The sequence below is a fragment of the Oxyura jamaicensis genome, chromosome 2, assembly GCF_011077185.1.
Source record: "Oxyura jamaicensis isolate SHBP4307 breed ruddy duck chromosome 2, BPBGC_Ojam_1.0, whole genome shotgun sequence".
Lineage (NCBI taxonomy): Eukaryota > Metazoa > Chordata > Aves > Anseriformes > Anatidae > Oxyura > Oxyura jamaicensis.
The window spans coordinates 34462394-34534024 of NC_048894.1; the positions used below are offsets into that span (position 1 = coordinate 34462394).

The following is a 71631-nucleotide window of genomic DNA, read 5'->3' on the forward strand; positions in this document are numbered from 1 at the left end:
GTTTGATTCCACAACTAATCTGGATCTTCCCCCAAAATACAAATCAGTCACCTGCATTCCCACTAACTTTAATGAGTGACAATCTAACATCCTTCCTTTTGATATTTTTACTTTGCTGAGCCACTCATAGAAATACTGTGGCAGCGTGCTTGTGCAATTGTTTTAGATGGACCGGATGCTAGCTATTTACTACAACAAAGCTTGTGACTTCTTGCTAACCAGTGCTGTATGCATAGAGAGAAAGATGAAATTTTTGAAGTGAGGAAGGTTTCCTCCAAAATGCAAATAAGGATGCATCACCAGTCTAGAATGAAAAAGTTGTTTTCTCCACCTCCAGTGGTATGTATAAGCTTGCACTGCCTCCTACAGAAAGGCCTCCGAAATGCAGACAGATAAAACCAAACAAGTTAAACTGAGTGTACCATTACCTTTGATCAAGGAATCACTGCTTCCTCATGAAGTTTTTCTAATTACGTAACTTTATTCTTGTAAATTGTTGCTTGTGCAGACTTAAATGCCACCTTACTGCAAAATCCTCTCTAGTCTCTTTCTTTTCCAGCCTAACTAGGGAAGAACAGATTGGGAAAAAAAAAATCTTTTGTCATTTCATAAAGGTGCTGATGGAACAGAAAGCTTCACAACACTCTTTATGCAAAGCATCTTAATCACTTCAGAAGCCGGTGGAGCTGGGTAAGGTTACCTTCTGCACCTAGGGCTGCTCCATGAGGACTTTGGCATGGTGAAAGCTGTTGAGTCCTGTGTAGCCATAAAAGTGCCACAATAAACACTATTTCTGAAAAAGCTGACAGTAATTAACTACAGCAAGCACTACTTGTGCATTCCGTTTAAAAAAGTCACAAAACATACAGTAACACTAACAAAATACCTCAGTGGTTAATCTTAATTCTTGTTGTGTACTGTGACTGACAGCCCTTCAAAACTTGAATGTTAAGCATGCTGTTCTACCTGACATAACTCAGAGACATCAATTCTACAGCACACCTACAGCTTTCATGCTACTTTGAGTTTTCCACCCCACCCAATTTGGGAAGTGCAGCAAAAGTAGCGCTAAAACCAGGTAGAATAGCCTAGCTGTGCTGGTTCTAGTTTGAAATACTAACTTTGCCACATTTTCCACATTAGCTCCATTAGCACTTACTTTTTTCATGGTGAGCTTTGGCTTGTCTTGTAATGACAAAGCCAGACACCCAACTTTCCTCTTTGCCCCAAGTTTCTCACTTAATTTCAGAGACATACAGCAGATAAAACTTTCAATACTTTTAATTTACCAGATTGATCACTCCGAGTTGTGCCTTACTGTTGGTACACAGTAAATACATTCATCTGAACAATTCACTTAATTTGAAAAAAAAGGCAGTTAAAATGCTAAAATACTGCTTTACACATGAAACAGAACCTTCTGTAGTGATACAGGCTCCAGGCAGGCACAGAGGAAGAACTGTTTCTTTTTAGGCTACCAGTGCATTTAATCCTGTACCTCTTCATCAGAGGTTGCTTTTAACAGTAGATTTGGGGTTAGTGCTTCTGCTGAAAGAAGATTTTATTAACTCTCAACTTGGTCCTTCATAGTTATCTTTCCAGAAGATGTTTTTCTTTCATTACACTACAAATGGCTGGTTTCTGAAGACTTACTGAACACAGTTTCAACAACATTTAAAAAAAATGAAGAGGCTTCTGGAAAGTTATACTCTACTGGTGCATGCAACTGTCAAAGCCCAGATAAATCAAGTAACATGCTTACCCTAGATAAAAGAAGAGTGCCTGAGCACAGTTACCATTTCACAATTGGTAAGAAAGTGAAATTGTATTCTCAGCCCAAGCTTTAGACAGATTAATATATACCACAACACTTTGTACTGATCAAATTTAGAAAAATATTTTTATATTTTTTTTAAAGTAAATTTTTAAAGTAATGCCACAGATTTATGGTGGAAGATGCCAAGGCCCATCCTCCTTTTTTATCTGGAAGAGTTGGGCTGCCAAACCTGTTATACTATTAACAATTACTCATTCAATGCTTTTTTTTTTTTTTAAAAAAAAAACAATAAAGAGGCCAGAAGTGTTGTTTTTTTTTTTTTTTTAATTCCATGATCAAGAATGACTGAACATTATATTCATCTAAATCAATCCAATTACATAGTTTCCTTAAGTTAGTGGCTGCCAAACAAGTGTGTAGTCCAGCATCCCACCATGAGCAACATTTTCTGATGGGTAAGACCAATTTTAAGGTTAGACATGGTACATGTAAAAATAGAACATTTAAAAACCAATCTCGCCACAGATATTTCCATTGCCATCTCCTTTGTGAAATAAATAAGGCAGCAGATAACTTTTACTTTGCAGTGGCATCTTTGAGATATGCTATTAAGTCTGCTCTCTCGGACTTCTTCTTAATACCCGCAAAAATCATCTTTGTTCCTGGGATGTACTTCTTTGGGTTTTCCAAATACTCCATCAGGGTATCCTCACCCCAGGTGATACCTGGAGAGAATAAGAAAAATAAAAATGGTTTGAACTGCCAAAAGCGAAACACATGTCTTTCCTTGTCCTCCATGCCATTTTGCTTCCTGACAGATACTTATGACTCTGATCCTTGTAAAACTATCATCAAGAACTGAATGTTTTTGACCCCAGTAACTCAGAGAAGGAGCTTTATGCTCACCTTTATTCTTGTTAGCATCTGTGTAGGAGAAGCCCTCAGCCTGCCCGGTCTTGCGCCCAAACAGGCCGTGTAGGTTGGGTCCGGTCTTGTGCTTGCCTCCCTTCTCAACCGTATGGCACTGGGAGCATTTCTGCACGAAGATCTTCTTGCCCTTCTCGACGTCCCCCATCTTCAGCGCTAGAGCAGGAACACACGGAGAGGTCAGCACGCCAGCACCAAGGTCAATCACCTCACGGGGGCCCTACAGGGCCCCGTGCTGGCTCCCAGCACCACATCCGAGGCCCGCGCTCCCAGTAACTGCCCCGAGCGCCCATCCCCAAGCTGCACCCGCTGGGTTTGGGCGTTACACACAGCCAGCCCCCGCACCCCTCCCCCAGCCCTAGCGGTCCCTAACGGTCCCGCCGGGACACGGCAGCGTCCGGGCCCGGGCCCGGGCCCGGGCCCAGGCTCCAGCTCCGGCGGCAGGCAGCGGAGCCCAGGCCCCCTAGGCCTAGGCCCCCTGCAGGCCGCAGCCCCCGCACCTGTCCCGCTGCTGCCGCCGCACCCCGGCCGCCCCGCACCGCCCGGCGTCTGCCCAAGGACACGCCGGACTCCGCCCTATGTAACCCGGTGTCGGTGCAGCCTAACCGCGCCGCAGCCTGCCGCCCGCCCACTCCTGCGCGTTAGCCAATCAAATCCCCCTAGCGGACTTCTGATTGGTTAGAATGCCTGTCTGTCAAAGGTGACGTCACGGCGCCGCAGGCTAGCGGGATAGGTTGCGGCCGGCGGGCAGCCTCGCGCTTCCTGCGGAAGGCGCCGTGCGGACGCTGTGACGTAACGCCCCGCGCGGGGAAAGGGGGCGGGCTCCCGGCGCATGCGCACCGCGGAAGGCGAAGCAAAGGTCGCGCGGCGCCCGGAGCGGGCGGGCAGGGCGGCCCCGGGGGGGGGGGGGCGGCGGCGGCGGTGGTGACGTAAGGGCGGGCCCCGCCCCTCGGTTGCCAAGGGGAGGGGACCCCCGGAGAGGCCTGGGGGCTGCCTCAGCGGCGTGGAGCTGGTGCGTAGGCAATTAGCGCTGCTGGGCTAACGAGGGCGTTTGTATCCGCTGCTTGTCCCGCCTAATGAAACTCATTTGCATACAATGCAGTTAAATTCACCGCTCCGTGGGGAGCGGGGTGACGTAACGCCTGCCTTACGTGGCTTCCGTTGCCCAGCCCCGATCTGAAACCAGGCTCCCGGGGTTACGAGGCTGACTGACAGTACGCTAACTGAAATTTACGGACGCCGTCTTTGAGGCGATAAGCACGTTACTTCATTTGCCGTTGGGGTTTGAAGCTTCGTGGCACGCTTGGCTCACGCTGTTAGGCTTTTTGCCACTGTTGCAAGCACCATAGATGGTATTTCCTTTAATAAGGGTTGTGTGTCTCCTAGGACTTCAGGGATCAGCTGCGTGTAACTTAATACCACAAGACCCCTGGCGTGACCCCTGGCCTCTTCTATCTTTAAAAGAGTAAGAGCAGAAGCTGCCTTTTCAGCTGCTTTAAGAAATCACAGTGGTGTAAATTCTTAAGCTTCTTTAAGCACTTTATGTGGACTGATGCAAGCTTCTTTAAGGCCTTGATGTGCGCTAATTACAGACATCCCTTCAAAAGGTCTCCTTTTCTTCATAGAATGCAGACTTGGGGCATCTCTAATTCTCGTAATTTCTTCTAGGTTTTGGTGTCTAAAAATGTATGCTCCGTGCTAGGCGTTGCATGTTGAGCTTTACAGCTTTCCCTTGTGATGCATGTGGAAGGACACTGTAGCAATTTTTATTTTATTTTTTCCTCAGGGAAGCTATTCTTGAAAACTGTGGCAAGATCGAAGACAGTTGAATCCAGTTTTATTAAACGTATAAAATAATGAAATGCTCTCAGGGAAGATACCGAACCTGGGGGGCTTTCGGTGCTGAAGGTGGATATACCAAAGATCAGTCTGTAAAATGAGCTGTTACCTTCTTATAACAGTTCATTCTTATCTTCTAATATCTGCCTTACCCCGGACCACGCAGATGCTGCCGTTGTGATGCAGTACCATTCTGTGAAGGTGTAAGTACTACAAAATGGAATGTTCATGGGCTCGCACGCTGTACTGTTTGTAGAAGTTATATTGTAGGACAGAATATATCGTGGGATATCTAGAGGCAATGCAGAAGACAAAGTCAGGGCTTTTGTGGCTTTGTATTGCAGGAGTAAACTAAATTGACTTATTTTAGGGCACGTTTTCAATGCACGGTTACTTTCCCGTGTATTAAAATTAATTGAAATGTTTGCTTTGATGTGGTTTGCCTGGAACCTTTTTTAGTCTGTCAATTATTCCCTGTGGTTACACCTGAAATGCCTTTGTGTTTTTACTACCTCAGACCATTATAAACTACAACAATGGTTCTTCTGCAGTCAAAATTATTGCTATGAAATTCTGTCCTGAAGGAAGGAAAGATAAACCAAATATGCACTGAAGTCCAGTATTAAAGTAAATGTAGCAAAACAGCCAACTGGTTCTCTTAAGAGGTACACTGCAGGTAAAAGAAGAACGAAGGCCTTATAGGACTAGGCTGGAACTCAGGAAAGTATGGTTTATTTCTCAGTTTTGTGATAAAGTTATTGTGTGGTCTTTGACAAATATGCTATAGCTGGTTCCTTGTATTGACATTCAGTGTTGGTGGGTCAGCTATTTGTGCTGTCGTCACAGTGGTGTGCACTGGTTTTAACAAATATCTGTACCCTGAGCCATAAATCTTACCAGGTCACAAAACAATACTTTGTGCTGTTAGGATGTATGAATTATATGGAGGCTCTTCAGAGGACATGGATTGTTTTTTCTTTGCCTTTAAAATTGCTCAGCAGAAAGGAATATCTCTCTCCATAGTTTTCCGAAGCCTGGCTTATCAACATGAAAAAGCAAATCTGGTCCGGGCTTGAAAAATTCTTCAAAAATATTCTGTAGTGGCCAGCATGTGCTCTGAGGGTTACTTTTTAACACTGTTAGCATACAAGTGCGGTCATTTGAAGTATACTGATGATCTTTTATTTGTTGTGTCTTTCACAGGAAATTCAGATGGAAGACAGGAACCTGCTCAGCTGTACCCCATACAGGTGAGGGACAAAGATGGAAGACACAGAGTGAATGAAAACTCCTGATAAAAGCTGTGCCTGCAATGTTTCTTGCTTGCTGCATTGTACGCAGTCTGAGATGTAGAGGGCAAATTAAGTACTGTACTGGAAAGGCAGTGTCATCCCTGAGATGCTGCAATTGCTAAGAGTCTACGGATTAGGCTCCATCTTAAGACAAAGCTAAATATGTGCATAATATATACTATTGTGTAATATTTTTATGAAATGAGCCCTGGTTGTATTTTAAGTTCTGTTTATAGTCATTTCTTGTGGCAGCGTATTTCTGCTTTGTTCAGTTGTCTTAACATTGTGATTTTTTTTTCTTTGTGAATGACAAGTGTATTATTAAACTGAATATCTGGATTGCATTCGATGCATATCTTCCATTACTGGAAAGACAAAAACAATTGGCAAAATAAAAATAACTGCTGCTGTATTGTCACATGCCTACGCTATGAAGATAAAAATGTTTGGGAGTGGTATATAGGAATGTTTTCTGCACCTAAAGATGCAGAGTGCAGCTGATGGATTTGATCTTAGCAGATGAAGGCAGAGCTTAGAGTTCTTTTTACATCTGCTGTTCCTCCGGTTTTACAGAGTCAATTTTCTAGATGCAGCTATTTGACATTAGGGGAGAGGGAAGGAGTATCCCACTATAAGAGCTTTCAGGTGTACAGAGAGGCTGAAAATTGCCAGGCCAGGGTATTGTTTTAGAATCCAGTTAAGTGCAGGCCACCGTGCACATCACTGCGATAAGTTATCAAAAAAAAAAACAACGAATGGGCCAAGTGTGATTGAATTCACATTTAAACTAACACACCTTTAAAGTGGGACATAGCACACTTCTGACCCCAGGGCAGAAAACAGGTAACGCAGGCAGAGAGAGGCCAGCCAATCCAGGCAATGAGCAAAGCAGAGGGCAGCTGGAAAATGGCCAACATATTTCCTAGCTGAATCAATCGCACAACCATTATAATGCAGTGACTTACTGTTAAATTTACTGATGAATTTAACGGGTGTGAAAATATTGAAGTACTTTGTCCTCTCTTTCATGCTGCAGATTTATGTTACGAGCATGGGTGTGCATTTTATAGCTGTTTAGTACAATCTCCAGCACTGGTGCAGGTAGAATTCTGTGTCATTCCCTACAGCTGGCCTGTGGGGAGCTGCTTAGATTAAGAAGATCCAGGATGAAGAGTCACTCTTCATCAACTTAAAATGGTCACAGAGCTCTGACTGTGAACGTTAACTGAAGTGGGCTGCCTCACTCAAGCATTTTTTCTAGTACCTGCTTATACACTGATAGAGGTTGAATTATCTGTGGAGTGACTGAAGAGTATAATGAGGTCTTGGACCTCAACATAACGTAGGCAGAAGCATGGAATACAACTGCTCTGTTATCAGTTTTTGGTTTGAAGCAAGAAACACAGCAGTGATGTCCGGTCAGGATGAGTGTACAGGAGTAGCAGGTACAAAACATAAATGCATAAAGTCAGGCAATTTGTAATGGAGCACGGCACAGCAGGAGAGGACTTCCAGATGCAAGAGTTGTCACAGGATAGGACTGAATCAGTTTCTGTTTTACTATGAGAAAACAAATCCAAAATCCTTGCAAACCAGTTCCCATAGTGAAAGTAGCATAAAAACGTAGATGATTTAAGATAGTAATTAGGAAAAAAAAAAAGAAAAAACATTTCTGGACTCAAGTCCAAAGTTACTTAATAGTTACTTAATTTAACTCACAGGGACTTTCACATTTCAGAGATTCAGGACCTAGCAATTTGTCAGAAGTTTAGCTTTTCTTAAAAACATTTTTTTAAAGTTTTGGAAAATAACTTTAAGGGCTAATGAATTAAAAAACAAATGAAAGGGTGTCCCTTTATGAAGTCTATTATGTTTTAACTTTAAATGTAATCTCATGTTATTGTGGAGTCTGATACGGTTTACTGGAAAGCTTAAACTAAAAAAGGTATAATAAATGTCCTTGAGCATTGTCTGAGAGAGTGACTCCAGCTGACAAAAACATATGACAAGAGCACTAATATCCACTGGCCTCATCTTTTTTTTTTTTTTTTTTTTTTTTTAATAGATGGCAAAGAAATCAGTCAAATTACCACATTTTAAATTTATTTTTGAATTACTTTTCATTTTAATGAATCAAATGGTTTGAAGAATTTTTCTGTAGGAAGGGCCTGGAGCATCTCCCCTATGAAGAAAGGCTGAGAGACCTGGGTCTGTTCAGCCTGGAGAAGAGAAGACTGAGAGGGGAGCTCATCAATGTGTATAAATACCTGAGGTGTGGGAGACAGAGGGATTTGGCCAACCTCTTTTCAGTGGTTTGTGGGGACGGGACAAGAGGCAATGGCCGCAAGATAGAGCACAGGAAGTTCCGCACCGATATACGAAAGAACTTCTTCACGGTGAGGGTGATGGAGCACTGGAACAGGCTGCCCAGGGAGGTTGTGGAGTCTCCTTCCCTGGAGATATTCAAGGCCCATCTGGACGCCTGCCTGGCAACCCGCTCTAGGGAACCTGTGTTGGCAGGGGGGTTGGACCTGATGATCTCTCGAGGTCCCTTCCAACCCTTACAATTCTGTGATTCTGTGAAGATGGGTCTATTATCCTAAAGCATGAAGTCAGTCTCATAGCACTGAGAACATTTAACGAATCTACTAGCATTGCAAATGTTTTTCTTATGCTCCAAGGATTTGCCTCTAAGCCTTTTTTTAAATGATACTAAGCTCTTTGCCTTCCACATATACGAAGCAGAAAATTGAACAAGTAAATTAGAATGTGCTTCCCAAGTTCCTTATTTTGATCTTATGAGTTTGATCAAACAAAAATTGTCATTATGGGACTTATAGACATATGATACAAATGACTGATAGGACTTTTCTGTAGCAAGTATATTTTATATACTTGTCACTAAGTTGTAGTTTCTATTTTATTTGTTTCTTTGTTGGCTGGTTGTTTTTTGTTTATTTGTTTGTTTTCCAGAAAGAACAAGCTCAGTTTCTCATGTCTTTCTTGTTATGTAACAAGTTCCCTGATTTTAATAATCCTGAACCCTGATTTTAATAACCCTGAACTCTGAAAATTTGCTTGAAGGAAGAGGGGAGTATATCTGATCTCTCAGTGTAACAACTTAGAAGACTGCAATGAAGAAAGTCTTGATAAAAGTAGAAAGGTATGTTGCTCCTTCTTCAGGTCCTCTCTGGGAAACAATTGAATAATCCCTCTTTTAATTAACAAGTTAAAACAAACAAACAATCAAACAGAAACAAATGCACATGTGCTGTTTCTGCTTTCTCAGTCACCACCTGGCTTCTAGCTCCTTAAGGTATTCATTGAACCAATACTAGTTATGTTACTGAATGCTGGGTAAGAGTGATACTCATCTAGCTCACAGAAAACAGCAATTTAAACTTATTCTTTGCATCCCTTTTGGAAAACCAGCTGGTAATCCATGAGGTGGCTTTCCAATAAACTTTCCATTGTACTGTTCCTATTTTTGAAAGGCTTTGCAAACAGGACTTAAGATGTTTAAAAATAATGTGTTTGGTGATTTTATTGTTGTTGCTGTCGTTCATGTGTCCCCTACACCCCCCCCAGCCTCCTCATTGGCACAGCAGCATGAGAAGCAGAACAATCCTTTACTTCTGTGCAAGCACTGCACAGCAACAACTAAAACACTGATGTGTTATCAACAGTATTTTCATCACAAATGCAAAACATAGCACCACGTGAGCTACTGTGAAGACAATAAATTATCTCAGCCATAACCAGTACGCAAGAATAGACATGTTATATTGAAGTACTTTTTATTTGTTAGTATTTTAAAAAGACCAGGGAATGTGTCAGTTATGGAAATAAAAAGCATTGAATCCATAGAATTTGTGTCTCTTTCCCTCAGTAATGTTATCTCTAAGATCTTTTGTCTCTCCATTGATAGAATCATGAAAACGCTTTTGTGCTGCTGTCTTAGAGAAGGAATCCTGCAGCTCCAGCAGTGTTGTCTGGCGCTCAAGAACCTCATAGCCAGGGATCCATTCAGGCAGTGCTGTCTCTCTTCGCCCCTCTGGTCTCCATGCAGGCTGACTTGCTTCGTGATACCAGAGGTTGTGCAATTCAATTCTTCTTCCTTCGCTGTTTACATCCTGTGGTATGACTGGTTTATTTAGGCTAACTGGGTTTTCCCACACTGTATGCTGGTCCAAATGTTTGCGCTTAAAATCTTCCCAGGAAAGGGAATGTGCAGATTTTGGAAGGGATTCAAGTTCAGACATTCCTGAAAACTGCCTCTTGTACAGTGCTTCTGTTCGCCACGTGTCAGCGATTTTCTGAAATTCGTTTATTGGCCGCCGTGTATCCAGATAATGATCTTTCTGGTAACACAGGCGAGGCAGTTGGGCCTGCTCCTGGCAGCAGCACTGTTCTTGCAGAATAGGTTCGTGGGGACGTCGGCCTTGAAGTAAACGTGCAGTGCGCCCTTCAAGAGGTCTCACTTGTGAGAGACTAGACAGAAACGTTTCTTTCTAATGGAGGAAGGAACAGAATTAACACCTGTAATTTGAGTCTCTTATTTTAGCAGGAATTGGCGTAACCATTTTCTGGGACTAGTGAAATGTACTCAGCTATGTGTCTATCTTTACTGCCCCACAGTGTGGAAAATGAGGGAAGCATTATTCCTAGGAACTTGGAGTACTGTGCCAGGTGTGAGAACTTTGTCACTCTTGACCACTACTTCACTCTGACAGTATGCAAAACAGGCTGGCAGAGGGAATCAGTCCAGACAGCCATTACTGCCCTGCCATACAGATTAGAGTTGGTCTTTATGCTTTGGAAAGGACAAAGTATTCTGCTCTATCCCTATGCACAAGATGCAAATGGATATAATTAGATTGTGCTGTCATCTTTTTTTTTTTTTTTTTTTCTTTCTGTAAGCATCTGTTTTCCAATTTGTGGTCTCCTAAACAATACGATAGTATAAACAGTGACTGAAGTGGGCCTGGCTAAGAGCAAAGTCAGCACCCTGAACTTTGGAAGATCCAACTTCCAGCTGTTCAAAGAATTAGTGGACGAGATCCCACGGGACACAGTCTTCAGGCTTCTGATTCTTCACAGGCTTCAGATACCAGTGCAGAGTCAAAGCTACATGGTATAGGGACTGTTCATACAAAGTATGTTTGAGTCCTGTACCCAGAGTGGACTTCAGCAATTACTGTGCTGAACAATCTGAACTTTTGCTATTTAATGTATGTATCTTTTAAGTGGGATAATGTTGCTCAGATAAATCAGCATGGCCTCTACTGATCACACTTTGGAAGCCAGAGGGCAATAAAGCTGCTCTGTTTTGAATTAATGTAAGCTGCTAGTTTGGATTTTCATTTCCAGAGACAAGCTGTTGAACGTGTTCTTTGAAGTTTTCATCATCACAAAGCAAAACATTTGTTTCTTCAGCACGCTGGAGAAAAAGCCAGACAACTTTTCCGATTCAGTTATCAAAGACTTGTAAATACCATTTCAAAAGGGATTAAATTTATTGGAATTAGAAAGAAAAATAGAAAAAAGCACAGTTTGGGGACTTTTTATCCAGGACAATTTTTTTGACTATAAACAAAGAAAACGACAGCATCTTACTTTGGCTGCCCTGCCATATATTTGTGCAATCACATATGAAGGCATTAGAGACAAAGAAGTTTGAACCTGAAAATGCTTTAAAGCCAGCAGTGCTGTGAAAGGGTGAGCAGGAATCTGTTTTACATGCAAAATTGCTTAGTTGGTAACAATCAATTATAACAGCGTATGTACTCAGCATGACAATGTGCAGGTGTCACTGAAAGGGCTTAAGCCATTACAGGTAATGATGCATTAGCAAAAAGCAAAACAAGTTGATTTGCTATTCCTATCTACCATGTTATGCTTTGTTTGCATGGGTAGCATTTAATAAAATAGTATGCTTTGACTTTCATACAGGCCACATTGAACATAAACATTTTAGAAGACAATAAGCATGGAGTTTCCATATTTATGTTCATGCCTATATTCTTAAAAGTAAATATTTGCAATGAAACAGAATTTGGCAATGTTACTGATGTATCCTTATGGAAAAAAGGCAAACCACTCACATAAACGGAGAAGGATGAATCACAGGAACTCTGCCAAACTTAAACTGGCATAGTTAGTAAGGACATAGGAGTCTGCAATGATACTAGGTCACTTATCAAATAAAGCAACGTGCAATAAAGACAATAAGCTGATGAGTTCAGTGGAGCTGTGCTGATTAACACCAGCTAAATGTCTAGCCAGTATGTTTCAGTCTCTGCCGTACTGCACGGTTCATAAGAGCTGCCAACTCATTTTATGGAGACTATTACTTCTACTTCCCAAGGCAAAAGGTCCTTTGAATTGCTGTCATGAGTTGGTGGCAACTTTAAATGATAAGATAAAAAAAATACGCAGATATCACCGTAGCCTACCCCCAGCACCTCATACCCTGAACAAATCACTAATCCCTTACATAAGTTCTGTCAAGCAGCTCTGTCAGGAGTGATTTAGTATACTGAACTTTAGCCTTTCTCTTAGAATGATTCTTGCCTTGCATTTAAGTATTATTAAAGAGAAGGCTTAATTCTTTTAGTTGAATCTGGAAATACTCTTGTCAATATTACTGTGGTGAAAGCATCAGATTTTTAGTAAAGGCAGTACTTACAAGTTCCACATCTGTACCTAGTTCTCCAGTTAGTCTGCCAACTGCTTTCATGTAATAGTCATCCAGCATAAGGGGATTCATAGGGCCTCTTCCTTAATGGAGACATATTTTATTGTCACATATTTTTATTAGTTAGGAAAATGAAAATCGGTGCTCAGCCCCCCTGAAAAATCTCAGATAATTTACAGTTTTTTAGACCTTTGTTACTAAATGAGAAAAAAATTATGATGATGATTATTTTTTTTTTGAGAGAGAGAGAATTAAAGGGTAACATCTTGTGGTCTTTCATTGCTATTTCAAGTAAATGAAATAAAAAAAATGCTTACCTGTGAAATTCCGACTGTATGTTGTGATCCCCTGAGCCCTTTCAGCGTTTCGTAGCATGTTGGTTGTTCTTGGAGAGAGGTTATGTTCTAGCTCTTTAAAAGTGGTATTAGGGGCCACCATCTTTGGTGGATTTGGATAGTATATTTGACCCTTTTCTCCAGCAAACTTAGGAAGCTGAAGGATAAGAAGAAACAGGTAAGGCATAAACCAAATGCATAGAATAACAATGTTTTAAAGGTTTAAAATATCCCTTCCACAGTATGCTAAATTAGCATATTAGAAAATGCTAATAAAAATCTTCAGTACAGTATTTCTACTCAAATAGGAAGATTTAACAGGCACATAATTCAGCTGAATTCAGTTCAAAGAACTTGGAATCAGCTTATGCGTGGTAGCCACACCAATGCAGAACATTACATGCTATATAAAGTTTCTTTTGCAGTCACAATAATAGCCTGAAAATGGACTGCCACTTTGATTTTCCCCTGCCACATCCATAAGACCGTGTGTCTCCAAAGGCTGTATCTTTCTTTGTTTACCACTGTCTTTTCCTACATTCTTCATGGCTTTTATCTGTCATCAAACTTCAGGCTATATCCCCCTAGGAAGAGAACAGCTGTTTAACAACTGTTCAGGCTGAAGAACAGTAGAAACCCAATCGTTCATGACCAATTTCACTCTTCTGTTTCATGGATCAGCCTAGTCTCCATCATTACAGCTGTGGAAAGCAAGGTTAGAGTCAGCAGCCATTCACAATCTGTTTCCTTCAGAACACGGAAACAGAGACACCAGCCTGTCAGTATGTTGGCAGGACTTGTGGAGAGGTAAGAAGCAGCAAAAGTCTACGGCTGCTCAAACCCATTTATTTTGAAGTGCTGGAGAGTGTAATCTGGGTTTCTTTAGCAACACGTTCCCCCATATGCTGTATGAGTTACCTACTTGGAAGTATGTGCATTGTCCCGGCCAGTGCAAAGCTTTCTTCAGGGAGTCAGGGGGAATGCTGACAACCTCATGCCTGTATGGATTACCTGTGGGGGATATATTTAACATGTTCTAATGCCATTGCTCTGAATGACAGATGTATCTGCATTTCAAGCTGTAGATGTACGCTCACTTTATAGACCGTTGTGCTGGTGGAAGAGGTTCTTTCTGGAGCTGCTGCTGCTGTCTTTTCTACCTTGGGAGACTTACCTTGTGGATCTGCAGACAGAACTAATCTTCACTGTTTTGGTACAAAATCAGCAGGGCTAGATCAGATCAGATCATATCTAGGCAGCCTAAGTTAACCCTCCTGCCTTGCTGGAAGCCTTCACACGAGCATCTGCACTGCCAGATAGTTGTCTCAGGCAGAGGGGATGGTGGTGACAAGTTGCCGAAGGCTGGATCTTATATCCCTGCTAGAGCTGACTGATACATGCCCACGACCAATTGTAGGAGCTCTGGGTTAATTCACACACCAGCAGATTCTTACTGCATCTTCTGTGAATGATTTTTATAAACAAAAACGGCAAGTAATAAGGTTTGATGAATTGTGCAGCTGGTTTTGTACTCATACTGTCACCTTCAGCAGAAGAACAGAATTCTTATAGATGTCTGATAAAAATGAAACTGCAGTGTATGCTTGCAAGAGCTTGGTTTCCAACCCTGGTTCTGTCATTGGCTACATAATAGTTACTCTGAGTTTTGTAGAAGCAAGATGTAGAAAGGGCAAAAAAATTTAAACATAACCTTGCTGTGAAAAATTTTAAACATAACCTACCAGTGGTAAAAATCACCCACATGTGATCTGCGTCATCTCTACTTAACCAGAGATTCTCCTTCAGTCACTGAGGAGTGGAGCATCCTGATCGAATGAAGTTAAACTGTTTTCTGAGTGCCAGCAGTAGCTGTCCCCTTAGCTAGTAATTCCGAACCTGCTAAGCTTTGCTGGAAATAGATCTTGGCCTCCAATGATCTTTCTGTTGTGCAAAAATAGGCTTTGTAGTCACAATAAACCCACCTCCACACATGTGATTAGTGTTTCTTACATTGAAAAATGATCATTGAAAAGTGACTGAAAATGACTACTCCTGGCATTATATGTTCTGTGGAGAGATACTTGGTTTGGATGGACAAATACCCCACAAAAAAAAATGGCTCATATATCCAATTATATACATAATTGTACAGTACTGTCAATGACTGGGAATGGCAGCTCATTAGTGCAAATTAACCTACAACTTAACGTTATCAGCTTTTACAGTACTGAAGAGCCTCTTAGACACGCCAGTGTGTGCTTCTTCTGTTTCCCACAGTTATTGCCAAGCCCCTTCTGAGGAGTGGTGCCACAGCACTGAGAGGTGCTGGCTTTCAGCTGACCCAAATTCTCCCTGAGCCTCTGTGGCCAACAGCTGCTAAAGACTGCTCATGCAGGTGATCAGCAGAGGCATTCGGAATGATTCTGTCAGAATCCCAGTGCAGTAGACTGTCCCCAGGGAAGAGCAAAATTTTTTATCTGATGCATTATGTAAGCCACTCTCAGGACAAAATTCGGCCAGGGTTAAAAGCTAACATGTCACAATGGCTTACGGGGTGTTCTGTAACAAAATAGTTGCTTTGTCATTCTAGACCTCATTCCACCATCTGTATGGTGATAAAATATTTTAAATCATTCAGCACTTCTTTCAGGGGTAACTCTTGTCCTCAGCAACGGTATGGCAGACATGGCATTTGCCCAGAATTTTTTAGTTTTTGATCCCTCTTGATGCATTTTTTTTCCTTTCCCCACCACTCCCTCAGACTGTGAAGAATCATTTGCCTGACAGAAAGTATCAGATACACTGAATGATACATATTTATGGAGAATAATAATTAAGAGCTTTAAGAGCTCTGTTGACTTCTGAGTCTACAAGGTCTTTGTATGAGACAGAGGTTAATTCAGTGCTGAGGTATCTCCCATGGAGAGTGCAACTATCAGCATGCAGGGCTCCAATTTAAGCCAAGATGCTTAGCTTGGTCACTGATATTCTCAGATCCTGGCTGTATGGAACTTCATTAGAAAGGAGTCACAAGACTTAAGCAGAGTTTCTAAATAAGATTCAAGAATAAATGATAAATCATCAGAGAATAAATGATAAATCCTTACCTTTGGTCTTCCTTAGGACAATCACATCATAAGGCTTGCTAGGGATATTGGGGTGGAAAGGCTGATGATTGCTTGCATCGATCCCAGTGTCTCGATCCTCAGGTGATCTGAAGTTTGGGAACATGGCATACCTAGAGATGTGTGTCTGGTAGGGATGAGACATGGGGAACGGCAGGCACAGTGGTCTTGGATTGGTTTCAGTTGGCAGGAGGATGAACGGAAAGAAAGAAAATTTTCTTATTTCACATTTCCTTATTTCACATTTCCTTATTTCACATTTCACAGAGCTTTAGCATTAAATGTAACACTTTGCAAGAACTGGGAGAAAAGTAAGAAGCAGGAAGGTGATATCTTTGTTCTTTATTCATCTCTTGCTTGTAACCTACAACAAATTCACAATGATCATTCCCTTTTCTGCTCCTATATTGTCTGCTTACATGAAAGAGAATCATCAGATTTATATTTGCAAGTTGCAGAACTGCATACCTGGGCCACTGACACTCCCTAGTTGAAGGCGCAGTGGCTATGCCTCTTGGACATGTCCAACAGTGACGTGGCTCTGTTGGTTATACCAATTTCTCCCTGATGCTTAAAGATGGACCCCAGTCAAAATGGAGAAAGGATGCCTCTGTCAGACCCCAAATGTTTGGGGTCAAAATGTTTGCTTCTATCATTATAGTCTTCCTGTTAGCTACAATTATGTATGAATAAGGCTTTCAGAGCTACACAATTGTTGCAACTCTTATCACAAACCATATCAGAGATCATCATATTCAGGAATTTACTCTGCCCTTGATGGAACGCAGGGCAGGATTGCCCTGCAGAGAGAGGTGCCCACTCCAGAAATCATAAATGACTGAAGAATTGATGAGAAATCTTTGCAGGGGAGATTTATTTCCTGTAGACCCCAAAAACGGCAGAGGTGAAAGGGGGGAATTAAAGCAAGATTGTCACGAGGAACAGTGTGAAAAGAGATGGTGGTGGGGGAGGCATAACGAGTGAAGAAAACCCGACACAATGGAAGCTGTCTCATCTGCCATTTGGACTAGGACTAAGACTACTGGGCTAGGCCATTGGTTGCTATTGATGTAAAACCAGAATGATTAAAACCCTTGCTAGCTCTGCAGCTAACTTCAGTGGCTTCGTTAGTTGCCAACCATTTATTACCATAAAATAATCACAATCAAATGGTGCATCCTTACGAATACCACTTTTAACGGGGTGCTGCATGAAAGAGCATTCCCATGAGTAGTTTAAAGAAAGAAGGAATGAGGAGTTGCTTCTTTACTGCCTATGCTGTTCCTTAGCAAGAAAAGAACCACAACTTTGCATGTAATCAGTCAGACCAATTCAATGTTTCAACGTCAGGCCAATTTACTGTTATGTGGCTTAAGGGAAGGGAAGGGAAATGTGAACTTCCAATTCTTGCGCAGCTGCAATTGAAATTAATAGTAGCTGAGTTTGAGCATGCAAAATCAAAATTTGTGTATAAGGAGGTATTTATTTATGAGAGTAAGAAGGATAAAGCTAAACTGGAGAGCTTTATGGGGTACTGAGAACCAGGACTTTACAGAGAGTTCCAAGGTTGCTGTGGCTGTTGTTTTCAGCTTTCAGTTTTTCATGACAGACTAATTAAAAAAAAAAATCCTGAAATAACAGGAATCTTCTGAGGAAAATGAAAGGCTTCTGAGGAAAATGAAAGGTTTAAATGAGGTTTATGCCAAGTAAAAGAGAATAGCACCCCTTTTGGATTCTTCTAAATTCTACCACAACTGCATGCAGCAGCTTACTGAGAGCAAATGGCTTTCCCCAGGTGCTGCTGAAAGCAAAATCTTGACCTTAATTAGGAGCCAAATTCATCCATTCCTGAGTCTGTCCATCATGAGGTAATAAGTTTTCTTACCAAGCTGAGCTCTTCCTAGGCTTCCCTCTCACAAATCTGCTTTATACATACATTAGATTTGCATACATTCATTCTCATTGGGTAAAGAGGCCATGAACAACACAGCCAAGGAAAACCCAATTAGCCCATAGGCAAGTCAGCAAGATCTGTATTTGTGAGGAGAGTGGGTGTGCTGGGCAAACACTACTAACCTGCTAAACCTATCATTATATGCTTCATTTGAGAGAGAGCTTTTTGCCTAGTAGCTTTTTGCTGCTGCTTACTGCCGAGGAACTTACACTGTGCAATTATGGCTATAAGAGAAAGGTCTCGTCTTTTTATTTCATTAAGGAAGTGATAAGGTAACAATAAAGGTGAAATGTACTTACTTAGCCAAACTGCTTGGTGGCTTACAAAGCCTGTATTGGGGAAGAAAAAGAGTGAGTTACTTGAAATGATCGACTTTCATTTGCATCTCCCACACGCGATCAATATACATTAGGGACAAATCAATGTGTAAGCAGTGCAGACAGTATTCTTACTGGTATCACTCGTTCCATGAGAAATGTTTGGTGTTGCTAGGTGCCAAAGGCTGAAACAGTGCCTGGAACAAGTGGTATGCAGGATGTCTTCTTAAAAGGAGCGAGGGAAAAAGATCTATCCTCTTACACTTCTGTGTAATAAACTCCATATTAATTAACAACTGCATGTGCTATTAGTAAAAATAAATCAGTAATGCAAAGGAGAAAATGTATCCTATTCATACTTGCAGGGAAAGTGCTTATTAATTCCATGCTGATAAATTATTTATATTTTACTATGGAGACTTATTTTATGCTTCAAATGAATTTTTAAAAAGCAATCAAAAGAAAACACTAAATTTAAAGGGCAAGAATTTCATCACTGAGGCTAGCTAAGAGTCTCTTGGTGATTGCACCAAGACAGAAAAATGTCTAAGATTAAAAAAAAATAATAATTACTTTGCTTAATGGTTCTGTGTAGTATAATGAAAAAAAAAGGACAATTTTATTACTGGACATCTAGTAAAAATCTAGTGTCTAACCTGGAGTTCTAAAATCCTCACGTTTTTCATGAGGAAGCCTAAATTATTTGATCTTGCCTGAAAGGGTCTTCATATGGGTAGGAGAAATTGTCTGATGATAATCTTTTCTTAAACTATTATTTGTATGGTGTTCATGTGAACTTTCTTGATTCTACAGAATCAAATCTTCAAAATCTTCATATTGCCAAACCCCCGCATATTTCTCAGTGAGGAGAGAGATGTCCAGCATTCATTCCCTAGCAGGAGGCGGTGTGGTGGTTTTACTCGGGTGGGCAGCCGAGTTCCACCACGGCCGCTCTCTCACTCCCCCTCCTCAAAGAGGAAGGAGGAGAAATTATGACACAAAGAGCTCTGTTCAAGTCACCTGTGTCTCAAGAGCTACAGCTTGGCTCCTCCATTAATCTAGTCTCCCTAAAAATAGATACTGCACAAAGAGAAAATATGCTCCCTTGCCTAAAGAAGTTCAATACAAGCCTGTGCTCATTTCTTTCCACACTGTAATGGTTCTTTTGAAGAAAAATGTGCCAGATAATTTTGTTCATGTGCTGTTCTGATACACCAAGCAATATTCATGCATTTCATTGTGAAGTCTCTGCTGTGGTTCTATGGGACTCAGTGTGATCACCATGAAGTTCTACATCTCCCAAATTACCATGCCAACATAACTCATGCCTCAACTGAGCTAAGCAAAAGATCTGCTTCCCTTTTAGTGCATGATGCTACAAAGATAACAGCATTTAAACATTACATGTTGGATTTTGACAACCATTTGTATGCTGTTATAATGATCTGGGACTCTGATTCAAACTTTGTCTTAAGAAATGAAAGCTTCTACAGAAACAGCCACACTTACAGAAAAACAATCTTTAGATGCTTTTTCCATAGATACTTCTAATTGGTTTTCCATTTCTACGGTTAGAACAAAAATTGCTCAGTTCTTTAGACAGGAGGGAAATTCTTAGTGTTTATCCTCCCTTCACATTATGTTACGGTGTGAATTGTTACATTCTCCATGGCATTCATTGGACATATTCCTGATTCAAATGTGCAAGTATAAGGAGAATAAGCCTGCTTTGTGCTGTATCGTGGCAGAACTATTTAAATATCTTTGTAGATCACTTCTCATTATAACACAAGGCAGCAATAAAATAAGGATAACTATGCATTTTCATGACTGCTGTGACTTACAGAAGCTTTCTGAGCTCAGGTTGTAACAGCCAGCAAAGCTTTACATTTTCAAAGGCGGGCAGTTATTTAGAGTGTCCCTTACATTTTTAAAACTCAGGCTGGGTTATCAGTCCTGAAGCCACTCAGAATGGATGGCACTATAGAAAGGGCGAGCTCCAACAGGAAAGGAAGAAAGGAGTAGTAATTTTTCCAAACTTGGGTCTGAGAGGCTTTCAGTGAACTTCTGGTAGACTGGAGTCTGCCGGTGTCACACAAAACGCAGTTGTTCAGTAATCATTACCTGCCCCTTTGTGTTCAGTCCACAAAGAATACGGGGTCTGTCACGGTCTCTTGAAAAGAAGTCAGGCTCAAGCTGGAGGGATTTATGCTGCCAGTTCAGAAAGCCCCAGAACAAGTCCAAGGAGTGGTCCTGTTGGACACTGTCCCATTTCCCTAGCAATGAGCACACTTTGGGCACCTTGAGCTGCACATCAGGGAACCACCAGGGCTCAGGGAGCTGGGGCAAAAGCAGAGGAATGGAAGAGCTATGTGGCATGATATGCATGATTTGCAGATTAAAAGCCACGTGGAGAAAACCCAGTTTTGATTCATTCTGTGGTGCTGCTGAATGCACCCAAAACTTTGTCTGAATGACTTGTTTTTGGAAGGACAGTGTAAATGCACTGGCCTGACTCAGTGTGTATGTGTTTCTAAGGTTCTAGCCATGGCTCAGAGGATGTTTTTCAAGGCCTTTCAAGATTTTTATGGTCTTGTTTGATGTGAACTTGAGGACTCATAACACCTTTAGATGGAAGGAGACAGCTACTTTTCTCCAGTACATTTGACAGGGATGGCACAGGTACCCTACTGCTAATGCACTTGCAAAAGTACATCTGTGCAAACCAAGTGATTCATTCTAATGCAGGACTGCACAAGGATACGTAGGGTGCATATTTAAGGCAAAAGCATAGTTGTCTCATGAAGGTGTACAGAGTTACTGCAAAAGTCTGGTAATTCATTTCCTGAAAAAGACAGTAATGGCTCAAAGGAGCCCTCACAGGCTATAAGGTAAATAAACTAACTATTAACAGCTCCCAAGTAGACCTGCAGAGCAGCACTCAGTGGGCATTTTTCAAGAAAGGTTCCATGTGGCTGTCACCGCTTAATTGTTTCTGACAGCAGAAAGAATATTTGCTCTGAAAGACCTTGAACTATGAACATGACAGATGTTTTTGGTGTATGTTTCACTTTTCATTTTAAAGGATATACTTTTTCCTTCAATTCAAGGGTCTTTAAAAGACAGAGAAAATAAAACCTTAAAGAAAAAAAAATGTTTAAACCAGAACAAAACATAAACCATAATATATTTTAGAGACCCAGCATGTTTCACGTGAAGATGTGAGTACAAAATAATGGAGAAAGTACATCAGTGTGCTAATGATCAAACATCCAGTGTCCAAGGTTGTGTACTTCTGAGTGTATGTGGGGGCAGAGTCTAACCTATGCTTATATAAAACCTCCTTGTTCCTTATACAGCCAGCACAAGGCCATATAGTTACAGCAGTTCCTGGTTACTTCCTCTTAATGAATCAAATCCCCAGAAATGTGCCATGTCCTAGCCTGAGTATGTGGATATTCCATTCTGGTAAGCAACTGGCATGAGGAAAGCTCTTGCTGTGAAGTGAACAGGTCTCAGAGCATCCTTTACTAAGATGCATTTCAGGTTGAGCAGCCTAGGAATTAGTGAAAACACTCCTACCCTATGCAATGCAGTTTTAAATTTTACTCCACAATCTGCCTGTGCTTCTGCTGTTTCATGGATACCAATATGCATGTCATGTAACAGGACAATTATTTGACTAGGAAGTCACAGTGGGCCAAATTTTCTGGTATTCTATTGCAGCTGATGGAGTTTTCCTGGGGATGGATTAGGAAATAAAACAGAATCAACCAGCTTTGCTATGCAACACAAAAGAAGCAAACATCCATGTAAGTGGTCGGTGTTAAAGGATGAGCGAGCCTCTTTCTGCATCTCTTGTACATCTCAAACTTGAAGTGTATGCACAATTTCAAAAGGTCATGGGCCACTAAGGACTTGTCACTAAGTCCTGGGGAGATATGCAGGAAGAAACTTGCAAGAAAACTTGGTACTTCCTTGTAGCTTATAATCAAATCATGCAAAAGCAGCACAGCCAATAGCTCTAACGTGCATTGCTGGTGAAAGCCCATATGCTATCCTAGTGTGAAGGAGTTTTGGCCTGTGCACTATTGGAGGTAAACAAATTCAGCTCTTTTTGTCCAGCTTACTGTTATGAGATAGTAAAAAGAAGAGCCTGCAAAGAGCAGTGGACTACAAAGAGCAGGGCAGGAGGTTTCCTTGTGTAGCTTCTGTGGCTTGTTTACAATTAGTTCCCATGCTTTTCTGGAGTGTGTTGAGACTACACAAAATGGTGAGCAGGTACCTCACATGCAAAGGGGCTAAATGGAAACTGGTGGGGGTCAAAAAATACCCCTCACAGCCCTATAAAAATAACTGAGAAAAATCATAGCAGAATTACTCTCAGTTTTCTAAGATGCTGTAGCTATTAACACGGACATGAGAGGTGTAGCTTCTTTCATTTTCTGCATTTGACAAATTTACATTTAAACTTTAAATTACTTTAAAGTAAAATCTCAGTAGTTTGAGCAATTTTAAATGTTTTGCTGGTGCCATCAAGTGGCAAAATTTTGGATTGCAGAATCACAGAAACAGAATAATCTAGGCTGGAAGAGACCTCCAAGATCACCGAGTCCAACCTCCGACCTAACATTAACAACTCCTCCACTAAACCATATCCCTAAGCTCTACATCTAAACATCTTTTAAAGACCTCCAGGGATGGTGACTCCACCACTTCCCTGGGCAGCCTATTCCAGTGACTAACAACCCGTTCAGTAAAGAAGTTCTTCCTAATATCCAAACCTAAACCTCCCCTGGCACAACTTCAGCCCATTCCCCCTCGTCCTGTCACCAGGCACGTGGGAGAACAGACCAACCCCCACCTCGCTACAGCCTCCTTTCAGGTACCTGTAGAGTGCAATAAGGTCGCCCCTGAGGCTCCTCCTTTCCAGGCCAAACAACCCCAGCTCCCTCAGCCGCTCCTCGTAAGACTTGTTCTCCAGGCCCTTCACCGGCTTCATTGCCCTCCTCTGGACACGCTCAAGCACCTCAATGTCCTTCCTGAAGTGAGGGGCCCAAAGCTGAACACAGCACTCAAGGTGTGGCCTCACCAGAGCCGAGTACAGGGGGACAATCACTTCCCTAGCCCTGCTGGCCACACTGTTTCTGATACAAACCAGGATGCTGTTGGCCTTCTTGGCCACCTGAGCACACTGCTGGCTCATATTCAGCTGACTACCAACCAATAATCCCAGGTCCTTCTCTGCCAGGCAGCTTTCTAACCACTCATCTCCCAGCCTGTAGCACTACTTGGGGTTGTTGTGCAGCAGCAGAGGTGCCCCACCAGCCCCACAGCACCTTGCCCAGGTGGAGGAAGCAAAGCCCTCCACAGCACAACTTCCTGATTTTCTCTAAACAACACCAGGTTTGTCATGCATGTTCCCACTGTCTCTGGCCAATTTCTACCTTCCCAGGTGATAAGTTGTTCCTCAGTTTCTTGTGTCCTTATCAATGGTAGAACGCAAAAAGCAACAGAACTTTCCAAGACCCATTTTGGAGAAGTAGAAAGCAGGTATTCTTAATTAACAGTGCTGGGTGTGGGGGGGATAATTCCCCCCAACAGGTACACCTAAGCGAGAGAGGAGTACTTATTTCTGGTATGGTGATATCCATGTTCATGCAGTTCACAAGAAAGGACAGGACTTATGCTAATGGTTTCTCAGACCTAATTATCATATTGTCCCTCCTACTATCGCAGGCACAGTAACCTCTGGTGGTTGTACTTTGGGGGCTGTCTGCTAAAGGCTCATAGTTCATCTTGTACTTCATTCTGTTTTGCACATGCTCAGTCATTGTCTAACTGCTTCAGCACTTTTGATCTTTTACAAATTCAGCTAACTTAATTGTTTTAAGCTCTACTTTGGGCACCATGTTCCTTCTTCAGCCTGGATTTTGTGGACAGAGCTGAGTCTTCTTATCATGCAAGGCCAATATAACAACTGAGCAATTTAAACCTTTGTGGCTGCTCCTACCCCCACCACTTTCCCATTCCCATGATGACTTCTTATCCTCAAATGACTTCTCACCCCCAAGTCTCACTCGGGGACCCGCCACCCGCAGCCACTCCCCATCAGGAGCAGACATCCCCAAACCAATTGGTGGCGTGGGCAGCGGGAGAGGGCTGCGTTCAGCCCCTGCCCTTCCCCCCTCTCCTCCCCCCCTGAGGGCAGCACTGACTTGATGGGAGTCTCAGGTATTTGAAGTGACACTTGATTCTTGATACCTTAGGGCCCACTCCTTGGCCCACTCCTGGGTTCCGTCTCTTTTGAGATGGCTTTTCTTAATTAGCCTGATACTGCTCTCCATACTTGGCTTCTGTCAGCATGGAGCAGCCATCTCATATCAGCATTTTCTCGCAACGGTCGGGTGACCTCTGTCAGTGCTGCCCTCAGGGGCACCCCCAGACCCTGGGGATGTCACCCTATGGCCTCACAAAAGGTGGCTGGCTGTAAGTGCCCTGAGCGGGGCGCCTGCGTCCAGTCCGGCTGGTGGTATTCCAGAGCTCAAGGTGCTACGGCTGGAAGGAGAGAGAGAGGCGGAGGTGCTGCATGAGGCACACACAAAGCCATTCTTGTTGCAGGCAACATCGAGGTCCTTCGGTAATGTTCTCAAATCCACAGACATCTACGTGCCTCATCTGTCCTAAGCCTGGTCTTGCCAAGTAGAACCTATCACAGCAGATTTGCCATTCTAACAGCAACGTTTGCAATCCATACACAGAATGTTGGCAGCCACAGCACTCTAGACAATTGGTTGAACCTAGAAAGCTAATGTCTATTTGCTGCTAGAATATTTTCTTGCTGGTTCTATCTGCAGTCGTCCTGCTGGTGTCATGCGAGGCGTCGAGATCCTGCTGGCGACCCACGAGGCAAGGGAGGTGCTGAGGACCGCAGGCCTGGCACCAGGGCAGCCTCCCACACAGGACGACCATCTCCACATTGCAGAGGCTGCAGGCACCATGAGCCGGCGGCCACAGCACGAGCAGCCAGAGGAGGCCCCCGGGGACGAGACGTGCCCCATCTGCCTGGGCCGTCTGTCCAACGCAGCGCGCGTCGACCCCTGTGGGCACTGCTTCTGCCTGGAGTGCGTCCATCGCTGGGCTGCTGAAGGAGACACCTGCCCGCTGTGCCGCGGGCACATCATTGCCATCGTGCGCCTGGCCCGACGACCCTGCAGAAGGTTCCAGCACAATGCGCGGCTGGGATGGCGGCAGCAGCAGCGGCAGAGGAGCCCCTCCAACCACCGCTCCCGCAGCGTCTCGCCCAGGCGCAGGGAGCGCAGCCGCTCCATGGAATGCCAACTTCACAGGAGCTTCTCCTGGCACGCGGGGCAGACCAGGCGCAGACTGCCACCGTCCCCGCAGGACGCCAACCCCAGGGATGCAGCCTGGCTGCACAGGGTCCAGCAGGAGCAGCCGGGGGCCGGGGACCACGCGGGCCGCCAGGCCGGGCCCCCCGCCTGAGCAGGCAGCCGGGCCTCACCTGGGGACGGGCTGGGGGTGGCAGCCCCCATTACCCCAGGAATAATAAATTACCACTTTTCCACCCTACAAAGCCTCTGCCTGCACTTATTCCTGCATCAGTCAGCTTGGGGGGGGGGCCGGGGGGGGACGACACATCCCTTTGCCGCTGCCCGCGCCACCAATTGGTTTGGGGATGTCTGCTCCTGATGGGGAGCTGAATATGAGCCAGCAGTGTGCTCAGGTGGCCAAGAAGGCCAACAGCATCCTGGTTTGTATCAGAAACAGTGTGGCCAGCAGGGCTAGGGAAGTGATTGTCCCCCTGTACTCGGCTCTGGTGAGGCCACACCTTGAGTGCTGTGTTCAGCTTTGGGCCCCTCACTCCAGGAAGGACATTGAGGTGCTTGAGCGTGTCCAGAGGAGGGCAATGAAGCCGGTGAAGGGCCTGGAGAAAAGTCTTATGAGGAGCGGCTGAGGGAGCTGGGGTTGTTTGGCCTGGAAAGGAGGAGCCTCAGGGGCGACCTTATTGCACTCTACAGGTACCTGAAAGGAGGCTGTAGCGAGGTGGGGGTTGGTCTGTTCTCCCACGTGCCTGGTGACAGGACGAGGGGGAATGGGCTGAAGTTGTGCCAGGGGAGGTTTAGGTTTGGATATTAGGAAGAACTTCTTTACTGAACGGGTTGTTAGTCACTGGAATAGGCTGCCCAGGGAAGTGGTGGAGTCACCATCCCTGGAGGTCTTTAAAAGACGTTTAGATGTAGAGCTTAGGGATACGGTTTAGTGGAGGAGTTGTTAGTGTTAGGTCGGAGGTTGGACTCGGTGATCTTGGAGGTCTCTTTCAACCTAGATGCTTTTGTGATTCAATGTGCATCTCGTAATGTAAGTCTTAGCTGCCAGCACATTGATACCTGCACTATTCCTTCAGTAAATACTGTTGAGCAGCATGTGGACAGTGAACATATGTACTGTTATAAGTGGAAGCTTTAGCATCGAATATCCACTGATTTCAGAATTTGTTATTTGTGCCTTCAAAAACCTTCTCTCTCTGTCTTTAGAGAGGGGTGAGAAATGTTACTTTTTAGCCCTGAATTGGTCAAGCATTTGGATTCAATGATCTTTCTAGGTCCCTTCCAACTGAACTATACCTATTCTGTTCTATTCATGTAATATTAATAGCTCTAATTCACACTGAATGTAAGCTGTATCAGGTACTTCACATGCAGTGAAGTGAATTTGCTAGTGGAAAAGTATATGCAATACATTTTCATAAACCTGTGTCATTTGAAATTAAGGAGTTCAATGTGTTTAGGTGCATGATCACCTCACATAGTTTTGGTTAAAAGTTTTATAGATCAGCACCAAACTCACAGAAAAATTGAAGCTTTATTTTCTTTTGGACTGCAGCAGTTTTCCAGTCAGGAGTACATATAAGCTCTCATATTAAAGAGATAAGAGCAAAAATAAGTGTTATAAATTTGACTTAGTTGTGCAGAATTTTCTGAAAACACTGTGAGGGAGCTAAGGAACTGCTGTGGTATGTGATAGGCATGGTCACCCTCAGGATCTTTTATTCATGCTCTGTATTCTGTATTCATTCCTCAAACCAGAGAGAGTGATGTTTATGTTACTGGGCTGGGAACCAGCAGCCAGATCTGTGTCTGTTGTCAGTGCTTCCATCATGCATAGCCCTGATTCTTGTATGTAGCTGTACTACCTCCTTTTGCTGATACTAGGTATTTCTTTACTGATGAGTGAAGTAGCTGGACATGGTTGCAGACCAGTAGGAGAGCATTTGTTGGCTGTGGTGCAGCCACTGCTCTGCTATCACAGCATAGGACATGGTGAACCAAACAGATACCCCAGCTTGCTCCCAGCTAGCTTGGACTTTTCTGCCATGAGAGCTGATGATCTGTGAGATATGGACACAGTGCTGCTGTATGGTGGTTTGTTCTCTGTGGTTTCTTGGCAATACAGTGACCTCCTGTCATTTAGTTTCTTCTCCAGGCATCGGGACCTGTCTGCTGCCACCTGATGCTGTTCCTTTATTCATTCTACCATGATGCAAGGGATAATATATTGATACTGTAAGGTGAACTAAAATAAAAATTTGTACATTCTTACTTCTTCGTTTGTATTGTAGGATGAATGAAAATAAAAATCTGACATTCTGAGGATTATCAGAAGGCTTAAGTTTCCGAAGGAACACAAGCATCCAATTTAAAAATTATTTCTAAATTCTCATTTCCCCTTTAAGAATGTAGGTAGACAGATGCCATATCATTTGCATGGATGTGGTATTTGTATTCATTAAGTGGACTCAAGCTGGAAATATTAATAAATCATTCCTGTTGTTTGCTATCTCCAGGTTGCTAAGTAGCATAACAACCACTCTCCCTTAGGCTGTAAGGAAGAACACTGCACACATAGATTTCTGGGGCTGATCACACATTCAGTACAAATATTACTCTATTAAGCTTAAAATGTTTCCACCCCCCATCCTCCCCCCCCCCCCCCCCCCGGGGGGGGGGGGTGCAAAAAAAAGCAAAAAAGCTGATATTGATCAAGTGATATTAAAGATGACTACTTCTGTCCTGAGAATATCAAATGAGGCCTCAGGTGGACAGAGTTTTAAATAGTGTATCGTGAATTTCAGAGTCTCAGCAATATAGTCAATGACTTAATAAAGATTTTCCATTTCTGAATTCCATTATTCTAGATTTATTCTGCATGCTGACAGTTGACTTCTAACTTTCTGTTTTTGTTCTGACAAAAAAAAAAAAAAAAAAAAAGACTGAATAAAGTATCTCAGATTGTGAGCTTGTGAAGGGCTACAGTAACTTTTCTGATCAGCACTTGAGGCCAACACAGAGTTTGTTGCTGACAACTTCCAGGTCTGTGGAAAGTGTGTTTGTAGAGGGAGAGGCTTAGGACCTGATCTATGAGTTCACATAGGATGTATTCACACTGGCATTTTCATTTGGATCAGAAATACACTTTTGACATGAATTTTCACAGAATCGTCTAGATTCTCCTTAGTCCTCCTTTTTGTGTTGATGTATTTATGAAAACATTTTTTGTTATCTTTAATGGCAGTAGCCAGATTGAGTTCCAGATGAGCTTTGGTCTTTCTAATTTTGTCCCTACACATCCTTACAACATCCTTACAGTCCTCCTGAGTGGCCCACCCTCTTTTCCAATTTTCCAGTGGTCTGTGTTCTGCAGTGCCTTGGCTTGGAGTACGTGAACCGCATTCCTTCTGGATGAAGTTAACTGGAAGACGTGCTCCAGAAATGCACTGGGAGTATATTGCAGAATCTAGTTCCTGGAATCACACTAGAGGTAATCTGAAGTAGAAAGCACCTGAAATGCATTTTGTTCTGGACCTCAGATCTCCAACACCAACTATGTCATGGTCTTCTCCCATACTCCATTGTACTTGCCAACATAGATACAGTCTACGACGTAGTCACTGAGTAACAGATTGATCTGGGATTAGGTGAATTGTAGGGAGGGGGAGAGTGGAAAGAGATGAACCTTGTTTTATTTACCCTTGTCCAATTAGTATACAAACAACTACATACCTTATCTTAGTATATCAACCTGAATCTGGTTGTCTAATCACAGAAAAAAAAATCCTTGGGATACCTTTGTTATATATATTTAAACTTCGAGGGTTTTTTACAAATACACATACATACCTCTGGTTATTCTGAGGGCTGTTTATCAGTGCAAATCTTAGTGAAAAATACTGCAGTCCAGGATGATAATGTAATAAGATTCATGGATACAGTATTTTTAATAGCTGACAGCAACTGTATTCTATATATTTATGTACTTATAACTATGTGACTAGAAATAATGCACCATTTAAAAAATGTGTATCATATTCTAAGACATACAGACACCTTTTCAGATATAAATTGGTGAGTTCACTGGAGTGTGGCAGAGTGTGGCACTTTAGCAGAAAAGTGTAGCCCACTGTCTGTGTTACCATACAGGTTTTCCTGTTCAGAAATAAAAGAAATTACCTGTCTGTGCTTGTTTCTTGTTTGTGTTGGGTCTAAAATAGTAGCAATCTGAAAGATGCTTTGCTAATGTGTTAGGATCCTAATAATGCAGACAATTCTGAGCTTATATTTTGCTTTTGATGGATATCCTATGTAGCCAGTGTGAATCTTTCCTGTACATACACTGAAACTTAGACTGGGCCTAACATTCAGCAGACTTTCAAGTCTGACAATAGTTAAAACAGTTAAAATGGAAATTCACCCAAACTCCTGTAATAGAAGCCCTAAAACAACAAAAGCTGCCTCAGGGAAAATACATAAGTGGGAGGCCTCAAGATAGTTTGACAGGCATGATAATTCAATAATATCAAAATACTCTTCCTGGAATTCAGATGTTGGATATGAGGTGTTACAAGTAACAGAAATTAGCAGTGGTAGTAAAACAGAAGGCTGTAGGTAAGATGAAAACTCAGAATTGAGTTTTCTAGAAACAGTCACATGTCAAAGAACACCGAAGGACTTACATCTAACTCTTGAATGCTGTGTATATAAAAAATAGAAATTTAGATTAAAAAAATAATTTTGGCATGAGTACTGAACAATATAGAGGTTCAGATTTCCAGAACTTTAAAAGTTGCAGGAATTCTGCCATATACTGACCCTTGGCTAACACTTTGACTGGCCCTGTGAAATACAATAACGCATTAATTCGTGAAACATTCTTATTGCATGTTAATAACTACCAAAGGAAAAAGCAGACTTATTGTCATTAAATTTTAAAGTTTTATCTCAGTAATTCTAGGTCAACTTGCAATCTAGAAAAAAAAAAAAAGGTTCAAAACAGGACTAGATCAATGTGTAACATGGTAAGTGTTGGTGATCAGTTTGTGAAACATGCATATTTTTTCCAAATTAGTAATGTAATATACATATTGTCTTTATTCTTTATGAAAATTGTTTCAAGAGATTTTTGAGCCTTACAGCATAACATATTTCATCAGTCCTCTTTTCACTTGTAATCAACTTATTTCCCGGGGAACTGACAGACTATTGCATGAGGTTATAATGAAAAGAAAAAAAAAAGTCATGCCGTAAAAAAGTAACCTGTAGAAAATACTTTCTTGTAACAGCAATTAGATATCAAATATTTTTAATGAAATCATTTTTCTCTATGAGCTCTGTTCTTACCTGTCTTGTGAGACAGTTGGATGTGAAGGAATTTGAAGTGGAGTTAGTACCTCATTGGACTCAAAGGTTCTCAATAGGATTTCAGTTCCCTCATTTTCTCTGTGGTAGCGGGACTGGTCATGCAGCATCATCATGTTTTGTATTTGAGGGTCTAGGGGAAGTTAGAGGGATAAAATACTAAATCAGCAAAAGTTTTTTTCAGTGCATCTGGATCCCAAATAAGAAACATAGATGAGTTCTGCCTAATTCTGGCAAGTGTAGACTGGAAACAATGGTTGTTTTTACTATAGCTACTGGTCTTTTGTACCAGGTTACAGAATAAAACAAAACCAAGAGACAGATTAAAGAGGTATGATACTGTTGCTTTCTGTTACTGATGAGCAGGAGTTAGGAAAAAAACTTACAAGTAATGACTGGAGAAAGTTTGGACTTGCACTCAAGAGTCTCATTTATGATCATTTGGATTTACCATAAAGTTCCAGTCCCACTCTGTAAAAGGCAATACTGATCCCTTAATACTTTTCATAGAGATTTTTTTTTCCTAGTTTCCTTGATTTTTGTCTTTCTACCTCTGTGGTGAGAGGGAGTGATTTAGTCTTCCTTTCACTTGTATTTCAACACTGGTGGCTCTGATTAGCTCTTTGTGAGGAAACGTGCTATACTAGGTAAGCACAAATATCCTGCCAGGTTCAATGTTCTGCCGTCTATAATCCCATGCAGGTGTTTGTATCTGTACAAATAGCTGCTGCTCTGAGCTGCTCAGGTGTGCAAGAGAAAAGCTCTGGGACTTGCCCTTTCCACTTGTTGAAACTCTGGTTCACAGCACTGGGAGTCTTCTGTCAAAAAACACCAGGAGCTTCTTAAATAAAGTATATATGGAGAAGCACTACTGTTTCCTCTTCCTCTAACAGGAACCAGCAGAGCATTCCCTTGCATCTGTTTCCTGCTTTTTATGGGAGAATCCTAGGTTTTCCAGAGGAAGCGCTGTCCCCATATGACATACCTAGTAAGGGTATGTAATAACTTTTAGTAAAAGCTTATGGGTACAAAGGGAAGCACTGCCTTCACTCTGCTCTCCAGAAGCGGTGACAAGGCTCCTTTGGACTAATGACTAGTGGCTCATCATGTGGAGAAGGCTGAGAGACCTTTGTTCTACCTCCATACGTTTTGACCTGTACCTTCAATCAACTTGATCTGCATTTTATGGTCTGCTAGCTTTTGGATCTGGAGCTTACACTGGCAAGAAGAGTCTGAGGAGAAATGAGCAATATAAATTCATCTCACTGGTACATGTTTGTGACTCTGACTTTGGCCAAGTTTTGACAAATGGGATATTTTCAGGAATCTGCCAGTGAAATGCAAAAGATTTCACTTCCACTTACTAAAACAGGAAACAAATTTGAAAATATATGAAATATTATTCTTCTAGGATGTTTGGGCATTTGGGCCAGACGTGTCGTAAGAAAAAAAGCTGCTATAGTATGTTCAAGTGAAAAAATTAAAATTAATTCTGTCATGCTGGCAGTTTCTAGAGCATTGGGTAGTCTGCTATGGAATCTCATACTGATTACTCAGATTCAAGAACTACTGTCTTGCAAAGAAAAAAATGTTCAGAGTTTTTGATTCACAGTCTGAATGTGTGCAAAAAATATGGAAACCAAACCTTCCTTCCAGCACAGCTGCTGTGGTTCTGTAATGTAACGCAGTTCTGAGCCCAGTTTTCAGAGCCTAGCTGAATTTCCTCTCTATCCAGCTTTACTAACCTTTCTAGGAATTGTTTTCCTGGCTTACAGAATTTCAGGTGAGGCGTATGACTAGTAGCTCTTTTGTCCCTGCCTGTGGCAGGGCTGCCACAGTTCTCAGCTTCTTTCCCTGGAGCTCCATGATAATAGCTGTCTGCTGAGGCAGGGATCTGTGCCAGTCTTAATCAGTCTCCTGGCATTTCAACCGTCGTCCATAGAACCAGATCCTGATCTCACTGCTTTCAGCTCCAAAATGTACTTACACCCACCTGCAGCTGGACCCATTATACCAACACCAGCCCCACTGAGAAGCAGCAGTCAATAATAAAGCCCTCATCAAGAGGGTTCTGTATCTATACACCCCATGTCCTTGCAGCAACACTTGTCCAATGGTACCACCTAAATCCCCAAATCCGGCTTCAGCTCCAGAAACAAATTTCATTGTACATACAGCATTTCCATGTGGCTGGGTTGGGAATCAGAATTTCACAGCCCTTGACAACTACTGTCAGCAGCAGGATTCAGACCAATGACTGAGGTATCCCTATGCCTGGGAACATCACTCTCTAGACACAGTCCAAGGTCTGTGGAAGCACCCCACTCTCTGTCCAGTGCTGTTTCCTGGGAAACTGGCTCAACTCTTCTGCAGTAGAAACCTACTTTTTTATAGCTCAGCGAGGCTATTCAGGCTAGAGAGCTGGCAATAGATTGGGGAGAATAACTCTAGGAGAGAGATGATAGAATAATAAGCCAGGTGGAGCCAGTTAGTGGCAGGACCAAAATCCCAAGTCCTTCCTGATCTAGGGGAAAATTACTCACATAGGTTAGCTCCAAAGGAAATCACTAGTTTCCAGGATGATGTCTTTTCCAAATCAGGAAACACAATCCTTCATATTTCAGCCCCAGAGCTTTCAGAAATCCATGGTTAAGACAATATCTCACTATGAGCCTTTTGGTTAGGAAAAACTTCCAACAGGGGAAGGCAGGAATATACAGGAAAAAATATAATGTCCTGAGGAATCAAACCTATATAAAAATTAATTTCTGAATGTTATGAACTTTTGAATACAGTGTTTACCAAATCCAGAGAGATCTTATTCCAAAGCAAGGGAAAATATTTGTGGATTAGGCCCTCTGTTCCCAAGCTTTACTGTCTGCCCATCTTCTGCAGAAAAGTTTAGTCAGAAACAATACAGAGCAAAATGACAAACTGAGCCTACCTTCTTGTTCAGTGCAGCACACCGTGAGTATGCATTGGCTGGGGTTCTAGTACTATTTGACATCACAGTGAGAGAGTGCTGGGGATCTTCCAGGGTGATACACAGAACGAGGCAGCTGGTGATGTTAGCAGATGGTTACCTAGAGCATGAAAGAGGAGGATGTTACAGCATGCTTGGGGGCATGGGTCTGAGACCCAGGTAGCTGATAGTTTGTTTCAGCTGTTGCGGTTTAACCCAGCAGGCAGCTGAGCACCACCCAGCCACTCACATTCTCCCCAGGTGGGATGGGGGAGAGAATTGGAAAGGTAACAGTGCGAGACCTCACGGCTTGAGATAAAGACAGTTTACTAGGTAAAGTCATGTGTGCAAGCAAAGCAAACCAATGAATCCATTTGCTGCTTCCCATCGGCAGGCAGGCATTCAGCCACTCCCAGGAAAGCAGGGCCCATCACATGTAATGGTTTATTGGGAAGACAAACGCCATCACTCTGAGCATCCCCCCCCCTTCCTCCTCCTTCCCCTCAGCTGTTATTGCTGAGCATGGGGCCATGTGGTGTGGGATGTCCCTCTGGCCAGTCTGGGCCTGCTGTCCTGGCTGTGTCCCATCCCAACTCACTGGCAGGGCTGTGTGAGAAGTTAAACAGTCCTTGGCTCTGTGTGAGCACTGTTCTGCAGCAACTAAAACATTGGTGTTATCACCGCAAGTTTCATCAAAAATCCAAAACACACCATCATACAAGCCTCTAAGAAAAAAATTAGCTCTATCCCAGCCAAAACCATGGCATACCTCTGCTGAATATAGCAGTAAAAGCACAGACCAAGCCAAAAGTATAGCTAGTTCACTACAGAAATTTTGACCTTGTCAAATATAATTGGGAAGAACTGAGTGAAGTCATGGGGGAATCACTGAATTCTTCACAAACTAGCTGAGAGTAGAAAATTTCCAATAAGGCAGACAACACAACATCAGGGCTTCTGTGAACTGCAACTGCTTTTTCCTATTCTCAGACATAGCAATATTCTTTGCTTATGTCTTGTGTGTGTGTGTGTGTAGGGGGATTCACACCATCCTTCAAAATAGTTGGACCTGGCACTAGTGGAATTTGGATTCTGGTTAGTTGGCTTGCTGGATGTTTCTGCCTGCATGTTTGACAGACATGGTGATAGATTTTGATCTGTTTTACTTTATTCTGCTGACCTTTTCTTTCCTCTCAATGTGTTTTTTTTTTGTTTGAGATTAATTAATGTCAAAATAAATGGATGCGTTTGAAGAGAATGTTTTTGTTATGCTGTATCTTTCACCAAGAAGGGTGAAATTAGCTGGAGGTCCTACTTTTCTTGGAAAAGCAGTAGGAAGAAAGCTGGAAGCAAGTCTTTTGGCAAGTGATAATACATAAATAGCTTTTCCGAATACCGATTAAATGGACTGTTGTGTTATCATCCAGGAGAGCTGGTAATTGGTTTATTATGGTTTTGGACCACTGCTTTGTTTTTAACACGGGTGACTTGGCCATCACATTAAAGTGAACTGCACTTTAATGTTTGTGCCATGTACAAGTGCTATAACTCTCTCAGTAATTCCCAGAGTTCACAAGTACAATATATTCTGAAAAATAATATTTTCAGTGTTTCATTTTCAAGCTTCATCTTAGTCTAGAGCCAAATATATGGAAAGGCTCAGAAGAATCTTTTCCTTCATTTAATTAATTACTCTACAGTTGAAAAAATGCTATCATTTCCTTCCAAAAATACCATGGAAGATTGGGAGTTGTGGTTTTAAGATACCATGGGAATGACATTCATTATTTGTTATTATAGAGGATGTGCTGACTGGGGGGAAAAAAATCTTAGGTCTTCACTTGTACCCTCCAAATCCTAACACAGAAGAGATCTCCCGACATGTAAATTTATCACCTGCCAAGATTCTGGATGTATCTCTGCTATATGATCATCTCACCTGTATCTCCAGGTTAGTGAGTTTCTTTGGTAAACAACTGTCTGGGAGGACTGAGGTTCATAATACCTCTTTGTATTTCCGCCTTACCAGTCTGCAGTGGTTGTTCTGCACTGATGTGATGAAAGAGTTAGGGGAAGATGGATACCACGAGAACATGGGATCACAGAATGATTCAAGTTGGAAGGGACCTCTGTAGGTCATCTTGACCAAACTCTGCTCAAGCAGAGTCACCCAGAGCAGGCTGTCCAGGACCATGTCCAGACATTTTTAGAATATCTCCAAGGAGAGAAATTCCACAAGCTCTCTGGGCAACCTGTGCCAGTGCTCCATTATTCTCACAGTAAAAAATGTTTCCTGATGTACTAATGGAGCCTCCCATGTTTCAGTTTGTGCCCATTTTCTCTTGACCTGTCACTGGATACCACTTGAAAAGAGTGGCTCTGCCTTCCTTGTACCCTCCCTTCAGATACTTGTACACTTTGATAGATCCCCCATGAGTCTTCTTTTCTCTCGGCTAAACAGTTCTACCTTTCTCAGCCTTTCCTTAAAGGAGAGATGACCTGCTGTCACCAATCCTTCTCATGCAGTCCAGGATACCATTGACATTCTTTGTGGCAATGGCACATTGCTGCTTTATGTTCAACACGGTGTCCACCAGAACCCCTAGCTCTTCATCTGCAAAGCTCCTTTCCAGATGTACCTCAGCATGTACTGGTGCTTGAGGTTTTTCATCCCCAGGTGCAGGACTTTACAATTCTCCATGTTGAACTGCATGAGGTTCCTGCCAAGCCATTTCTCCAGTTTGTCAAGGTCCTTCTGGATGGCAGCACAACGCTGTGAAGTATGAGCTACTCCTCCCTATTTTGTGTCTTCAGAAAACTTGCTGAGGGTACTTTCTGCCTCATCATCTAGATCATTACTGAAGACACTGGACACGACTGGTCCCAGTATTGACCCCTGGGGTACACCACTGGTTACTGACCTCCAACTAGATTTTGTACCATTGATCACCAGCCTCTGGGCCCAGACATTCAGCCAATTTTCAGTGTCTTCATCCAGTCTATGTAATTCATTATCAGAACATTATCAAGTTGGTCAAAAGCATGACTTCCCCTTTGTGAATCCATGCTTACTACTCCCAATTACCTTCTTATCCCTTCTTATCCCTCAAGTGCCTGGAAATGTTTTCTAGGATTAGCTACTCCTATATCTTCCCAGGGTTTAAGATGAAGCTGACCAGCCTGGAGTATCCTATCCTATTCTTTTTTTTTTTTTTTTTTTTTTTTTTAGTCCTCAGGCACCTCTCCCTACTACCATGATTGATCATGGTTGAAAGTGGCCTTGAAATGACATCTGCCAGCTCCCTTAGCACTCATACCGCCATGGCCCATGGACTTGTCTATGTAAAATGTGTTTGCTGTGTTTTGGGTCTCATCTTGTGTCCTGAAGAATGCGGAGAACAAACTTGTTACAACCAAATCTACTTCTAAAATGCTGTGGAAGTCAGAAAGCCAAAGCTGAAATGAGGTGACATTAAGAAGCATATAGTCATTTAAGAATTCTTCCTGGCTTATGTAGGAGACCTAAGAGAAATTGACCTCAACCCAGTCCTAAAAATGTGAGTTACAGGCTGACATCTTTACTAAGCTATCTAGTTGAGCATATGAAGGTGTTGTGTCATGAGTTCCCCATGACTTCCTTCCATTTTTACTTGTCTTTGACTCATGAGATCTTGCCCATAGATTTCATTTCTTACCTCAGTGGCCTATTAACCACTTGCTCCCACAATCCTACAATCAAGGCCTGTCCAAGATGTCCTTATGCTGGGGGCAGCTATGTGGAAAGTGGGAAAAAGAAAACTACCCCTTTTGATGGGGGCAAAGAGGAGTCCTGCAAGAAGGCACCTCTTGAATTGGAGGCATAGTCTGCCTTCTTAAGCAAAATATTCAGCTCCCAAAGGATAGTCACTTGATGGCTCTGACAGACACATAAAATGTTTGTGTTTGACTCTGGCAGATATATGACCTGATGTCAGAACTCCTTCAAGCTTCCCATTGATTAATACAGAAAAGATGAAGATTTGCAGAGGCAGTTATTAAACCAGTACCTCTCCACACTGAAACTGAATATGCTTCTGAATAAACCGAATATGGTGTAATGTAATTTAGCCAGAGGAAACGGAAAATAGAAGGATCATTTCTGAGTGGTTAAATCTCTATTTCTGTTACCTAAATGACAGTGGGCTGAGAAAACTTCAGGCCAGCTCAGCGAAGAAGGAAGGAAAGTCATTTGTCTAATTCACATTATCCCCCAGATTGTGGTAAGGAAAACTGAGGGATATGAGCATTTGAGTGAAGACTGCAATGTCATTCTCACTGATTTTGATGGCCATGATTTTGTGTGAATTACAGATGCATCCAGATCCAAAAAGAGCCTAGGCAAGCTGTTTATTGAAGTGAGAAATGATGTATATTATTATCCTTATATTTAATACACACTTCAAGAAATGCTCTTTTCAGGCTTTACATCAAATACCTTTGTGATTTTTTTTTTTTTAATTTAGTTGTTCTAGAACAATTTATTTAAAAGTTGAAAGTTCAGTGTGACCAAACTTTGTTAACGTTGAAAATTCGTGAAACAGCTTTTGTAAACCTAACTGCGTAGTTTACATTTTCTGACTCCTCCGGCAGGCTCTTAGGGCAATCCACACAGCGCAGGTTCTTTAAGGGAGTAAATTATTCCCTCCAAAACCCTGCTGTAAAATGAATGATCTCTCTGCCCTCTCGTGGCCACTCGCCTGTGCTGCAGTTTTGCCACGGTGGGAAATTGAATGCCTGCAGTACATTTCGATGCTCCTAATGTTTTGCTTTTACTTTACAAAACAAAGTTTTGCATCCCCAAGCAAGTTTTTCTGTATACACTGTATTTATTAATATCTTTTATTTGAGCACAGAAGTTGACTATGTAGATTGTCAAATGAATTACATACCATCTTCTTAGTTTTACCTTATAACGCAGTCTGAAGATGTGACTTGCATGTTAAAAGAAGTGTGTATGAATAATTTCTTTTCTAGCCACTAAGGTCATTTTAGCCCAAGGATCTGCACCTCACTTTTGGCCTGTTCACCTGACAGATAACACATATTTGCATATACAGCTTCTTCACTTCAGTGACTCTTTATAAAAAAACTGCTCAAAGTATCCATGTCAAGGCAATCAGTCAATAAGTAAGCCGATCCCAGTGGAGTTACTTTAGATTCATCCCAGAGAGAGGACAGGATCGGACCATACTTCACAAAGACCCCGTGCAGTTTAAGGGTTATTATGGAACCCTTGTATGTATAATGCTATCCAATACAGGTTTATACAGGGTTGTACAGTTTCATTTAAGGCCAAAGTGAGCTGCTACTGCTGCTCATCAGCTTTTCTGATGATCAAGTGTACACACTACGAATAGGTACATATACATGCACAGTGGTAGCTCTAATGCTTGTTAGCTGGTAAGGATCTGAAGTGAAAATTTTGTAGCAGATACAACAGAAAAAAGTATAGAGCCTATATCACCGTATTTAAGAGAACAGTATAATACAAAACAAGAACAGAATAGATTGTTCACTGTCAAGGTTAAACTAAAGAGGTGAGAGTACTTTGCTGTTTTAATATCACATATATTGGAAAATGGAAAAAAAAAAAAAGCCATTACTTTGTACATTACCTTCAGACTTTCTCCTACCTGTCCCTTTTCACAGCCAGCCCAAGTTCCCACACCCCTATCTCTCAGATTTCTGGGGTTACTAGGAAAATCCCCACTGAGGACTACTGCACAAGCACAGCCTGTGCTGCTGTTGTGCCAATTCCACCATGCACCAGCTGCACTTAGCATGAGAGGGAAATGAGACCCAGAAAATATTTACCTCTGGTTATAAATTTCAAATGGGGGTGGACTCTGCAACCCTCCAGGCTACCCTTGGGGATGCATAAATTCATGTGCAGTATAAATAAGTGTAAGCACAGACTTGTTAGGAAATGTCTCCTGGTATGGAGCCTGAGGAAGCAAGCAGCAGTGGCTGAGCCAGTGGGGGAAGTATCTTCTGACAGCGGTCTATTCTTTTCCCCCACCTGCTTTTTTTCACACACAACTGACATTTCTAGTTCAAAAACAATTCAGAACCAGCTGCATTCACACTTTCCTATTTCAAGCCATATGTGAGCCCTGTATAAAAGCATGATAGGTACCCAGGTGTACCTTCCCCGGTATTTATTTTTTTTGTAGGCATCTAAATTAAACTGCTGCGTTTTCATTCCTAGCTGCTGAAAGAAATCAGCTGCTGAATTAGGATGTACCATTTAATTTGAAATGCCTCTTGAGAGACAGAGCAAACTTGCACCTCTCGGAATTGATGATGAGCTCTAAGGGCAACTAGGCACTTAGTCAAAAAGGTAACCATAGTCAAAGACAAGCACAGTACCCAACATATGTTTTTATTTTTAATTCGATCCTCTCTCTTCAACAGCAGGGTTCAGGGAAAGTTCCTCTCCATTCTTTTATAAATAAAATTCTCCATATTGGGCCTATAATGTAATTTTATTACCTCAAGATGCAGATGTACTTTATGTTCTCACAGAATTGAACAGCTAAGAGAAGCAGCTGATTTTACAAAGTTCCTGTTCTCCCTCACAAATTCATGCAAACAGACCAAGTAAGCCCTGCTGGGAATCAACAGCACATGGAGCTCATCAGAAAATACTGGCTCTGTTCAGCATCTCCACAAATTGTAAATCTATTTATTTTCAGCTGAAAAAATCAGAATAAAGCTCCTCAGAGACATAAGTTGACCTGTTGTATACTTTGAATCTCAGTGATGCAAAGTAATTTAATGTGTTCTCTTTGATGTGAGGCAGGGTGGTTTTAGGAACTAAGGGTCAAAACCCAAGCAGAGATTTGAGTTAGGATATGTCTAGTAGTTGCCTCTGGTTTTGAACCACTGCTCATCTATCATATTTTACCTGTATATGTATAAATGTGGTATTGGTAGTCAGATACAATGACTTAATGTGCCCTACAATATAAATATTGCAGTATGCATGTTTATGCATCTGTCCTGCGATATACAGCGTATAAAATTTAAATCCTGATTTTCATATTTGACCATTTATTCATTCATTATGGTTGAGTTATCAAATATATTTGTGGAAAAAGAGAATATATGTTTCGCAATAGGTAGAATGTGAAGCAGTAATTGAAGGGATTGGTAATGTTCCTTGTTTAGTTATTGGCTGTCTCTAGCCATGTATGTAAGATCAACCCCCCACATCTGCCTGAATTGCAGGAAATCTGAGAAAAATTAAAGCAAGAAGTGTCTGATATGTGCTTTGCTTTCAACTCTGTTGAACCATAAACTGACTTCTATTTTAATTGAATATGGTTCCAGGTAAGGCAGAAGAATGTGGTTTATACCAGTCATCACGTAAACATCCTCCTGCAGATGTTTGATTCTATTCCACACTCCGATAACAAAAAATACTGTTTGTTTTGCTCTACAGCAGAAAGAAACAAGAATCTAAAGCTGCCATCTTTGTGATTCTGTGCACATTTCACTTACTGTATGCTTTCCCTTTGTTATTGGTAATCCTGAAAATGTAGAAATAAAACAAAGCAAGTCATTGAATAGTCCTAATAATGAAAGCACGACTGTACCAATCCTAGTATATTAATATTCTACAATTTTCTATCCACCATTTCATAATTTTGCTGCTTTAGACCACATATATCCTTGAGTAATGCCAAATTCCTATATTGCCAAGACCTAAAGTCCCTGAAAAGAACAGCAAGGATGGGATTTGAATAGCCCTAACAGATATGAGCTATTCTTGGGAAAAGCAAGATATTCTCTTTGATACTATGGAAGAGAATTGAAATTCTTAGTTTGATAAGCATTTCTGCTAGATTTTTAGAAGAATTGAGGTCCAGCTCACTCTTCAGATTTTCTTGACATCAAAAGAGTTTGTTCCTTCCCTTAAGTCCTGTTGAAGTTCATTTATTACCTGTATTAGAGTGTCATCAACTGATTCCAGGTACTGCTGCTTTTCCCTATGAGAAACGTAATGCATTTTTGAAAGACTCATCTTACTAAGGAAAATAGTGCTGATTTAGGATTTAAATGTAGTAGTACCATCAGAAATCACAATGTAGCCAATGTTCTCTTTCCTGAACCATTACTTAGTACTAGAAGCAGCGTTTACACATCCATTATTCTGTTACAGAACAAGCAGACTTGAGGATCTCACATTAAGTCCTCCTTCTATTTTCGGTAACAGCCCTTCCTATATTTCTTACACAAGTAGCATCTACCTTCCAAAGCAATCAATATCTCAGTCTTTCAGTATTTCTCCATCACATGCCATGTGAGTGAAAAAGGTATATATTGTGGATGAGACAAAAGGTAGGGGTGTTTCACCTAAACAAGGCAAAACTTCTTTTGAGATTACCTAGACCCTTGCCTGACAGCAGCTCTAAAAGGACAGGGTTTAAGCTCAGAGCCTACCAAAAGGTATAGCTGATTGCATCAGAACTAGACATATCAATAGTTTGGGTTTCCAACTCAGGCAAAAGCTTATTCAGGAGCTGCTGTCAGGCTGCCTCCAAAACCAGAATGGCCTTACTGGCCAAGACAGAAGTTCCTCTGAGTCAAGCACCTTATCTCTGGCAGAAACCCATGGCAGATATTGGCAGTGCACGGCATTCCATGGCAATGAAGTCCATCATATCTGTGTTCTGTTTGCAGAAGCTCTTCCTTTAGTTTAGGCTAAAGTTTCTCACTTATAATTTCTTTTGATTCACTTAATTCTTGTGTTGTCAGAAATAAAAAATAATAGTTTTCTATTCTTCCATGTATGATTTATAGGACTTTATTATTTCCCCTGTCGATCATTTCTTTCACTGCCCAAGAAGTAGTCGTCTATGTAGCTCTTCCTGTAATTTGGATCATTTTTATCATGCTTTCCTATGGCCACACGACCGAACTTCTAGCTAATTACTTCATAGGGTTCATATGCACAGATAGGAAAAGTAGAAAATAAAATTACACTGCCAATGGTTCTTTGAGTTAAAACACACATAAGGATCCTGTAAGCCTCTTTTCCCCTTGCTAAAGGTACAGACTTTTCTCATAAATGTTCTGAGGCCCATCTCTGCCTTATGTCCTCAGATGAGCAGCACAAGTGCAAACTGGCTATCTAAGTATGCCCGTGCATCTGTGCTAGATGTAATTCAGTGGCTGTCACTAGTGAAAACATTTCCAACTCCTGTTAATGGTTACTTTTCAAGAGGGGGTAATTTTCAAAATGTCTTGTTCAGTGTCTGGAAATTTCTAGCAGCCTGTCATTTTGTAAGCACTTGGACCAAGGCCATCACACTTGTCATATTTTGAAGAAAACGCAGTGGGCAGTTGCAAAAGCAGTTGAAGCAAAACTAAGATTGAAAAATTGCTTGTGTTAAGCTCAACCTTCCCCTTTCCTTTGGATTGCCACTGGTGATTATGGGACAATGCAAGCTGAGCTAGCTAAAAACAAAACACTGGGGATTTTGTAGGGTTAGTTTCCATCCATACAGTTTCATGATGGCTAGTACTGGCACTAGAGATGAGGCAGGATATTATGGTCATAGGGTGGAGAGACACAGGGCTGCTCCTATTGCCAAGAGCCTGCAGTCAGAGCTGTTCAAACTGATCATGTACCTGCATGCCAGATTCTTAGTATAAAGACAGAAATGGTCTCAGTTCCAGTGACCAGCCTAGCCTGGCTCCTTAGGTCTTTGGAAGTGCAAGAGACTGATTTCCTGCCCCTGTGAAAGAAAATTGACAGAGAAATAAGAGTTTGCAATGCCAGATGCCCAAGTCTTCAGCTCCTTCTGAGAGTAAAGAACAGTGTCTCTTTACATTCCACTACATCTGTCCAAATGATTTATTGCAATCAACTGCATGATGAGCCCTCAGACTTTTAAATTAATCTGTAGATTGTCAGCTGTCCTCTCTATAAGCTTAAGTCAGAATCTAAAATAAGCCTGGTGTTGTTTTTGCATGGAGGCTTTAATAACAGACATAAATATTATTTGTATGGCAGGGAAGGCTGGGAGCTCCTGAACCCTACTAGAATTCATGTCGGTAAGCCTTGATAGTCTGTCACTTGATTTACTTTAGTCCTTTCCTTGCTTTTTCCCAATTCATGAATAATATCTGTATTTGGATAATAAATAATCTGGTGAGTAATTGCTATAGCAATGTATGTTGCCTGTTGTACCCCTTTGCTTCCCATTGCACTATCCAGTGATTGTTTTCTTGGCTCACATGCTCTCAAACCAAACAGAAATTTTGCACAGCGTAGCATAATTCCTCCTTTATGTACTTTTCACCTAGCTCTTCCTCTGCTGAAGGAAAATAAATCAACAGCCATCTCCTGTGTCCATGCTGTGGAGCTTGCAATAGGAGGGCAACCTAATTGCACTTGCTGCTGGGCCAATGTTTGGGCTCCTGCTTTCGTCCCATAGCAGCCATCATTAATAGCAGCCAGTTGATGTGTACCCCTTCCCTGTTGCTAGGTGATATGTGCCTTAAAAAAGCAGCTCCTATTGCTGCTCAGGGATTCTCGCAAATCTTGGTTGCTCTCAGTTCACATGATACGCAGTGAGGTTTGCAGGACCAGAACACAAAGTTCAGGGAATTTCCTTCTGCTGTTCATTCGTCCATAAATCACTGAGAAATTCTGCAGTTTTCCTGATTACAGAAAGAATAATGTCCTGTCCTGGTGGCAGGCAATGACAAAAATTCTACTTCATAGGCTGGGGCCTGCATTTTCCCCCATACAGACAATGTGTTAACCAGTATCCTTCAGCATGGACCTGGCAGCAGTGCCCAAGTGTCAATGTGTCACGCTGCAAAACTGGTGTTTCACCAATACTCGTTAGGTAAAGTATTTTCTGAGAACTGGAGAGAAGCCCGAAGATTGGTTTGTGCCTCTGCTTTCAAAAGGCACAATTCCTTTGATAATCTTTTGGATCTCCTGCTCTCTTTGATGTTTCAAGTCTGAATGAATATTGAGACTAGATATTCTCAGGACTGTAGTCTCACTGCTTTGGATTGAATTAGATTCATCAGCCACCAGTTGATTAGTATTGTCTTTCAAGTAGCCATATTAACTTCATAGAGGAATGGCAGAGCTCAGGCTACGTCCCAACTGTGAATTTATCTGATAAAAAGGATCAATTTCATCATGCTTTTTTTTTTTTTTTTTTTTCCGGGGGCATGTCTTCTAAAGATACGTGGAATGTAAGGATATCTGGTTACTGGTTATACAGCATAAAAGGCTAAAACAAGAGACAGGAGAAGTAATAAATTAAACTCTCAGTATCCAAACCCTGAGGAAGAGGAGATAACAAAACAGTAACAAAGAGCAGAACTTGCAGATCAGTGATTGATGGGGCCTTAAAGAACCACTCAACGCCTCATGGAGGTTCAGCCAGGGCTTTGTAGCTGGTTATCATGGATCTCATGGGAAAGAGCAAACTTAAGATGGGGTTTTTGAAAGGGCTTGTGGGATCACATAAAACTTACTATGGGATGGTTTACAGGGATGTGGGAAAGTGCTGAACTTATTTGGGGATGGTTTAGGGGAGAGCCAAAGACAGTCAAGGGGAGGGGTCAAGCTAGATGGGGGAAGAACACGCATGGGAGAATGAAGAAGAGGGAGGATAAAGGAATTTGGCTGCATGCAAGCAATCTACTGTGTTTGTCTGATCATGTCTTGTGCTTGATTGTCATGGTTTGTCCTATCCTTGTGTTAATATCTGTATGTTTTCCTGTACGAGTGTGCTCACGGACACTGGAGGGAACAGGGGTCTGTGAAACAGCTGCTGGAGGGACCACAGGTCTGGAACAGCTGCTAGAGGGAGATTCTGTTCACAGATCTGCTAGCAAGCAATGAGTTTGATTAACCTGTGAGTGAGAACAGGATCAGGCCATTTGCAAGTCTGTGCAAGTCCTGTCGGTGTGTATGTGGTGTCTGCAAAGGCATTGCTGTCTGGTCTGACAGTTAGCTGTGGCTGTATAGATTGTGTATACGTGTTGTGTGTTTTTTGGGGATGCCCAGTGCCACCACTGGCTGGACCTGACATCAGGTTAGTGAGGCCTCTGGGGATTAGAAGGAAGAATCCCGTAGATCTTGCATGTATTCCAACAGATCTGGCTTCCCTTTAGCAGGTACAAATTCAGCTTCTTTTCAAAACTTACTGAAAACTTACTGAAATTTTTGAGGAAGCCGAAAGAAACAATATTCCACTTAGAAGAGAATGTTTTGATAAGAAATATGAAATGGAAATACAGGCTTATAAAGGAGGAGCCCCTTCTGCATGTGTATCTGGTAACTGTAATGTTGTTCACATTAACAGAGGAATCAGGACACCCACAGGGCAGATCTTTTAGGACATTAGGGAGGACATTATCTCACATATAAAAAACAAGGTAATTGCATTACAGTATGGCTTTGGTTAGATGTTATTCCTCTGTGGGGGTCCAAGAAGCTTGTTTTTTTCCTGACTAGTTGCCTTTCAGATTTATATCTTGCAGGACTCATAAACAACAGGAAAAGTGCTTTCTCTACATTTTACTTGATTTTCTTCAGCTACATATGACAAAAAGGTACCAGTGGTTTTGGTCCTGCATCTGTTTGTTATTCACACAGTAGGATTCTTTTTATTTGTACCATGCTTCTTTATTTTTACTATGTTTCTTTTAATTTTGTTTAAAATGCTTTCAATTATACAGCTATTGTTTTGAAATTAGTTTTTGCAACCAACAAGATAGCAGTTGCACAGAAGTAAATAGAATTTATACTGTACTGCTACTAAAATAAACTAGTACAACACTCACTACAATCATTGCCTTATACACCAATCATTTGTACAGAATACATACATTAAAACATGAAGACAAGTTTGCATTTCAGTTCTCATATATGTTTTCTTCTCATGACCTTTAGTTTTGAATACACATTGCATCTTCTCCAAGTCTTTCACTTTCAGTCTTCTGATTCCGATATTAATGTAGTTGTTAAAATTCATATCCCTAAAAATATCAAAAAAAAAAAAATCTTTAATAGTCAGGTTAGATGGTGAGTAAAAAATAAAAGAAGTCCAGTTAAATAGGAAAGAATATTGGCTTATGATAGATCAGGTATCTTTCCTGGTCTGAACTTCCATTTTATGCATGTGGCAGATGCAAGTCAGGGGTAGCCAACAGAAACTTGGTTCCAAAACAAATAGTTCAGATTTAAAACAGCAGATACAAAAAGAAGGACTGTTACCAAAGAACTGTTTAAAATTATTCTTAGAAAGGGCAGGAAATATTTTTCCTAACTTGAAAAAAATTTTGAGACATCAAAAAAACTTCTCATCTTAACTTGGAATGAAAAATCAAAATCTCAAACATTCCCTCAGAAAGACAATCTGAAAGAATAGGTTTGGATCAGGAAAAAGAAAAAAAAAAAAGGTTTTCTGACCATTACAAAATGCTGCAATTGAGTTTTGAATTTTGTTATTTTTTTCCTCTAATTTACATAAATTTAGAAAATGAAAGAGTAATTTTTAGGTAATTTTCTTTGGTCACTTTGTAGTGCTGAAATGGGATATTTTAATGATTCTGAACCTTTTTCACCAAAGCTTTAAACTTTTCAAAATGAAACCTGATCTAAAAAAGTGTTGCCAAACCTGATCTTTTCATATGAGCTTTTTGGCTTTGACTATTTGGCACTTTCTCATTAGCAAAGATTTCATAGAGTTTCTCTACTAGTTCTTGTGATGAGGCTTTTTGATTTCATGAACTGAAAATCTTTCTTTTGTCAAATTGGTCTCATATTGAAATGTTTAGAGAATATCCCTTGAGGAAGGCTGGTTGTGTTTGATCATTGCTAACTTATGATTTAATATACATTTTAATACATGGCTTGAATACTTGCTTATTGTTACCTGGTTCAGATTCCTGGACACCTTGAGCCAGACTGACAGGCAGTGACTTCCCAAATCTCTGTGGCAAATTAAGAAGTGATTGAATGGAACTTCTAACAAGTGGAGATCTCCCAAGCCTCTGTGATAAATTTGGAGCATGCCTAGGTAGATTCTCTCCAAAAGCTCTTCCAAATCTCAGAGGCAAATTAGCAATTGGTTTAATGCTTCTTTCTTCTGGATAGTTTCTTCCAAACCTAAGAGGTAAATTAGCAACTGAATTTGGCACTTTGTTTAATGTAGGAGTGTTCATTTTAATGATATTTTTTGATCCCCAGTCTTTCATTTCTTCAAAATTCAGGCTCCTCTGTTTTTCTTCCAAGGCATTGTCTTTAATCTGAAGAAAAAGTAAAAAGGATACTAGCATCTATATAGCGTATTATTTCAGCTACCAATCAAACAAAGGATTCATTTTCATATCTCTCCAGAAAGCTGCTGTGTAACATTCTTTTTCTCTTTTTTTTTCTGTTATCTAATGCTTTCTAGCCATATTTGCTGAACTCCATTCTAGTGTGGATTACTTTATTTGGAGACGTTGTCCTGCATACTTTTTCAGTCCTCTGACTGCAAGAGCACTTCACATCAGCTTCTGGAGTCAATCAAATGGAGTCAATCGGAAATATTTCTGGGCATAGGTGTTGGTAACTCTGCCATCAGTTTTGCATGGACAGGTGTTGTTGTCAGGTCCAAATTTGCTAATATCACTGGCTGAAGGGGAGGAAGATCTTGGGTAGAAGACACTGGCTATATTTAGTGACTTGATACAGATACAACCTCTTAGCTGGTCCAGATGAACAGGAGGATGGGCCAAGCCACCTGGAGGTGTGTCTCATTTCTTCCTAAGAAGGCGCTTTTGACCCAGCATTCTAATGGGCTAACAGCCAGCAAAATGAATGGAAAGTATTTGGGTCAAGTCCACCTCAAACCTGTTATGGCCTTGCAGCACAGAGGTTGCTCTGAACTTTAAGTTGCTTTAAGCCTCCACTAGCATACAAGATACATGAGTTGCTCCTGAGCTATCAGAGCCAACCAGCACAAAATCTAACTTCTGTGGCAACAATAAAGAACTGAGCTCAGTATGTTACTTGTCTTATGATGTAAAGTGCGGCTTTTACCTGCAAAATAGCTATATCAACCTGACCCTTTCCTACATTATCAGTGTTCTTTCCCTGGGTGTATTGAAAATCACTCATTCTGATTTTTATGACCAAAATAAATTTCTCTGCCTTAGCAGCAAACATGTACAAATATGATATTCTACTTCAATTAAAGACACAAATGCTACTCATCCTAATTTCAGTTTCTTATCCATATTTGGTGGTTTCCCCACCACCAAGGAATGAACCATTCTAGTTCACACTCCATGATTAAAATGTCAAATAAACTATGCCTCTGATTGCACCTGTGAACCTGAAGAGAGATCTGAAAACCAGGGGATTTCACTAAAATAATTAGAGGTGTATTTTGCTTTGAGGGATCTTTATTACACCAGTGACAGTAAGACAAAAAGAGAAGTTGGCTCTCACTTCCCAGGGAGTATTTGCAGGGCAGACAAGAAAAAAAAAATACAGATGAGCTGTGCAAATTTGATTTGGCATCTATTTAGATATAATAAATGTGCAACCCTGCAAAGATATTTTTATAGTCAATTTCCAGAGCAGAATTTAGGAACATTAACTATATTAGATTTATAATGTTCTCTGTTTATCATTATTCTTTGAGTATTACAAGCATGCCTTTATTAATTCTGGATTAATAATGTATTTGTTATATTATGTGCATAAAATGCCTGACAGGAATGTTAATTGAGGCCCCACTGTGTAAGTAAGAAACATTTCAGAAAAAAAAAAAATCTCAACCTAATTGCAAGGCTGTATTGCAAGAAAATTGAAACACGAATTGATTTACACAGTATGTGTGTGAGAGCAAATGAATTTCCTGAAAATTTTCTCAACAAGCCTCTTTCATACTGCTAGTGCTGTAATGTCAAATACTGTGCAATGAGGTTAGGAGAGCCATTGTCAAAAAATTCAAAGTACTCAGGATTTGACCTACAGTTCTCCCAAATACTGTTTTAGTAATACAAATCTTACCTTGTAATATTTATCATCATCATCTTCTCTGCCCTGCAGACTGGACTTCATCAGTTCATCTAGGCACATACTATTCGATGTTAGAAAGACCACTGTAGCTAAAGCAAGTAGAATAAACTTCTGGGTTGAAATGACTTCCATTTTTCTCAAATTGAGCTCAGTTAGAAAGCTCAGAATCTGTACAGAAAAGCAAACTGCCATCATTTTATATCACCAGAAAACAAAAAGACGTTGTTTCCTATGACATCAATCTCAAAAGCTTCAATTCTTAATATTAATTAATGAAGTAATTTGAATATATTTGAAGAATGTTGGGAATTTTTTTGTGTGAATCTTAATCAACATAGCTTCTTGTTAGGGACACGCTGACTTTACAATTATTTTCTTTGCATGAAATATGTCTTAATTAGCTAAATTTGAGAGCCATGACAGTAGAGACTTATGACAGCCACAATGTTCCATCTCTATTTGTAGACAAAAACACCTTCTTTCTTTTGTATCAGTGTCCTCAGAAAAACTGTGAAAGGAAGCTTTCTCCATGTGTGCATTCTTCTTCTTCAGTGGTCCTTTTGGACCATATAATTTTCGTTTTTAGATATGGGGACATTTGGCCCATTTAAAACAAGTGCTATATATTGACTTTGTTGATCAGATTATATAATCATCAAATTACAGAATATCCTGAGTTGGAAGGGACCAACTCCTGGGTCTGTACAGTACCACCCAAAAATCAGACCATATGTCTGAGAGCTTTGTCCGGATGCTTCCTGAACTCCAGCAGGCTCGGTGCCGTGACCTGGGGAGCCTGTTCCAATGCCCGACCACCTCTGGGTGCAGAACCTTTCCCTAACCCCCAGCCTGACCCTCCCCTGTCCCAGCCCCATGCCGTTCCCTCGGGTCCTGTCGCTGTCCCCAGAGAGCAGAGCTCAGCGCCTGCCCCTCTGCTCCCCTCGTGAGGGAGCTGCAGGCCACCATGAGGCCTCCCCTCAGCCTGCTCTGCTCTGGGCTGGACAAACCCAGGGACCTCAGCCGCTCCTCATACATCTTGCCCTCCAGACCCTTCACCATCTTTGTAGCCCTCCTTTGGAAACTCTCTAATAGTTTTATGTCCTTTTAATACTGTGGTGCCCAAAACCACACACAGTGCTGGAGGTGAAGCTGCACCAGCGCAGAGCAGAGCAGGACAATCCCTTCCCTCGCCGGCTGGCAGTGCTGGGCTTGATGCACCACAGGGTACGGTTGGCCCTCCTGGCTGCCAGGGCACACTGCTGGCTCACATTTGACTTGCCATTGACCAGAACCCCCAGATCCCTTTCTGTGGGGCTGCTCTCCAGCCTCTCATCTCCCAGTCTGTATGTATAGCCAGGGTTGCCCCTTCCCAGGTGCAGAATCTGGCACTTGCTTTTGTTAAACTTCATATTGCTGGTGATTGCCCAATCCTTTAATTTGTCAAGAACTCTCTACAAGGCCTCTCCACCCTTGACGGAATCTCCCAAGAGAGACATAAGAGACATTATACATGAATGAGATCTATTGATATACATAGTGTCTCTGCTCTAAATTAAACATGTTAATTTGCATTCAGACTGAATTAGGAATGTGTTTTTAAAACCCTGTCTGTCACTTAAGGTTTTAGAAGTTTCAGAGGTTGTGTTAGATTTATATTCTTAGGCCAAAATTTCCAACAGTATATTTTAAAAAGGTGTCTGCCACTTTGCTGCATGCAGTGAAAGCACTGGACCGCCTGTGCATGCTCTGTCCTGGAAGGTGATTCGGGCTGCATGTTAAATGTGCCCTTAAGGCACATGCTGAGTTGATTGCTAGATAGGCTGGTGAGCCAAGCTGCCATAAGAAAGCATATTGTGTTGCTCTTCCGTTTGTTGTTCTTAAATTCTTAAAAACATTGCCTAAATCTCATATGCTAATACTTAAAATCAACTGCATAAGGAGAAATCTGCTCATGATAAATATTCATACTGGAAAACCGGACTCTAGACAAGCTGATAGCATTTACTGCACTGTAAAGCTGAAGCATTTGTGAATAACCTCATTTTAGAACTAAGTTGGCTGGTTTTATGGGTTTCAAGCTGTGTGACATGCATGGAGTAATTTCTGCTTTAGCTTCTCTGAGACTTAAGATCCTAGAGGCCTTAAACTGCTTTGTATTAGAGCTAACAAGATAATCAAACCTCCCTTTGGACCACAGGTCATGTGTTGGAAACTTCTCTGACATAACTGTTACTGTAACTTGACCGACATAACAGGAAACACTAACCATACCTCCTAAACTGCCTACTAGAGCCATTTAAAGTGGAAAAAAAAATAATAAAAAAATCAGATGACTGATCTTCTTAGGAGAAATGACAACATCTTTTCCTTTCCCACACTTCAATTCTTATCCAATAGCACAAGGAACAGTAAGCTCCTCCTGTTACTGGGGAACATCTGGGATAGGATGACAATGTGTTGGGTGTGTCTCCTTGAAGATGATAAGAGTAAGCAGTTTTAGAGGGAATTTGAAGCCTTCTTGGGAAGAGGATATGTCTTCTGGACATGGTCCTGGGCAACCTGTTCAAGGTGGCCTTGTTTGAATAGGAGCGTTGGACCTGATGACCTCCAGAGGTTCCTTCCAACCTCAACCATTCTGTGATTCTGTGATAACATGAGGGGGCTTGGGACATGCTACACAATGCCTACTACCAGACTCTTGTACTTTCTAGTGAAATATCTGGCATGTTACCATGAGAGAGCAGTAAACAATGGACCAGACAGACTGTGTGACTAGTTTTACCTGGTAATTCCTGTGAAATGCTTCTTTTTCAGCTTGGCCACCTGCCATAATTTTCATGTTTGTTCCAGATAAATACTGTGCCTGCATTTCCAATATTGAGTTCTCTCTGAATTCCGAAGGATGAGTTCAGGGATCAGGAGTAATCCCATCCCTAAAATAAAGACCACTAGACTTCCAGACACTGTGGTTTGCTGTGCCACCCATTCCTCCAGTGGGACTGAGATTACAGAATGAACCAGATGAAAGTGCTGACCTGGGAGCCAGATGCAGAGGTGACATCTGGAAGCATAGCTGTGTGAGGTGAGCTGTGCGTGACGACCTGGCCAGGTGGTTTGCTACTGGTATCTGAGGTGAACCTGCCTGACACCATGTGTGGGGAAATATCCCCTTTCCCAGGGGAGAGGGAAATACCATTGACAGAGCTAGAAGTGAAAAGGAAGCAGGTTTTCTCAGGTGGAGAAGGTGTGAAAAGATTCTGCCCGTTTTTTATGTGGCAAGAGACCACTAAATTGTTAAAACATGAGAATGTTATTAGTAAGCTAATTAGGAGCTTATGTGAGAAAAGAGTACATTTTAATTAGTCACTGGCTTTTGTGTTCAGCTTTCCCTTGTTGCTAGAGACATTATTTGCATTCATTTCCTCTTTGTTTCTTTGCTGTATGTAGTCCTTCTGGCCCTGGCTGACAGCAGAAAAGGTTGGGTTCAAAGTTCTGGGACTTCCTTCAGAAAACTGTTGGAAAAAATGGAGTAAGATGGGAAACTAAGCACAGGTCTGCACAGGGGCAATGCTTCTCCTTGCATTCTCCGAGCCTGTTGTACAAGATGTTGTTTTGGAGTGAGGTGTGATAGATGGATGGAAAAGGATACTGGACCAGTAGTGATTCATGAGGTGTAGTTGTATGCGGGTACATAAACAAATTTATGTAGGAAGTAAGAAAGCATCATCTGCCCTCAGAGTTCTTTGGTGATAGCCCTCTCTCTCTCAGAGTAAGTGACCTCTTCTGTTTGGAAAATAACATATATTCTAGGGGTGGGGAAATGGAGTTTTGGGGATGCCTGAATTATTTGCAAATCCAGGCCAAATTCATTGGAAAACAGAGGTTATAAAAGGAAGATTTTAATGGAGAATACCTTAAAACGAGCCCGCATCTTCTTAGTGCTCCGGCAGGTCAAGTGCAGCAGTTGTCTCTTCACCAAGGCTGAGTGTGGTGGGTTCCTGACTCTCTGGAGCCTCATGTCTTGGGGCTTCCATCTGTGGGAACAGATGGATTTTCCAAATTCCTTTTTTTAATGATAACAATAAAAACAATAATGCATGCAATTCCTGTGCTAATATCTATTGAACATGTGGTCATTTACCATTGGGTTTTCCTTTAACTTGCTGCTGGATTATGAACATCTCTTGATCAATGGTTTTTCAATTAACTGTGTGGAAATATTTGATCTCTAAAATAAATGGAACTGGCACGATCCAAAAACTCTCCTGCATTGTTTGGCACAAATACAAATTCTGTTTTCCCTAGACAGAATAGGAAAATTTATTGCTGTTGTCTAAGCTGTATCGGGCTTTTGTGACATTCAGTTTGTCTTCTATGTATATTGATTTTCTAAGACAATGTAAAGTGAAGTTTTTCAGGTATTTTGCATGCCAGGCAGTCAGAGAGTTGTACATCCCCTGTACTTTCTCATGGGTTAATTTGCCTTTGATGGCACTATGACAGGAACTCTTTGGAAATTTCAAGTTGAGCAGCTATGATGATGGATCATTATCTTTCCTGAGGTAGGAATTATCAGACCCTAGAGCTCAAGTACTGGAAAAGGTAATAGAAGCACTCCTCATCGCTGCGACTACAAATTCTGCTATGTTTAGACCTCCTGCAGTAGTGGCATAAACTGACCAAGCTGACATGGAGCAGAGGCAGCTGAAGCATCCTGGCATGACCTATTACAATGATTTATTTGAGGAGGGAAGACACATTTGTTGGTAGTAACAAAGGATGTTGAAGAAGAGGTCTGTCTGTACTTGAATTTCTCCAGCTTGATCCACAAAAATGTCTGGTTAAGGCACATGGGAATCTCTGAGTACGGTTGAAAACAATTTTAGTGTTCCTAGCCTCTTGTCCCAGACTTGTTTTGTCTTGCAATCTTATGTCACTCATCAGCCAAGTTGTTCAGAGGACTTGACCATAACTGAACGTCTGAAAATTCCCCAGACAGTTAAATAGGAATGAGCCCTCCCATCTGCATGTGAAATAAGCCTCACAGGGCTAATTTTAAGAGTTTTCCTACAGGTTCATGTTACAAACTAGGACGAGGTAGTGCTTGCTTCTTTTCTTCTCTCTGTTTAGTGTAGGTAGGCATGGAAAAGAGCATTTATTTTGGCTTAGTGGTACAACAGTAATTTCGATCTGGTCTGTGATGAGTTGCTACAGTGACTTGATGTATATCTACTTTAAAAATTTGACATTAAAATGTAATTAGTAGTAATGGTATGAGTAGCTCAACGTCATAAGCAACTCAGTGTACTGTAAGTTATTTGATTCCAGTGAAAGAACAAGTTTTAATATTGCTCCTTCTGTTTCATATAATAATATACTGATAAATCCTTATCTATTATTAACAACATATTGTGTGAAAATTGCATGTTATATGACTCATGCCACCAATATGCAACTGCACATTTCCATAATGATAAATCATTCATAATATATTCATTTGCTGTTATGTATTATATGACCTATTCTATGGCTCATTTTGAATTAAGAAGATTTGAAAATATATGCATTTTTAAATTGGCAAACAATTCCATTTCACCCATTCCTATGGCATGCAATGATGGGTTTGTGCTGGTGTTGCTGTGTTGTGCTTCAGTTCTGGCATGCAATCCGAGGTGTATTTGCCCATAATATTTATGGATCTAAGCAGGTAGTCATACCTCCACTGCTGTCAGTATCCTGACATTGTATATGTATACAGGCCTGGTTTCTCCCTCATACTGAGAATAAATATTTCACTGATCAGTGTATCCAGTGAAGCTTGGTTTCCCTTGACTTTGTGACTGAAGAGTAAATGCTAGTGTGAATTCTCCAAGGTGCAGTAAGAATTAGCTTTACTTCAGGATCCCTGCATGAGCTGCATGTCTGTCCTCTCTTACCTTGCATGTTATCATGAAGTAGAATTTCAGTGAGACTTCTGCTCTGCCAAATTGAACTTGGCTTCAGATTTGAAAGTTATCAAGGATCACTGACAGACACACACTTCTTCACAGAGAAACAGATTTGCCTCATTTCATTAGGAAACCAGTACTAAATCAGAAATGACTCTGGTGAAATACCACAGGTGTAAAGACTCAAAATCTGTGCAATTACAGTGGGCACAGTGATAGTTTCTATCTTTATTAATGAGGCATTAGTTTAGCTTTTGGGATTTTGCAGGAAAATAGAGGAATTTACTCTTCTATGAAAGCCCCCTTCTTTGTGAAGTATGACTTGGAAAGAAAAAAAATCCTTTGTGAAACTGCCCTCCCTGATTTGCAGAATCAGACCTTTGTTTTTAAACTAGGTGTTCAACTTCATGTCACTCTGAGCTTTCCTGTTAGTTGGGTCGTTGTAGACAAAAGGCAAATCCATGCAAACATCGTGGTGCAAATAATCTTTAGTATTATAAGGTAAACCCTTATGAATCATTCTACAGTGTCAGAAGATATTTCACACCTTGATTAGCTAAATCTGGAATATGAATGTGCAACTTCACATTTTAATGTTTTTATTTTCCTTGATCTTTTGGAGCAGCAGAACAGCATGGGAGACAGAAAACAATAAAAGGCTTGAGTTATTAAGGTAACAAGCTGAAAATGACTTTATCTTCTTGTTAAAAAAAAAAAAAAAGGTGTGAACAATAATTTAAGGTTAGACAGGTTCTTCAATTATACATCGGTGTTAGTAATAAAATAAACATGTATTCAAATAGCATTTGGGATATAAATGCATTCTTCTTTTTTACTAACTACTCTGCAGAGTATAATACTTTACTTACCAATCTACTACAGTGTGTAGCAGCTCTAGCCCATTCTTGTCTATTAAAAATTAAACTCTTTTACCATACATTATTAAAAGTGCTTTGGTTGGCTGCAAATCAAGAAAGACTTCATAAAGTCTTAGAAGAAAGAGAAATCTGATTAAGTCTATGGTCCACAGGCAGCAATGGAAAGTACATGAGAAAAAAAAAAGCCAAAAACATTAAACTGTTGAAAAACTCTTTTAAGACTTTAAAAAATAATTAATAGCTTTTATTCAAGTTAACTATTAACCAAGAGACTTTTAATAGATTTATTATTCCAAGTTCCCCCTTTCCTTTTGCAGTTTGGAACCTGTGTTAGTTACAGATATAGATGCCCTTACTCTGTATTCTTCCCTTTTTCAGAATGACTTTTTTTTTTTTTTTTTTTTTTTTTTTTTTTTCCCCTAGAAATATGGTGTTCATTTAATGGTTCCCCTATGCCTTGTACATAAGCACTGAGGAGCATGAAGATTACACTATTTATTATCTGAATTGTGGTTTGCAATGTCTGATTTTCACTTTAGGAAAAAATGTAGGCAATTTAGGAGAGAAAAAAAGTTAAAGGAAAACACTCAGTTTCCTGGAGTGAGACACAGGCTGCAAGCATTTTGCTGACAAAGCTGGGGAAGCAGAAGGTCCAGCTTGTTTGAAATAAAGCTTCTCTTTCTTTTTCTTAATGTAGCTTTTCAAAGGGAAAGGGGGAGAGAAAAATCTGTTCTTTTCACCCTTGCTGTTTTATGACAGTTAATGTCAGACAGTATCCTGAGATGGGAAGTAGCATCTCACTGGGAAGTTCTGAGCTCTGCATGTTGTGGCGAAGGAGATGACTGTGCCATCAGTTAACCTTGGTTTGAGTGTTAGCGGTGAGGTCTGTAACATCTCTTTACATTGTGAAAAAATGACAGGGAAGGTGAAGCAGCACAGCCATCACACTGGGGTCACGGTCCATGACTGGGAGTTATTTTGTTATTTACATGGAAACATCCATTCACAAATTTAGCTCAGAAGGGCAAGAAGTCTCCATGCCACCACTTTGAACATGGAGAGAGGTGGGATGCACCCGTGCTTCATTTCAGGCATGCATCTCCCTGCCTCAGGGCTGGGCTTGGCTCACCTCTGACAAACCAGGCCACCGAGAGGCCATCTGATGCTCCAGAGGCCTGCCAGCTCCTTCCACTGATGATCAAATAAGGTGGAGCCAGAAAAAGTCTTCTGGACAGACTTCTCTTCTTTTCATTCTCACCTGGGGAAGAAATGAAACCTGCCAGGAGCTGGAAAGCCATCAAGCAAGCTTCCTGCCAGGGCCACCTCCCAAGAAGAGGGTCAAGGCCTGACTGAAGTGAGGCCTGGGGAGAGGGGTACCCACTGACTGAAAACAGACAAGAATAACAATGCAGAAAATTGTTCAATTATTGCAGATTTTGTGCAACTTTATTTGAAACGTGCTGCTGGTAGTGGCCTGAAGAGTCAGGTTTTAATTCTTGATGTATTGGCTTGGACAGCAGATAAGCACGTATTGGAGGAGGTTTAATACCACACCACCGCTCAAAATCCTCATCAGACGCCAACCCAGCTTGTTTGCCACTCAGTTCCCTGAACCTTGTGCTGACTTTCTCAGAGACAAAAATCAAGGAGTTTTAGTCCTGGTAGGAAAGGAGCTCTGGTGGCAGGTGCGGCATGGTAGGGGAAGCACTAGGAGCAGTGAGAGCCGTGTGTGGGGCCTGTGAAGGAATTAGGGCAAGAGGCAGATGCAGAGAGAGCAGAAGGAGAACAGCAAACCTGGAAAGTCTGTGCAAGGTGTTGATCCAAAGCACAGATCCTCTCTCTATAAAGTGTAAGAACTAAGTAAATTATGAGTTATAGGGCTATAATTCCATCACTGGATTGTGGTGACTGTATAAGGCCACTTGAGCTTTGCTCTTATAGTTTATGATATCACCACAATCCCTGGGTGGATTTACAGCACTGTAATTTTTTACAATAGTGAGCTGTTTATTTTTCTATTTACAACAGTACATCACTGGAGATACTGATAACAGTCACCTACTGTCATACAGTTCCCTATACTCTTGCGTTTGTTTTTTTTAGAAAAAAATAAAGCCATTCTTTGGGAGCTGGGTGGGTGGAGGGGAGAGAAAGGGAGGAGGGCACTACATCGTCTACATCATCTGCCTCTCTTTGTCTCTTTAAAGACTGTTTAATTTAGCAACTATTTGTCCAGATGCAGGAGGGCATAATGTCTACCAATTTCACATCGCGGTATGACAAACAGCTGTATGACTCCCACTTTCACATATTTTCTTTTCTCTTTCTTGCCCCCTGCTGTATATTAATTTCTCAATTAAGGTCCATCTCACCAGTCTGCTGCACAGGATGGGGCCATAATAGAAGGCTGAGGGGAGGTCAGCATGGTACATTGCATGCAGAAACAGGGCTTGGGCTTGACCCCACATTGAAACAATCCCATGGATTTTGGTTCATAACAGATGGATGTACAGTTGATTTGATTAGTTGTGAGTGTGGCAGGGAGGTAATCACAGCAAAAGGGGAAGAGCACGGCAGGTAGCTAATTTAAGTGTCATGCTGTAGCCTGCTGCAGCATCACAGCCATATTCTGCTCCACAGGTAATTTCGCCAATTATTTAGTGCAAATAAATAAATAAGTTGAGTCTAACAATAAACTCAATGGGACATCTACCCACTGTACCTCGAGCACGGAGAGAGGGGACAGCACAAATTTGGCAGAAAAGCTGGGGAGCTATTTATGAGAGTTAAAGGGATTTGAATGGAGAGGTAGGGGATGCCCAGAAGCCTTCGATTTTGATAGAAGTAACTGACCTTGGCATTTAGAAAAATTTGTGGTGTCCCTACTTACATCTTTCAGTAAAACTTGCAGTGATTTTACTGCAGGTCAAAAAGTATGTCAGTGGCCAAAAGGAATGGAACCTCTGTCTCCACATGCAGACTAATGGGTGCATAATGGACATGTCTGCAGGCCTGTGATTCTAGATGAACACAAATTATCAGAATGGACTGAGTTATTTTCAGTTCTAATCCAGAAAATTACCACTGCAGAGCCGTAGGATCTGTCACATGTAGGAGGTCTTTTGTTTCTTTTCAGTCACTTTTTCAGTGTGGGACGTGAAGAAATATGATAATAAATCTGTCTTGATACATCTCTGCTTTGCCAAGACACCAAAGGCCAGAATTTGGTTTAGAAAAACACAACAACACATATCACCCTCCTTGACATTAAATCTATGGATTTTGATCATAATTTGGCATATTCAGGTTGTATTTTTCATTAAATTGTGCCTAAAAGCCTAAGGTGACTAGTCACTAACAGATGGATTTTAGGTAATGCTTTCCCAGTCACTGGTCAATACAATACACATTGCAGTTTCAAATGAGTCATTTTTTATCAGATTTTTGTGCACTCTCTCCCAGGTTAGGTCATGGAAGTGCCTAAAACAGTACTGTATTTTCTAGAATTTACTTATGTGCAGACCTTGTTGGTAAAATATCTAAATGAGGCTATTATGCAGTATGGTTATCATTTGTCTTTTGGTATGCAAAAGAAGTGGTGTATGCAAATAAAAAGAAATAGAAAAGCAACTTTAAAGGATTTATTCAGCATTCTCTCAATTTAACCACACGGGGGCATGAGATATTTATTTAAGAGACCTTTTTCAGCATTGGGAAGTATATGAAGATAGGAAGCCTTACTGACAAAGGGTCAGAACTGTCACTTGCTTGTTAGCTTTTTTTGCTTGCCTTCAGAAATACTTAGCAAATAATTATTGCAAATGGCATTAACCTAAAATGTAATTAAAAAAAAATACAGTATGGACAGGAGAGAATACAAAAACAGATTTTAAATATCCCCATTAGTTAACTTGGCCTTTAAATATATTTTTATGATGCTATTTTGAATTCTAGTGGCTCTGTAAACAAAATCTGAAATCCTCCCTATAACCCTACATATCTGACTTAAATAACCTGAACATTTAAATTAAATGAAAAGGCGGCAGCTCTGAGATATAATGACCTCAATGTGGAGTAAATCTATTTCATTAATTGCTTAGGTGACATTAATTTTGTCATTCACTTGCAAGATGAGTAATATGCTCTATACATTTAGGCCCAGATCCAGCAAAGCACATAAAATCATAGTTAATGATATTAAGTACTGGAACAGTTCTCCTTGAGCACATGCCTTAAGCCGAGTACATATTGAGGTGCATTCCAGCACAGAGAAAGTGGCACAATCAAACCTTTAATTAGTTTTAAAATGGAATTCAAAATGCAATGCAATTCTTTGCACTTTACATTGAAAACAATGCATACTATGGGACTCTCCTGGGACAGAGATGACTAAACCTATTTATCCACTTTGGTTTCCAAAGGGAATGAATGCTCATTGTTTTCTGCTGTTATTCTCCCCTAAATTTATAAATCTATTTTGCTCAGTCAACTGGTTTGTTTAAAGCTGAATATTTATATTAATATTTCCAACTCTGTTATTTTACGCACTTTTTTATTTATAAGATAATTCTTGCATTTTATTGGTATTTAAGAGCATGGAATATTTTTACTTCTGCTTCTGCAATGTTAAATCAAAGCAAAATGAGCAGCAGTAACACCACACAAACCAGGGTTCACAGTACCTGAAAGTTTGTTTCTTTTCAAAATAAGCTGAAAATCAGGATTTTGTGCTGCACAATTCTGATCCAAACATTTAATGCTCACCCAGCTCAAAGGAGCCATAAATTTAGGTCTTTTATTTTGAGCTATCCTATGCTTTCCACGCTGCAGTTTCTAGCATGTGCCTCTGACATACCGATCTCTATCCAAGCAAGGTTACTGCACACAGGTGAATTCTAACAGGGAGCACTGTCCTCCTGTTCCTCTCAGAGAGAATAAGTTGAGAAAGGTGTTTCTGAATTCAACCTGTACATCACCAAAACCCGGAGTACTTTGTTCTTTGTCTTTGGTATAAACCCATCTTTGTTGTAAATATATTTCTGTAAGGAGTCAAAATAATGCCCAGATTTGTAGCAGGCAGAGGCAAAATTATTTCTGAGCATAACTAGCTGGTATAGCACAGTGAAACTAATTCCTGAACTAGCAGAAAACAGCTGTTGGTTACTTTTTCCAAAGCTACAAAACCTTCTTATTTTAATACTTATAGATCCATTTTGATTGCTCCAGCAATTTCTTCTTGACATCTTGCATTTCATAAGTGTTCTGTGAAAGCCTGCGGGAAAATCCTTCCTAGCAAACGTTAAAATAACCTGAGACTGTTGCTCCTCTTGCATAACAAAGAAACTCATGTGTCTCTTGACCATGCTCTTACTGAGAATTAAAACAGAAATGTATGCGGGGAACTATGACAAGTAAGCAGAGGATGAGTCCATATTGCAGCCTTATTCTAGCAAACTGCCCACTGATACCAAATGTGCAATTTCTGTCACCAAAGTCTTGTACTATGTTTGATTGTGTTTCTTTTATTTTCCCTAGTATGCCTGTTCTCTGCTAGCAATGAAGCCCTGGCATGTTTTAATCTCTGAAGCTATCAGTTCATCTATATGCTCCCTGGAATGGATGAGGCAATGAACATGGTGTCAGATACTGTTTTCCGGTAAGTTTTCTGATCCACTAATGCATCAAATATATTTGAATTTACTATTCACATAACTTTTTATGGAACGCTATTAAGCCAATTTGCTTGATAACCACTGTAACCTTTTTAGTAAGTTACAGCACAGTGAGGTCATTATTCCTGGATGTGGCTTGCTGTATCTTATACTACATGCTTTTACTGTGACATCCCTGTACGCAGGAGGAGAATGCAGTTTGGTGATTTGGGGTGATTTTTTTTTTTTTTTAAATGATTTCATGTTCATAAATAGAGAACTGATTAGGGAGAATGATTTAATATTGCTTTGCCTCAAAAGCAATGGAATCTTGGGAAAGGATCAAACAGTCCCCCTAAATTGGCTACCACCTTCCTGACTTCATATTGTTTTTAAATGAAACATCTGACACGTTCTCCAGCTGGGATGTTATTTTCTTCCTCTTGACAAAGTGATTCAAAATTCACTGAAAAACAAGCTGAATGGAAGAGGGATTTTTTTTTTTTTCCTTCCCCATAGACATCTGGAGCTTTCTTTCAAAGCTGATGTGATCTTTCATCTGGACAAGAAAGGCTTTGATCCAAACTCTAAGATCCCCCTATCTCCCAGTTAATTGGTGTTAGTGAGGTAGGTTTGACAGTCCCTAACACAGTCTCTGGAATGCCTTACTCTGTTAAGACCTGTCTTTTGTGGCTCAGTCAGCTCAAAGACATCAGCTTTCTCTTCGTTTGACTTCGGCCCCTCAGGGGATGGTTACAGGTTTTATTTGCTTTCATTATTTTCTCTTGTAAAACTATTGAATGCCAACAAAGGAAAACACTTTACAAACAGAGCAAAACCCAATCACTTACAGGCTTTGATTGTCACAAAAACTCACATATAATAAGTGAGAGAGAAAGGGGGATTGCATTATAAATTCAGTTCATTTTTATAGATCTTGCCCACTTTTTATTGTGGTCATGTCTGTTTTCCTGTTATACATTTATTAAATGAAACAATAAAAGAAAGTGTCTTTGCTCCCACCATGTGTACATCTGCTATAGACTGTGTATATGAACGTATTGTTCTCTAAAAAAAAAAAAAAAAGTAAGCTCATTTCTTAAACCAAATTTTAATGTGATTAATTTAAACAAAATCTTTGCTCTTCTCTCATGATAGGACATGGGAATAAAGAAAATCTTACCTTCTCCACTGTGTAGCAGTTGGCACTGTGGGTGGTAATTAGGTAAAGAGAGCTTACTGTGTGGGGCTTTTTCTCCAACTCCTGTGACAATGGAGACCATACACACTGGATGAACAGAGCCCACATTCAGCGGCACCATTATCAGAATGAGAGATGAGACAGGAAAGAAATACATAAAATTCATATCCTTTTCTGCTCTGGGAGCACTACAAAAACCCTTGTCATTCCTCAGCCAGGGTACACTGCAACTCCACAATCCTACACCTACCTAGACTGCAAGGAATGGTACAACAAATGAGCAAAACCATGCAACACTTAAAATTTCCTGTACCAAGTTTCTGCAGCTGAAGAGCTGGAAGCTTCATGATCCATCCATTTTCCAATGGAACTAATTGCTCTTTCTCTCAGACAGCCTAACAATTGCAATTACCCAGTTAAAGCTAGTTATTCTCAATATGCATTTAGCTCAAAAATATAAATATATAATAATACAGCTGCTTTTATTCAGAGCTAAAGAAAAAATCATGTGCCTAGAAGTGTATATATATATATTTTTTTCCTACAGCAGTGGCTCCTCTTATAAAATATATTACGCTTTTGCTTAAACCCTGCCCACTTCTATACCATGCCAACTACAACAAAGATGCAACTTCACCAGACAATGCAATTGTTTTACATATCTGTGAGATGCATGAAGTCAGCATCTCCCTATGGAAAAACACAGGAGAACAGCATGCTTAAGTAATTGATTCAATCAGACAGATACAGCTGTCATATTTTTGAGGATCTGTAGGCACTGGCAATTTTCCAGCTATTCTTTAAGGTACAGGAAGCAGTATGATACAGAACAACTCTTCCCACTTAGGTATCATGCTGAACTGTTGTGGTATTGCTTTGGTTGCTGGCAGGCATTTCCCCAAACCAACAGCTCTTGACCACTTACATTACTGAAAAGAGCCTCTGACACCACATCAACTCAACATTGCAGAACTACATTTTGAAAAGAGTGTAGGATTTTTGTGGTGTGTTTATTGTCTGTGCAGCTAGGGGGTAAGCTTACTCATGGCCCTGACATCCGATCATGAGAGAATATTTGAATTTCAATATTGAAAATATCAAAGATGAAAGTAGAGATTCCTCATCCACTAGACATAAAAAACACACAGCACAAGTCATTATTAGCTGATATGTTTGAGAAGCTATGCGACAGCAATAACCCTGCAGCTGTTATTGATCTTGGCAGTTAGAGGTTTAATATTGATTAGAAACTGATATACCACTGACATTCACATATCCATTTCTCTCAGAATATATGTCTCATCTTTTTTTCTCTAGGTTCATCTCTGGAGCAAACATCTCAGAGTTCAATGAGCTACTCAATGGTAGGTTCTGTACCCCACAGCTTTTCTTTAGCACAGCTTCTTCCAAAAAGTTGATGGAAAGGCAGTGCCTTTGAACTGCAGTGAGCATATCTGCAGTGTATAAGGTTTGGTTACAAGTAGGAATTTGAGTAGGAAGAAAAATGAAATGAAGCTGTAAAACTATTTTTTTTCAAGATTTAAGGGAAAAACAAACAAACAAACAAACAAAACACCCTACCATATTGTAAATAATAACAGAAGCCAGGATGTAAATGTAGGTACTGACTGGCTGCTGATTGCTTTTGCTATTCAGGGCCAAGACAAAAATCTGTTAAAATAGGCTGTTCTCTACCCAGCAAATAAGAGAGATTTAAGGATCAAACCTCTTCTTACAAGTAATGTTGACATGTCCAAGTTTAAGCTCTCAGTGCCAAATACATCAGTGGACACTGAGATTGATCAATGGTGGGTGATTAGCAGGTTTTGAGGAGATGGGGAGAGACATACAGTTCCAGTGGCTAAATGTTTGGGTGGGAAGGTCAGATATCCCATGCTGGAGTCCATGCTCCTGGTGCCTGAAGCAGCTTGGAGGTTTTGCTTGCTCTGATCAGACCTGCTGTCTGCATGCAAGAGCTTCTCCCTCCCATGGGATGGAGCGTCTCGTCTCTTTGTACGTGAGACTTACAGCTTTGAGTTTGCCATTTAAATGCTGTTCCAAGGGCTTCCTGGCTTTTTGAAAAAGCCTCAAACTCCTGTTTTTGCCAGTTAAGGTTGAAGGGCTTGAGGATCACTGCTCCAGCTCTGCAGCTGTTAGTCGCCACTCTAGAGTGTGAAGAAGAAAACAGACAATACAAAGTGCACTAAGCAGCTGCTGTGTAATGATTGCCACGGTTTTGGATCAGGGATTTTTGTTTGTTGGACTGTTTTTTTTTTTTTTTTTAGGAGTGCAGTAATTTATTTTTGGCACATTAATTTTCCATTAGCTGACTTCTTTAGGAAGGTGTAACAAATGTAGTTATCATATTCTGGCATCCTGAGACAAATGACAGGTTGTTTCCATATCAATACTGGAATGTGAGACCAGTGGAGATTTGGGGCAGTTGTTGAGTTACATACATAAGCTCAAAATCTCCTACATGAGCTTAGGGTTTTTCTTATTTAAGCACCTAGGATTGATTCAAAGCGACTTTGATGGAATAACCAGGCTTTATGCATTAGACATGAAAGGCATTTGAATAAATTCCAGTTCAGTATTTAGGTCTGGCATTTTCAGGATCTACTCTTAGCTCACTTCCTTTCAGCAAAATTGGGACTGTGCTTTACCCAGCTTTTCAAGCATTTCCAGAGAAATACCTTTGGAGAAAAGAAATCTGGCTGAAGAATGTACTTGCTTTCTTTACTTATTTGCAGTTTCAGCTACAAAACCAGGCAGCTCTTGACTTTTAACCTCTTCAGGGCTGAACGTGTAAGAAAGCTCAGTCACAATCTGAGAAGTTTCAGTTACTCATTGCCACCATTTTTGACTGGCATAGATGTAATCTCATTAGGGTATCAGGGAAGATTGACATGCATGGGGAAAGAGTATCTATTGTTTATTTGTGCTATATGTTGGGATAATCTGTGAAGCCCTAGTGGAGCTGTAACTCTGAACATGCTGATCGGAAGCATTAAGGAAATTAACATAAAGCTCTATTAATGGCTTAAGGGAATCTGACTAAACAAACAAGGCCACACTGAGCAATAAATGTGAGTGTCAGACTGCATGACTTTCCTCATAACTACTCTAATTAATTGCTACAAAAGATTAATTTTATAATACTGCATGGATATCAAAGGGAATGGCTTAGTGATTTAAGTGTTATGTGTCTCCCTGGGAGATGTAGGTTCAGTTCTTCATGAGGCTGTTGTCAGCCTTACAAAATATAATAGCTAAAATGAATTTCTTGTATTTTGCTGCTGGAGTTTCAGTGGAACAAAGACCTCGGCTGTTCTGCTGAAGTCAGTGGCAGGTTTGCTATTAATTTCAGTAGAAGTAGGAGTAGAACCACAAATATTAAAACCAAATTCTGCTTTGAAACTATATTTGCACTTCTTCATTAGTTTGAAACCATGTCTTCACACAAAAAACCCTGCCAAAACCCTGCTTTCCAGCAATGTTCCAGCTATACATCGTGACCAGCTCCATACAACTCTTTTAAAAACTCACAAGTTGGATGTATAACTAGCTGCAATTGATTGCATTGGCTCCTGAACCAGGATGTGACAGAATTGTGATTTAGTGTGCCTGGAAGTTCAGCAGAGCAAGAGCCTAGCTAGGTTAAGACACATTTTTGTGAAATACATTTGACAGACAAATGCAAGTTCCCTTTGCGTGGCCTTTCCTTTGGTCACTAATTCAATTCTGCCCTGGAGGTACTCCAGAAAAGAAATATGAGCTGGGGTTACCTGAAGGGGTCTGAACCCAGAAAGCACTTTCTTTTTGGACTGAACCAACGTTCAGTTTAATTACATCCTTTTATATTCTGCTCTGCTTGAATGAACATGGATGTAAGAGTCCAAACTTGAACTTTCAGGTTAGAGGATAAGTGATCATCTGAGAACTTAAGACGTACTGAATAGGACTCATACCAGGTAAAGTTATTTGCTTTGAGTCCATCTATACATCTGAGGTGGCTGAGTTGGCACCCTTCACAACCAGGAGAGAAACATGGCACTTTTCAGGTGCTATTCCTCTGACTTCGAGACTTGTACTTTATGAGAAGGTGGACGGCACCCAAGCTGTCTCAGGAATAGCTCTGCTTTTGGTTATATGCATCCCAACTGCAATCAGTCTGTTGCTTTCAGTAGTTGCCAGTATTGTCTGTCTAAGCCCTTTGGTATCTACACATATGGTTTCAGTGACAGCAAATATAAGGCAACATGACTTTGATTAGCCCCAGTGAAGGCAGTGAAGCCAAGTCACATTATTTTGTATTTGCAAGGCCACGCACACAGGAAGTGTGCTGATAGCTCAGCTGATGTGCAATACCCTAACTGTGTATCTGAGCCCAAAGGGTCATCATTCAGGCTTGCTAATCACCTCAGTGAAGAACTGTCAAGCAGAACAATGTCCCTCTACTTGTAGATCTTGGCTGAAGCTGTTCTTACTTGATGGCTCGCCTAGTCTTTCCTCTCCAAAAACTTGTGAATGGAATCCAATAATTATTCTTGGTTTATTTTGACAAGTGTTTCCACTGCTTCCCCTTCACTTAATATTTATCTACATGAGCCAAGTTGGAGGCTTATGCTTTAAAGAAAATGAATGGTAAAATAAGACTCTGCATTCAGAATTAGGCACCTAACTAGGTGACCTGATTTTCAAAAATGCCAATTACCCAGAAAGACTTCCAGCTCCAGAGACCTTTAAAAGAATCTTAGCTTTATAACTGTTATTACAATGATTATTTATGGTATGTATTGCAGTAGTACCCTGGCAACGGACAAAGACCCATTGTGCAAGGTACTGTACGACTATAGAGAAGAGAGTTGCGTGGATTAAAATTCCAACTGCCTTTTCCTTGGTGGAAACAAACTCAGAATACACACACTTAACACAGCCACCCCCTCTTTGGAAAATGTCTGTCAACTATTCGGATGTCCTACTTTCAAAGCGAGTCAACGAGTAGCCTTCACAGGTCAGAAGAAGGGCCAAGAAGCTCTGTCCTGTCCACCCTGTTATTTCTGAGACCCCTTGGGACACCAGTAAGGGATCCTCTCTGTTGCCTTCCAGCCTTGGGCATGTCACATAGTCACTCAGTATGAGCCCAGACAGCTTTGACCAGGCAGCACTAATGGCTTTGGCTGCAGTGACAGGTCCTCTTCTTTGTGCCTGCTTCTTTGCCTTTCACACCCGATCAAAAATGTTTACAAAGGTGCAGTCAGGGAATGAAGGCAAGGGGAGCAGAAGAAAAGAAATCCAATTTTGTTTGGAAACAGTTTCAGAGCTTAATTAGTAAGGAGGGGGGTAGGAAGGGGGGCTGAACAGGTGGTGTATTATTCTGCCAGGGATCTTCAAAAGAGAGGGAGTGTGCATTGTTAGTTTGCTGCAGAATGAAAAATGAGAAGTTCGATAGTACCTGGATACCTAAGAGCAGGTGAGCTGCCGAGGTGAGGTCTGAGTCGTGTACACATACACACTCAAAAATCTGCATTGGAAAAAGATAAATTTTCCTTTTTGCCCACAGGGGGACAGATCCCAGGTCTGCATCTGAGATTTACATGGATTCATATTCATTACATTAGCAGTAGCCACATTTAGCAGCGATTCCCAAAGGAGCACAAAAATGATGGCCTAGAAGAAAGCTGCCACATTTCAAACTCTCCAGCTGTGCCTTGCCACCATTGCTAGATTCCACTGCCAAATGCAGTAATTTATGAATTTGTCTTTTTTATCTCCAAAAAATGTTAATTTACAGAATGAAGAGAAGAAAAGGAAAGGACTAACATGGTTAGAACAGGAATGTCTGCATTTTCTCTTAACTGCTTTATAACTATTTCTCGGATGCTGTAAATGTTATTTGTGCTCACAAGATCATTATTATTTTGCATTAGATGCTTAAAGGAAAGCAGGGGTGCCAGCAGATAGTGCATTCCAGCTTACAAAAAGAGTCATTTTAAAGAGATGGTAGCCCAGCAAGGCTACAACAGAGTTTGAATAAATAGAGAATGAATTATGAATAGTAATGATTTTTTTTTTGGCTGTTTATTTAAGTACTGAGTGCATGCCATAAAAGAATAATAGGTACTGCAGTTGTTTCAGAAAAGCTGTTTTGTGTTGCAATGGTTGGACCTTGTACATATGCATATGTTCCAGCAGGGCAGAGTAGAACCCGTACACTCTCTGGGTGAAATTAGGAAAAAAAAAGGAAAAAAAGAAAAAAAAAAAAGAAAAAAAATAATTTAAAAAAAGGTTTATTCCTAATTAAATATTTTTCTCTCCCACAGCATAGCTCAGCATCATGCAGAGCTACCTACGGGACCACCGAAAGAGTTGACTTTTGCAGTCTGAAAATATGTGCATAATAGCCTTACTAATGGTTTGGTTCTATTTCATGGTGCTTCTATTTTCAGTCTGAGAGAAACAAGTTGTACTGCATACATCTGTGGATTTCATATAATTTCGTAAGACAGGAGATTATAAGCACAGCTTCATGTAAAATCCTCTGTACCTCACAAGACACCAACTTGGTAGTGTCCAAGGCTTTCTTATGTTACTGTTTAACTTCAGTGCTATCACTGAGATGCAGAGTTAGTCCTTCCTAATACAAAGAGGCTACAGCGGTGTTGAAAGGAATGAAGAGTCTTTCCAGAGACCAGAGAGAGTAGTTTGCATCTAGCAAAATCTGCCAGCAGATCAGCAGGTAGAGCTGTATAAAACCTTTATGTGCTCCTCTGTGAAACCAGGCATTTATAATGTTGACTAATTCTGGTGTCTTCTCCCTGGTGCTCAATGATTCTTAATTTTATGGGCTACTTAACGAAGCAAAATTCCCCATTAGTTTTTAAAATGTCTTTACCTCTTAATGCCAAGGGCTGTCTTTTCAAACTGATGCTTGCCTGGACCAAAGGATCTCATTCTGTTGACAGGTGAAGGCAAGGCACTCACAGAAGGAAACAAACAGCTCAAGCCTCCAGGAAGAAAAGGTACATATTGCACTTTGATGTGGAAAACAAACCATATAGCTCTTTGTGGAGACTCTGCCCGTTGTGTTGTGCACAAAGGCAGTGCAGGTTAATAGTCTGAGAGGAGATGGCTCATGCACTCGTTCTCAGTCCTGACACCCCTGGCACAACAGATGAGAGCAGCCAGCATGCCATCCCTGCCGCGTGCCACTGATGGCTCAGTGATCAGGTAGCATCTATGAGCAAGGACCTCAAGTGCCCAGGTGGAAGGGGTTTGTTGTGAGTCACAGGGGAGGCTGGTGTTATGGTCTGCCTCACGGGGCTTAGTCAACACTGAATTCTCTAAAACCCTCCTCAGTTCCCTGACCAGTAATGGTGTGAACAAAATAGAAGTGGTTTTGTGTCCTCCCTCAGCAGGTGATTTCAATATCTCATTGACCCTTCTCAAAGGAGGATCCCTTTATTTCACTTCAAGGTTTCTTCTGTTCACTTTGTGCTATTCCTTTTCCTTGCTCCCATCCTGAATACCGAAAATACTGATCTCCTGGACTTCCAAATTTGTTCACAGCTAGTATTTAGGGACTGTGAACCAAAGTCTCCTTTTCCATATAAGCCTTTCATAACGCCCCTGATTTCAGTCAAGGTTTGTAGGATTTACACCAGTGTAAATGAAATCAACACATGACCCATGACAGGGGCTCCTTATCAGTCTTTTCTCTAGGCTGTGTAAATTAATTTTTCTTGAGTCTCCTCTCAGGATAGCATAAATTATGAGGCAAAAGCCTGTAATTCACTGCTAAGCAAGCAGCAGTAACTCCCCCTCTACCACTTTCCTGCCAAAATTATGGGAGAATAGCTGGTGATCTCAGCTCATATTTGCATGGCATGAACAAGAGCAAGACAGAAGAATGATGGCTC

At 41.0% G+C, this 71631-nt stretch overlaps 3 protein-coding genes and 1 long non-coding RNA gene across 4 annotated transcripts; 1 reads left to right on the forward strand and 3 right to left on the reverse strand.

Moving 5' to 3' along the window:
- Positions 1 to 1895: 1895 nt before the first annotated feature.
- On the reverse strand, positions 1896 to 3359 carry LOC118162190 (cytochrome c). The gene is made up of 3 exons (XM_035318222.1): positions 3205 to 3359; positions 2684 to 2860; positions 1896 to 2502 (listed from the first exon to the last, which is right to left on the reverse strand). The coding sequence occupies exons 2-3, from the start codon at positions 2850 to 2852 to the stop codon at positions 2354 to 2356; spliced, it is 318 nt and encodes a 105-aa protein (XP_035174113.1). The 5' UTR covers positions 2853 to 2860; positions 3205 to 3359; the 3' UTR covers positions 1896 to 2353.
- A 775-nt stretch (positions 3360 to 4134) lies between these two features.
- Positions 4135 to 6179, forward strand: LOC118162191. Its single transcript, XR_004748328.1, has 2 exons — positions 4135 to 4746; positions 5747 to 6179. It is a non-coding gene; the product is annotated as an uncharacterized LOC118162191 (long non-coding RNA).
- Positions 6180 to 9546: 3367 nt separating this feature from the next.
- Positions 9547 to 18269, reverse strand: C2H7orf31 (chromosome 2 C7orf31 homolog). The gene is made up of 6 exons (XM_035318220.1): positions 18246 to 18269; positions 15975 to 16159; positions 13790 to 13878; positions 12850 to 13024; positions 12524 to 12615; positions 9547 to 10346 (listed from the first exon to the last, which is right to left on the reverse strand). Exons 2-6 carry the CDS (start codon positions 16135 to 16137, stop codon positions 9669 to 9671), a joined length of 1197 nt encoding a protein of 398 aa, XP_035174111.1. The 5' UTR covers positions 16138 to 16159; positions 18246 to 18269; the 3' UTR covers positions 9547 to 9668.
- Positions 18270 to 46954: 28685 nt separating this feature from the next.
- On the reverse strand, positions 46955 to 50163 carry NPVF (neuropeptide VF precursor). Its single transcript, XM_035318221.1, has 3 exons — positions 50023 to 50163; positions 47894 to 48266; positions 46955 to 46994 (listed from the first exon to the last, which is right to left on the reverse strand). Exons 1-3 carry the CDS (start codon positions 50161 to 50163, stop codon positions 46987 to 46989), a joined length of 522 nt encoding a protein of 173 aa, XP_035174112.1. The 3' UTR covers positions 46955 to 46986.
- Between the last annotated feature and the right edge of the window lie 21468 nt (positions 50164 to 71631).

Coding starts and splice junctions, on each gene's coding strand:
- NPVF (XM_035318221.1), bottom strand. CDS start 50,163: ATGGAAGTCATTTCAACCCAGAAGTTTATTCTACTTGCTTTAGCTACA. Junction 48,267..50,022: donor ATGATGATAAATATTACAAG/GTAAGATTTGTA, acceptor CTTTTTCTTCAG/ATTAAAGACAATGCCTTGGA.
- LOC118162190 (XM_035318222.1), bottom strand. CDS start 2,852: ATGGGGGACGTCGAGAAGGGCAAGAAGATCTTCGTGCAGAAATGCTCC. Junction 2,503..2,683: donor AGATGCTAACAAGAATAAAG/GTGAGCATAAAG, acceptor TATTCTCTCCAG/GTATCACCTGGGGTGAGGAT.
- C2H7orf31 (XM_035318220.1), bottom strand. CDS start 16,137: ATGTCTCATCCCTACCAGACACACATCTCTAGGTATGCCATGTTCCCA. Junction 13,025..13,789: donor GACAATGCACATACTTCCAA/GTAGGTAACTCA, acceptor CTTATCCTTCAG/CTTCCTAAGTTTGCTGGAGA. Junction 12,616..12,849: donor ATACAGTCGGAATTTCACAG/GTAAGCATTTTT, acceptor GTCTCCATTAAG/GAAGAGGCCCTATGAATCCC.